The sequence below is a fragment of the Phoenix dactylifera genome, chromosome 5 (assembly GCF_009389715.1).
Source record: "Phoenix dactylifera cultivar Barhee BC4 chromosome 5, palm_55x_up_171113_PBpolish2nd_filt_p, whole genome shotgun sequence".
In the NCBI taxonomy this organism is placed as follows: domain Eukaryota; kingdom Viridiplantae; phylum Streptophyta; class Magnoliopsida; order Arecales; family Arecaceae; genus Phoenix; species Phoenix dactylifera.
Genome location: NC_052396.1, coordinates 9,727,824 through 9,799,912, shown reverse-complemented (window position 1 = coordinate 9,799,912; position 72,089 = coordinate 9,727,824). Strand labels below are relative to the sequence as shown.

At 40.0% G+C, this 72,089-nt stretch overlaps 1 protein-coding gene and 2 pseudogenes across 4 annotated transcripts; 2 read left to right on the top strand and 1 right to left on the bottom strand.

The window, feature by feature from the left end:
• The first annotated feature begins 9,010 nt into the window (after positions 1-9,010).
• LOC103703108 (F-box protein SKIP31-like) lies at positions 9,011-16,766 on the top strand. 4 transcript variants are annotated; one of them, XM_008785821.4, is made up of 9 exons: positions 9,011-9,276; positions 9,376-9,549; positions 9,643-9,716; positions 9,810-9,885; positions 13,070-13,180; positions 13,366-13,540; positions 13,621-13,745; positions 16,171-16,231; positions 16,381-16,766. In XM_008785821.4, the coding sequence occupies exons 1-9, from the start codon at positions 9,196-9,198 to the stop codon at positions 16,449-16,451; spliced, it is 948 nt and encodes a 315-aa protein (XP_008784043.1). In that variant the 5' UTR covers positions 9,011-9,195; the 3' UTR covers positions 16,452-16,766. The 4 variants fall into 4 exon arrangements, with proteins under 4 accessions (XP_008784043.1, XP_008784045.1, XP_008784044.1 ...); XM_008785820.3 differs by having other exon boundaries at positions 9,022-9,276; positions 9,373-9,549; XM_008785823.4 differs by lacking the exon at positions 13,070-13,180.
• A 6,635-nt stretch (positions 16,767-23,401) lies between these two features.
• Positions 23,402-30,483, top strand: LOC103703232 (annotated as a pseudogene).
• Positions 30,484-56,551: 26,068 nt separating this feature from the next.
• Positions 56,552-58,864, bottom strand: LOC103703110 (annotated as a pseudogene).
• Between the last annotated feature and the right edge of the window lie 13,225 nt (positions 58,865-72,089).

Genomic DNA, 72,089 nt, shown 5'->3' with positions numbered 1-72,089 from the left:
CATGAGGATTTGTTATGCGAAGTGGAAGGAGCAGAAGAAGAACGTAAGGTAGATGGTATGTGTATTGTGTGGTGAACTGGTGATAAAATGACGACGAACTGACGCATTAAAAGAAAGATGGCGAATTGTTCCAACAAAAAAAGAAAGAGAAGATCGATATATGATGGAGTGACACCACAAAACCACACGTACCAAGTAGAAGTCCGAACTAAATATTCCTCCAACATGAGAACATGGGTTTGGGTTTGGTACTTGCTGATGATTTGACACCATCCCCTTTTCTTATATTTCCCTTCTTTTGAATGATTACTTCAATAAAATTCCCTCCACGAAAATAGTTTTCACTATAAATTTTCAGCCCAATATTTTTTTGATACATTCAGTTCAAGACTTTTCCCTTTACTTCCTAACAATAACTTTTCAAAGTATTAAAAATACCATAAAAATTTAAAATGTACAAATAGATACTATTTCTGGGTGTGGGTGCATAAATTAATACTTTTTTCTGGAAATTTGAGAATAAAATTTTGTATGTTGAATTGAACCTAGATTCACAAATGGCTTGGCATCATACTTGTAGCTAACTCAATATAAGCATTTTTCTTTTGTAAAAACTGTACACTATTTGATCGACTGCAAGTATAAAATTGTTCACCAATGAAATACTTGGATTAATTGAAATATATGATAGTTTCCATACTAGAATTAATCAAAGTAGCTAATATAGAGATTTTCAAAGTTTTTGACTGCATTAGTTGCTTTCATTTCATTTAGGGTAATTATCTCGATTTATCTATATATTCTTATTCTAAAAATTGAAATATTTTGTGGGTTTTTTTTCTTCTTTCTCTCCTTGGATGTGTATTGCTAAGTGGACCTGATTAGTTTTAAATATCTCTCAAAAATAAAGAAATCATTAATAGACATTCCAAGCAAAGGAGATGATCAAACATATATATCATTTTATTTAATAAAAATAAATATCTGCCTTAATATTGCCAAGCTTTGATTTAAAGCTCCTCAAATATGATAATGTAAAAGAACATAAACAATACTATCAAATGTATTTCCACTTTATAGAGCACATTATATGCATATCCAATTAACATATTGATAAAGTATGTCTAATTGAAATGGATTTTGTTGGTACAATTAACTCTAAAATTGAATTTAATGAATTTTACATTGGAGCAAATAAGAAATATTGGGAAGACTTGTAATTTTTGAGCTATACCTAATTAAGCTGGGTTGATTCAAAATTGATTTCAAGTTTGAGTACCAAGTTAAAGCTCGGTACATTATCTCTGAATTAAGTCCATTAAATTTTATATGAGCTAAGAAAGTTTATATTCAAGGTGACATAAAACATAAATTACTTTACAACCAAGTTCAAGTCCTACTAAAATATTCAGATAAGGTTATAGTTTTGTTAGGCTTCAATTAAAATTATTTTAATCATGAATATTAAGTTCCACCTTGATATAATTAAATTTGGGTATTCTCTTGCAAAAACTTAAATATGATGAATTAACCTTTTTATCCATCCTAGATGTTATCCTACTCAGCATAATTAATAATCAAGGGACAAGTCAAGAGTCAAGATAGAAAAGTCATATATTATAATAGTCAGATATATATTATTTAAGTAAGATGAGGAGTTGTACGTACTAATGTTACTTTTTGTAGGTAAAGAGTTGTATTAATTACAGAAATAGATAAGTGGAAAGTTATGGAAATTAGGCTTATATAGTCTATAAATGATGATATAGTTAAACTATTTTATACAAGTAAAAATCAAAGAATGAGGAGTTGTATGTACTAATGTTACTTTTTGTAGGTAAAGAGTTGTATTAATTACAGAAATAGATAAGTGGAAAGTTATGGAAATTAGGCTTATATAATCTATAAATGATGATATAGTTAAACTATTTTATACAAGTAAAAATCAAAGAATGAAGTGAGAATTGCCACTTTATCTCATATTTTGCCTTTCTTCCCTATTATCATAAGAAATTTTGTTAGAGTGAAAATCCACCATACTCCAACCTAAGCTAGCAAAGTGGTATTAAAGTCATGTTGACCTAGTGACTAAATAGAAAAATACTAAAAATTTGACAAATAGGTTCTTACAATTTCTTATAAATGTTCTTTCAACTAAATTTATATCATTTTTATTTAAATTAAGAAAATCCATACACAAACTTCAATTCTCTATATAGATATTTTTTACTATTTTAACTGTTGTTGGAAAACTAACTACCATCACAAGAAAAGGTCAAATGAATACACACACATATATGTGTTCCTGCATGTATGCTCGCATCCATACACACATACATGAATATATATATATATATATATATATATATATATATATATATATATATATATATATATATATATATATATATATTTGTGTATGTACTTTGTCTTTTGAATTATTTTCATTGTCAAATATTCAAATACCTTTAATTCGCTAGATGTACATATAATAACTTGTAGATATAGACATGTACACATTGAATATTACATAATATAAACATTCACAATTTGCATACATATATGGATGTATGTGTGTATTTATGTATATATGCATGTATACATAATACGAATAAACATGTATGCATGTAAAAACATGTCTAATTTACACAATCTATTCATATAAACATAAACATAAACATAGACATATACTAATGTATTTATGTTCTTATTTACATTTATGCATGCATCTTATCCTATACATGTGTTTATGTATTATAACATATCACTACAACAAAATCGTGCTTTAACGACGCTTTTTTGCCGACGCTTTCTCCAAGCGTCGGCGATATACCAACTCGCGCCCAAATCTTCCGACGGTTTCAAAAAGCGTCGTCTTTGGCCGACGCTAATTAGCGTCGTCGTAGACTGTGGCCCACGACGACGCTTATACGCGTCGGCAGAAGTAAGGCTTATACGCAAAACCTAGTGGCCATTCCCCTCCTCCTCATTCTGCATCCCGATCAAGGCTTGCCCTAGCTCCTCCCTCCTCTCTCCTCTCCGACGACGAGCGGCCGACCCTTGTCTTCTCCGGCGCCGAGCGACGTCCGACGGCAAGCTCCTCTCCTCCTCCCTCTTCTCCGACGACAAGTGGCCGATCCTTGTCCACTTCGGCGCCGAGCGACGTCCAACGGCGAGCTCCTCTCCGACGACGAGTGGCCGACCCTTGTCCTCTCCGGCGCCGAGCGACATTCGACGGCAAGCTCCTCTCCTCCTTTCTCCTCTCCGGCATTTAATAGCAGATGAGTTTTTTCCCCAACCGTCTCTGGCATTTCAAATTTTAGAATTAACCAAATATTAGTAGCTCGTGGATTGGTCCATAGAAGTTCTTATTTATATGCATGATGTATTGTCTGTTACTTCTGATCTTATTTGCGGTGATTCGTGGTGCTTATTTCCCTAGAGACAAAATCCCTGTTCTACTAGAGATAATATTGGGATAAACAAGTAGGACAGCCCTAAAATGATAACCGGGAATAAAATCCTAATATAACAGGAGCAATGATTTCCAATAAACTTATGCCTCCCACAGGCTGGGTTATTTGAATGTCAAGCTCAACACTATCATTGTTCAGACCAGCAGATTCTTTCCATGATCACGAGCATGATGGTGGTGGGAAAAGAATAGGAAGCCAGACAGGAAATCACTCAGAAACTAGTTTGAAGTGTGTTCATGTGCATGTGCATGTGCATGGGCTTTACAAAGAAATTTTATAGAAAATTTTCCTAGGTCACGGATCAGCTAAATCTTACAGGCACCTAGAACTTTTGCGATCAAGTTGAATCAACCTAAATTTCAACATTACTGAGAAATCTATCCTGTCCAACAGTTCTTCTAAAAGTGTTTTGCCTATTACAGAAGACTACAAGCTCATGATGTTGTTTCGGGAAACTACAGAATGCTAAATAACCAGTCATGTCAAACCTATTTGAGATCTCCTGCCACCGGCTATGCTTGCTGAGATGCTGCCTTAAGTTTCAATGTAGTGCAAACAATTTGAATCGATTCAGAAAAATATCAATCATGTTATAATCAACAGATATGGCCAAATGTGCAGAAGCAAAATCAACTAAATGCTGAAGTTTTAATCCTCTAAGATAGTAATAGGCTGCTGACCCAAATAAAGGTCATCAATAAGCAACAGTAACACCAGTTAGAAACTGCAGTACACTATGCTTGATGGAATTGAACTATGAGGTATTTTAATAAGGATGTCCATCACTATATATTTTAGTTCCAGCAATACTATATCAACTAAAAACAAAAAATTGTAGACATTAAAAAGTGCAGCACACATAATGCTTGATGAATGATGCAAAGATGATATTTCAACTAATTGATGTGATCACTGAGGAATGTGCAATCAAAACACTGCTTAACTAATATGTTCATGATGGCAGGCTGATTTTTTCAATCCAAACATTTGATACAGTGAACAACATTAATTCTGCAACTAAGGACCAACAGCTATTTCACTGTAATACATGAGTACAGTAATTTTAGTGATTAGTATTTGGTGGGATCCTGCTAAGCAAATCTCATCATGCTATTCAGACTTCCAATAGGGTATTACATTTGGTTGTTCTCAGAAGAAGAAATCAGTAAGAAGGAATGTTGATAGAAATTTTACTCTGTAGGAAAAAGGGAATGAGTGATAACTGATGAGAAGCTGTGCAGTCAAATTTAACAATGTTATTCGAAATTCTCCAAGTATGATAATGCACTGGTTGAAACAATTACAACATTAATAGATATTTGCGGAACACCAATGACCTATAGATTACTCTGGCTTTTTTCCCCTCTAAATAAACATATGCATTACTCTGTTGCTGTCACTATCAAGAGAGTTTATTTTGATGATTGAGAACAAGAAGGTGGGAAAAAGTCCATTACAGAACTCCAGTCTCAGGACCACTGAGAATGTTCAGAGATTGCCGGACCTTCAAGCCTCAAGTAATCATAGAATAGCCCAAGGAACTGATTGAGACGTGGCCTGTCTGAAATATAACATGCTATCTCCTTTGGCCAACAAGGGAGCAATGGTGCTATCCACACCCAAATCATATGCTTCTCTCTTTGTGCCATTTGCCGTATGCCATATTGGCAATAGAAAGGTTCTTTGTGATTATAGGATTGCTATGATCTCTTTGCAAGATAATTGTTGACAAGATCAATTTCAATTGCTCAGCTGATCACATTGAATTAATTAGCAATTCATTTAGATTTTATTTATTATTTAACTAGTATTGCTTCTTTTTGTGCATACTAGGTAACAACATGCCGCGAAAAAAACGATTCAAAGATGTTGAGTTTCAATACACGTCCGTGGGATCTTCTTCCGATCAGTCCCTGCAGTCCCAGCAGCCTAACGAGCCCCAGCAGCACGAGTCCCATTTTCAGCATGAGTCTCACTCTCAGCACGAGTCTCAGTCTGAGCACGTGCCACCTGCTGATTGTCCAGACATGGATGACGTGAACATCCAGGGTAATTTGATTTACATTTTATATATTAATTTTTTTTACAATCTAATTATATTAAATCATTTGCCTTTAATGTTTTAATTAGTGGATGGATATTTTATTTTATTTTTATAGATGGACTAGGGAGAGTGAGGAGGACACGAGGACCCACTCGAGCACGGGACGTGTGGAGCCTACACGAGGATGAGAAGATTGTGGTACATTGCAATGAACTGGGGCAGCCTATCAAGAGGGCTGCAAGCATTTTATCGACTTTTCTAGGATCGGTTGCGCGGAATGGTCAGTTGTGTCCGCTCAACTATACGAAATGGAATGAAATGCTTCCTTCGTATAAGGTTGAGCTTCTTAAAGTTATTGAGGTAAAGAATTGAATTTGCTTACTATCACAATTTTATTTTTTGATTTAACATTGTTATAACATTCTTTAATTACTTTGGTGTAGAAAAAGTTTTTGCTCCCTAAAGAGAGCCATGATTGGGTGCTGAAGTCCGTCAACCGCAAGTGGAAAGAATATAGGGCCAAGTTAAAGGCGGACTGGAAGCACGATGGTATGACAGAAGAGGAGGTTGCCCGTGTTTGTCCTCCTGATGTAATCCCTCATCAGTGGGGTGAGCTTGTCCACTATTGGTTTTCCGAGAAAGCTCAGGTTGTGTATATTTTTTCAATACCTTAGATTGTATTTACTAACAATTTAAATTACAAATTTATATTGTTTATTCTTTTTTTGGGAAGACATATTCCAACATTGGTAGAGCTGCATGAGCCTCTCAAACTGTTCCTCATACTTCAGGCTCGATGAGTTATGCTCGACGTAGAGCTGAATTCGTAAGTTTTTTTGAAACTCTTTGAAACTATTTTAAATTTTTTTATCATATAGCATGTAGCATGATAACTAGCTTGCCAATATGCTTTCTGTTGTAGATGGATGATAATGGGAGGGAGCCTGGTAAGGTGGAGTTTTATAAGATGACTCACACCCACCGAGATGGCAGTTTTGTTCGGGAGGAGTCAAGAGATATAGTTGTATGTATTCATCTTTGAATCTTTCAACGATATTTTTATTAGTTCTATTATTGGCATACATTAATATGACTTTTTCTTTTGAGAGATATAGGACAGGGCAACAACTCTTATTTTAGAGCGCGTCGGAGAGTCATCATCATCCGATGCGACCAGTCATGTCGAAGCTCAGGTGCTAGCTGAATTATTGGGCCCAGAGCGTTATGGTAGAGTGAGGGGTTATGGCGTTGGGGTTACCCCCACTTAGTTGTCTGCAGTGGGCATGTATACAAGAAATGCTGGAGAAGGCAGTAGCAATGCAGAAGTTAGTAGACTTCGGGCAACAATTGAAGATATGAAGGATCGCCATCAGGCAGAGTTGGCAGAGCTGAAGCAGAACCAACAAACTTTGCAGTCTCAGCTTGAGCATATTTCATCTATGTTACAGCGATATCTCCCTCCTCAGGTAAATAACTATATGTATTTGATGACTTTACATAATTATCACTTATTTTGCATGAGTTAATGACTTTCATATTTCTAACTTCTAAAGTTTCTCTTTTTTTTTTTTGTAGATTCCTGATACTTCAACAGTTCATAGAGATGGTGATGGTGCTGAATCCGATCCCTGATACTTTTTAGACTGTTATTTAAGGAGTTTTATATGTATCTTTCTTATATTTTTCAAAGTACAATGTAATTCTAAAACTTATTAATCATGTATGTCAATATGAATGTTTTGAATGACCTGAATATTTGTGTTGATATAAATGTAATGCAGGTTTATATTGATGTAAATGTTGATTTATGATATGCATTTGTTTTCTAATATTTTTTTTTAAAAAAAAATCCTCTTCCGACGCTTTAAAGCGTCGTTAAAACGCAGTGCTGGCACGCTTCGCCGACGCTTATAAGCGTCGGCCAAAACACGCGGCCAGGCCTCCTTTAGTTCATGCCGACGCTTTTTTACGTCGGAAATGGCGCCTACACCGACGCTTTCCTCCGCGTCGGGAAATCCCATGTTTTACCGACGCTTTTGTTTAGCGTCGGCGAAAACCGTTCCCACTTCGATATGGTCGACGCGTTTACGACGTTTTGCTTTGCGTCGGTTGGGTTTTTGCCGACGCTAATAAGCGTCGGTAAAGGCCTTAAAAAACGTCGGTAAAACTTATAATTCCAGTAGTGTATGATATAACTAACTTATAATGTTCAACATATTTAATAATAAAAATAGAAGAAACAAATAGGCTACATAAATCCACATATAAATACAATAAAATTTTCATCAATTCCCATTAACAATCACAAAAATTTAAACACAAATATATAATAGGTCCATATAAATAGTTATCATAGAATACAACACGCATTATACATGCATAACTATTTAGTAATACTCCACTATATTTGACTTTCCTTGAAATTTGACTATTACGATAATTAGTGAAACAATATAAAATATATTTTTAGAATTCTTTTCAAATGTTTTAAAATAATATTAATAAAAAATCTATTTTATAAATTTAAGTGATTTCGCATGGGTATAGCATAAGTATTTTCTAACATTCTATATAACTAAATATATATATGGACTACTTTTTAGGTAACTATTTTTTTCGTATATTATATTTGATCACCAAAGAACTAGTTATACAAGTTTGTAAGTATAGTTTTCAGATATATCAAAAAATAAAAGCTTAAATAACTTTTCCTAAAGTGCTAGCCTTTCTCTACAAAGCATAGAAGTGCTATATTTCTCACATTATAATTGGCAGAAGTCCCTTTCTAAATTATAGTGATGGAGAACAATTAACCCGTTTTCAGATTTGAAGGAAGTATAGAGATTTCTATCCACAATTAGCATTCATTTTATCAAAATAATGATGAAAAATTGAATGAATGGCAGTGGATGACCCTTTTTTTTTTGTTTTTTTTTTTTGTAAAAGTGGCTACTCATTTCATATAATTCTAATGTGAGTACAACCAGCCATGTCATGGGAAAGTAAAAGATACAAAGGATGAGGAACGTCTGATGCAGACGTGCAGAGAAAATTTTCAGAGTGTCGGACAACAAAGGAGGCGACCCAGTCTGCTGGCTTGTTCGCCTCCCTAAACACGTGTCTAATCTGAACATCACCCATCAACTGGATCATCCTACGGGTCTTCCGGATGAGAGGATGATCATCCCCAAACCGATCCGCCCTCTGGAGCCAGTCAATAACCATAAATGAGTCTTCCTCGAGGCAGACCCGCTCTACACCTAATACCTGCCACACATAAGATATGTCCTCCCAAGCAACCCGCAGCTCTGCTCCGACCACTGTAAGTCCTGGCATACGCTGCCCTCCTACTGCTATCATTCTACCAAGGTAGTTCCTGATTATAAATCCAACTCCTCCGGTCACACCATCCAATGACCTATTGCGATGAATGGTTTGGTGAACAAAATTATGTACCCAACCTTTTATTTGGTGGGCCCAATCACCGATTGGTTGCGTTGGTTTCAGGCAGCGCATCACCAGACCACGTTGCCGACTTGCTGCCACGGGCGGCGCGGCGTTGTTCTGAATTTCTCACCGCTCCCACTCGTGTCACCTTCTCCGTTCCCAGCTCTCTTCGTCTTCCCTCTCTTGCGCGCGCTCTCTCTGCTCCGGTCCTAGGGTTTTGCGTCGGCCATGGCGGGTCCCGACGACGAAGACGACGAAGTCCTCGCCCACTTTCTCGAATGCGAGATCCTCTCCGGCGTCCCCGACCAGGTCCGTTCCTGTCTTCCCCATCTCCTTTCGATTCCAGGTGGGGATTAGGGTTAGGGTTTCTTTATGATCTTGAATTGGTGGAGGAATGGACCTCAGCAGGACGAGACGGCGGTGGCGGCGGGGAGGCCGTCGAAGAGACCGCGAATCGAGGAGGAGATGTCGCAGCAAGGGGGGCGAAGCAGGCCTCCGCCGCCCAGGCCGATCGAGAGCGGCATCTTCAGCAAGATGCCGCCTGAGCTCTTCCACCGCATCTTCAAGTTCCTCTCTTCCGAGGTAGTTGTTAGTTAGAAAGAAATTCCAAATTTTGAGCGGAATTCCGGACGGGAGGTTGGTTTATTTATTAATGAGTTTGGCGTGCGGTGGCAGGATCTCACTGCATGTTCTCTGGTCTGTAACTTCATGAACTTTGCCGCGTCTGACGAGAGCCTCTGGCGGCGCCTGTGAGCAAAGGCTCCTCCTTTTTTTTTTTCCTTATTTGAAGCAGAAAAGGAAGAAAACTTCGTTTTTCTTATTATTTTTTTTTTCAATATCAGGTATTGCATGCGGTGGGGACTGGCTCCTCCGAATGGGAAGTTACGAGCATGTGCTTGGAAGGAGCTTTATATCCAGGTTTCCTTCTTGAATATCTCTATGTGCAAGAGCGGATTTTGTATTGTTTGCTAGAATGTAGTCGACGTGATCGATTAATTTCTGGTTCACAAGCTGTCATATTGTTGCAAATCATTTAAAATTTAAAATTATTGGTCGAACTTATAATCTTACACCATTTTAATTATTTTGTAGGAATATTTATTGATGCTAGATTTTATTTTCCTTTATTGTAGAATATTCTCATATATTTACAAAAAAAGGCATGAAAGTCGAAGTTATGGGTGAGACATGGAATTTGCTATCTCCTTAAAATAAATGACGGAACCTATGATATATAAAGGCCTTTTCTTTATAATGTTTCCCTTAAAGAAAAATCTGTTACTTAATGTCTAGTGCAAATCTTACAGGGACTAAGAAGTAGCTTTACAATAAACAGTGGGGACTTAATGGAATAAAATAATTTTATAGGTTGCGTTGAAGGAAGAAGGAAGTTTAGGGTGAATAATGGAGGAAACTTGATAAACCAGTCTAGGCATGTGCTTGGTGTTACTTTGGCAACTTTAAGAAGCCCTTTTCAAGAATCATTTCATGAACATTCTGCAGAAGTGCTTTGTATGCTTTGGTGCTTCATAACCAGTTGTAAAAGCACTTTATCTGTTGATATATTAATGCAAATGGGTATAATTGGGTTTTGATCTGGCCTTAACTCAAGCTGACCTAATTTTGATTCAGATTAGGTGAATGATACAAAGAACATTGAGCCCATAATCCTTATAATTTGGTTGATCAAGATGATGTTGGAACCCAACATTATATTATTATATATTAAAATATTATTATTTTGTATAATATTATTATAATATAGTGTAATAAAATATGAATACCATAGCATAATAATATAACTGATATGATATGATATAGTAATGCATTATTTATACTACAATATTACGACAATGTAATATAATATTACTATAATTATAACATAATATATAATATAATATAATAATATTGTAATATAATATAGCAATATAATTTAATATAATATAATGGATTAGAATCCAATCTAATAATAGATTATATTATATTATACTATAATAATATTATATTATATTAAATATTATTATTATATATTTACAATAATATAATATTATTATAATATAATATATTATCTTTTATATTATTCATCATATATAATAATAATAATATCTTATATTATCATAATATAACTATTATTATTATAATAATAATATAAAATTATGATTGTAATAATATGTTATATTATGCTTATAATAAAATATAAGAATATATTATATTATAATTATGTATTACTACAATAATATAATATATTATACATTTATAATATAATAATATAATATATTACATAATATATGATTAATTTATTATTATATTATATTATATTATATTATATTATAATAATATATTATGATATGATATGATATAAGATGTAATCATAAGATTTTTGGTGGGCATTTTGGTCATTAGAAAAAAATATTAAAATCAAAACAACTTTCCGACATTGGTCAGAAAGCACTTTTGGGGAGAAGCTCCAAAATAGAGCTTTTTCCAAGTCAACCTTTTCTCTGGCAAAGCCAAAATAGCTTCATGATGTTTTACCAAACACCATTATATCATCCAAAAGTGCTTTCTGGCCCTCCAAAAGCTTTAACCAAACGGGGTCTAAATCTATGACTGCTTGAAAACCGTGCTCCTTGCTATTAGAGCATGTAAGCTATTTTGAAAATTATGTATCTAAAAACTCAAAAATACTTTATTTCAAAACACTATTTTACTAAAATAGCTTCCAAAGTACAACAATTTAATACATAGTCATCAAAGATAACTTTCATCAAATGCTCATGGCATCTTAATTGGTTTCTTTAATTCAAGGTGCAAAGATCAAGTTCAAGTTGGAAAGTATGTGTAAACTATGATTCGCAGGATGATTGATTCCACATGGTCATATGCTCAAAATGCAATTTTTCCCTTATCAAGTGGGAATATATTTAAGGTCTCTTTTGAGGTTTAACTTTCTTTTGCGAGAAAGAAATAAAGAGAGTAAGTATGAAGGGCAAATAACCAATGAGAGAACAACAAAAAACCTTTTAAAAATTCTGTAGTGATTTGGAGTTTGGGATAACTGGAAGGTAAGGACTTGGAGGTTGGGATCAGTAACACAACAGTAGGAGGTGATTGAGATTGGATAAAGCAAGGGATCAGGGAGGATACAACGATAGAAGATCGACTGCATTCATGGATTAGGCAGAGCATGAGACGTGGGACGTCATCCTTGCTTTTGCTTAAAGAAACGACTCTAACCCACTTTTGTTTGTAGAAAGAGGGCAGAGCAAAGAAGGCAAGAGTGAAATCTATCTTTTTTTGTTCTCTACTTATTCCTAGAGGAAAACCTCCCTTTTGCAAAATTGTCAGACACAAGTAAAAATCCACCAGTCTAGGATTATCCAGTGGGATATATGCTTGTATCGGACTGTTCTCTTCAACAATCTGTGTTAAGTATGTTCTTGGCCCAAATTCAGGATGTCCCATGGATATCATACTCAAGCATCTAAAGACCTTTAAAACTATATTATATTTAAATAATCAATCAATTGACTTCATTTTTTTTCTTTAGACCATATTAATTCTAGGCACTATAAGTTGAGTAGGTTCTCTATCTTTTCAACTTAAAACTATAAGTTAAAGTTCCTGCCATACTACAAGTAATGTCTTACCTAATGATGTGATGGAACTAGGGGTGCTAAGTCAAGCGGGCACTTCCATTGGTTGCACTAAAAGGCAGTTAACTCTTTTTACTCCCTTTTTTTTGATTCACCTAAAATATCATATTCTCATCAAATTCAACTATGCTTATGCGGAGGAATACTCTGTATACATTTGTTTTTTAAAGTGTGATTCCCACACTTGTAATCGTGAAAATTCTGCATCGTCTCTAAAAAGAATATAAGTGACTATGAGCCTTTTCTATTTTTTTTATGATGTGCATAGAGGATTCTGTGGTCAAATATGTTCAGTTATATTACACAGTCTAGTGAATGGCTAAGTCCATTGTGGAAAATATTGATAGAGGAACTATTGAAACATATGTTTTCTGTTTTTATTATATAAACCACTGTTTTCATTATACAGCACTGCAAGCTTTTTTTACCTCCTTCTTTTGGGCCAGCGTGACAAAGAAGATATGGTTGAATTTGTGAGAAACACTCCAACAGAGTTTAAGGAGTACTATATACAAATGCAGGCAGCAAAGAGAAGTCAAGCACCTCTTCCGTCACAAGTAAAAAACACTTATATGTGGTTTATGTTTTGGAGATCTTCTTGTTATTTTGCTTGTGATTAAAAATGTTAGTTGACGGTTTTGTACCTCTCTCCAACTGGGTTGGTCCAATTGTAGAGACTGCCTTCCCATCATGGAGGTTGGACTTTGTTAGAAGAACTAACAGGCACCTTAAAATTGTGAAGGTCAATGATGATCGAGTAATACTTGATAGAACAGTAGCGGATCAAGTGTCTATTTGGAAAAGCAGCAGAGGCTTAACTGATGAGGTGGTGACTGGTCATGTTTGTTCAGGAAACACATGCTCATACTCCCAAATTGGAGATGTTTTTATCTGTGAGAAGACTGGTGGTGTGCATGGTAGGACATTCCCTTCTGTGACATTATTAAAGCACGATCTCCATGGCTGAATTAGGTTTTTTTTGTTGTTGCATCTGCAGTTTGTGATGATAGTTGCAGGGAAGTTGTCCTCGATCAATCTAGTGGGCTTTTGGTCTGCACCATCTCTGGTCACTGTTTTGATAGATGGCTCTCTCCCGATGAGGAATCAGATCCATTGGACATTGTAAGTTGTGAATGTATCATCCTTCTGTATCATCTTTTTTCCACTTTCTTTCCATCTTGTTTATTTAGTAGATGATGTGATGTGGAGGAAAAAAACGTAGCACACTTCTGCTGAAGTTTTAGTCCTGATGAATGACAGGTAAGCAAAAACCAATATTTAGGTTACAAAAATCAGATCTGCATTGAGGATGGCGACATATACTTTAAGCACGGTATATAATGACTTTAGACTTTCTCAGCCAACCTATAACTAATATAGGTCTTCAATACATGGCGTACTCAGAACAGGACTTAGATTTTTAAGAAAGTATAAATGGACTTTCTTATCCTTTTACTCTTTTTATGTACTAATACAATATCTCTAAAAGTTGTATTTCAATAATCTTCCTAGTTTATGCTTTTACACAAGGGAAAATGTTTTTGAAACATGACTTATTTGGACGGTACCTCCACTTTTTGAATTAGACCTTCCTCTTCAAGTATCATGAAGGTTAAGACATCTAAATATTTACCAACATGTCCTTTGTACATGAGTTTTAAGGGTTTATATCTGACATGAATCTTGAAAATTTATTTACTCAAAGTGATGAACTAATGTGCATGTGTATGTGTGCACATCTGGAGGAGGAAGTTGTCCCATGTGTCATCTTTCACAGTGGCACGATATCATTTTGTCACTAACACGCTAAATCTGCATCATCCTATTGCTGTTGAGTGAGGTCTATGTTTCAGGACCTTAATTGCTTTACAACCTGTTTGTTAGATGAGTCTAAAACTGCATGTGACCATGTCTCATGATTCCATCTTTAGTTATTTTAATATTAATCAAATATGAGAACTTGTGTTATCATATATGTTTGAGCCAACAAACCAATTCAATATTCTTGTTTTGGACAGGTTGCTGTTATTAGGTCTTAGAGGAATTGAACCGCTATCCTCATTGAACTTATTCTTTTAGAAATGATTTTTCACTAGGTTGGTCCACACCTTTTTGAGAGTGTATATTGCAAGATGCATATTAGTTGATCCGAATCTAGGGTTTTACATCTGCATAATTTGTCACCAAAGAAGTCAATGGCTATGAAGTGCTGTCATTTGAAGTTAAAAAAAGGGAAGGAATTATTAGCCCAAAATCCTCACAGTCTCACAATCCTAGTTACTGTTAAAGGGTGCATGTCCTGGAAATGTTGTCTCCAGTGTCCTAAAGTTGCTATTTTAACTATTTAAAGTAAATATAATACATTAAATACAATAGGAACAGCAATAATGATATAAATATTGTTTTTTGAATGGATAATAACAATACTAATAATAGGAACCACTAACAATAATTGCTTATTGCTCAGTATCTATTACCCAATAGCAATAAGTATAACATGGTCAACATTTTAACATTATTACCTACATTAGGCATGCTATCAGCTTAAACCTGCTTCACATATATGGGTCCATATAATAGTGGGCTGTATATGTAGCTCCAGAATGCTAAGTGGATTCATATATGCAGCTGTATTATGTTAAGCCAACCATATATGTGGCCCCACAAACTAAGTGGACCACCTTTTCTTTCCATATGCTGTATGACTGCATATAATAACCACATATAGACAATGTAGTGTGGTCAAGGGGCATATGCATATGCAGGCGTCTATGTGGCAGTATGCGGCATTTTGAAACACTGGTTACCTCTTCTCGTTCTCCACTGTGGGTTAACCATACTGCAACGGAGTTGCCACTGGTAATTATGAAGTTGCTTACATCACCAAGCCCAGTGAGACATTCTGCAAATTCTTACAAAAGTAATGCTCCTTGTTAAGCAGTCATTGCTAACACTTCTACCATTTTGCTGGAATTTGACAGCATTATAGTGAAATGACAAAATGCTATGCTTTATCAAGAAACACCAAAAAATGCTAAAACATCTCCCTCTTCAATGATTGACTCTCGGTTTTCCCAAGTCATCAATACTTAAAGCAATCTTGGTGGAGATGAAACACCCATCTATTTTCTTTATTTTTATTACTCTCATCTCTTGGTCATTTTCACTTGGACCTTTAACGAGGATAGAGTTTGAAAATGACTTAAATTAGCTATTGCACCAATTCAGGAGGAAGTGGTGGGAAATGACTGAGATGGTATGAGCAAATGGAGGAAAAAATTTGAGGACATCTTATATTGAGGACTTTGCTTTCTGAGGGTCTAGAAAAGGGTAAGTGGAGCTAGGATGACATAGCTGGAAGTTATGTGAACGGCTTGTATAATGCTGGTTGTTCCAGATGATAGGGTACATGATATGTGTGAAAGGCGAAGAGTCTATGATGCCAAACACATGTAGCTGGGTCAAGGCTTGTTAGCTTTCTTTTTATCTAAACTCCATCTTCTCATATGATTACTCTTTGCTGACCTTCAGTTTCTTCTAATTTCAGGAGGAACAACTAGGTGTTATCACAGATGAAGCAGAGCCTTTTATGGGGTCTGGACGTTTTGGTACTAGCTCAACTCTCCTTCTTTGTTCTTTTATGTACAGTTGAGCTGCATAGTGTTTTGCTGCAACATAAAGCACAAAACTTTTCTTTTTTTCTTATTAAAAATTTAACAATCTGTGCTTATTCATGTTTTGTTTTTTCTTTTGACAGCACGGGCCTATCTGTTGGGTTACAATTGTGCTGATGAGAAGGAACTTGAGAAGGCATTGAGGTTTTGCTGAAATATTACTACTCTCTGCTTTACTGATTATTGTAGCGATCAATAGTTACCACAAGGTTGAGAAGTGAGATAAAATCATAGATTATTATTGTCACAGATTTGTAAGTTGAGCCTTTCAGAATATAGCAAATTTATGTGTCAATGTAAGTCAAGCCTCTCGCTAAGTGTTCTTTCAATAAGCGGTCTGAATATAACCATTGCTGTAATCAGGTGGGACAGCTCCATACAATGCTTTAAAAAATTCTCAGGTATCAGTATATGTGTATATTATTCAAACAAGTTCATATCGCTATATTTTTGTTAATCTTGATGGCTATATCACTGGGGCCTTGTCATATAAGCATTTTTTAGGATTAATTGTTGTATTGTTTGCATTTCTTCCAAAAATTAAGCATGCTTAACTCAAGATGGCTTCTTAGCCAGTAATTTGACTTGATCTATTCTGAAGTGAAATAAATAGAAGTTGCACGGGTGCAGATTGTGCAATAAAACCTTCAGCCCGCACTGCGTACATCCTTTGTCCGGACAAACGCCCCTTTGTACTACTGTTAATTCTATGCTGTCTCACTGTACCAACTTGACTTAGGAACTATATATTTGTCAAGTGGCACTCCCTCCGGTCTCTGAGGCAAGGTTGGTGATTTGAGACTTGGGAAGACCTCAAGCTTGGCCTTGTTTTATTGCAAAATAAATTATATAAAGAGATTCTTTTTATTATAATGCTATCAGAAGTATATGGAATGCGTGGGAGTCTTTGTGCAATTGTAAGGCTGCTCTATTGAACCTAGAGTGCAAAGGTTTGAAATATGAAAACAGTAAGACTGGTACAACCCAAGGGTTCCAAAGAAGTGGGTTCCTTCCAATTGGTTCACCTTATATTAATTTATATGGTGAGTCATGTAGCCATTTTTTATAGTTAAAGAGGGGTATAGGAGAAAAAGATGCTAAACTGAATTGTAAATCTTTAAACTTAAACAAAACATTCAGCATCCTCATTTTTCCCCTTTTTTTCCTTTCTCAGAGTAGACTAATAAAATAGTACAAAGTACCAAGTCAAAGAAATTCAGGGTAACTCCATCATAAATGACTAAAATGAAATTATTAATCAATCTCTAGTGATGCACTGACAAATTCAATCTCCCACCTTTTTTTTTCCACCTTTTTTTTCATCTTGAATATTAGAAAACATTTGACTGACTTCAGCAGACGCTTGAATCCCTTCCTAGAACTTTACCTGCAAAAATTAAATGCAATAAAAATGATGAAAAATAAATTTAAATCTTCTTCGTGTGTAACAAGAGAGTACACTCAACTAGGGGCAGCAATGGGTTGGGTTGGGTTTGATTTAGGTCAAATTAGGATTAGGTTAAAAGACAAATATTTAGGCCTCTTATTTTGCTGCTTTAAATCTTACAAGACATCAAAACATTCGTACATTCTTTTCGCTTAGGTCTCATATAAAAAACAACCATGTCATGACTTCCGTTTGTACGGACCCTCAACCAATGCCAACCTCTCGATCCTGGAAGAACCAATGACAAATTTGCCCTATCTTACGCCTCCGACCCGAGTTCACGAACTAGGAGACATATTAACTGCCACATACTTATAGAGAACTCTCTCCACAAGTATGCAAACCATTTCAATATGATATCATAAATATACAACGGAACAATGCAAACTTTATTTCAAAAACTAGCTCAACATTTAAATATCTCACGATTCTAACAATGTTATAGGATAGTACATCAATTTAAATAAACTCTAATTTAAGATAATCTATGCTTAAGTTCTGCTAATCACTTTCCCATATTGAAAACTTCGATTAGGCTAGCTCTCTAAATCTGTAAAAAAAAAAAAACAAAATCGTATAATGAGCTAAATAGCCTAGCAAGAAATGATCACTTTAGCTAAACAAATCAGACAACCAAATAGATAATAATTTGAAAAAAATAAGTATATATGCAGTACTAATATATGAATCAAATCTTTCTACAATGTTAAATTTCTATTCATGGATTTAAATTCTTTCAAATATTTAATTCATCTTATAAATCTTGAGCATAACCGCATCTTCCCTATGACAAGGTCATAACACTGGCTAATCTTTTTGTGATGAGCCGCGCATCATCTTGCAGCAAAGTTCTTTAGAACTGCGCATCTGCTTGTGGTATGTCGCTTATCATCTTGGACACAACCTCCAGGATAAATCATGTGCCAACGTATTCCTCCATTGGCGGGGTCCTCAACATAGCCAAGTCGAAATTCAAATGGTTCTAGGTTTTATATTTTAGTTCTAAAATCATGCAGTGTCAAAATCAATTAATTATATCCATAATAAGATTACATATGATCATAATATTCCAAAATAACATATTCAGTAATAATATACTATATATCAAATTTATGCATCATGAATAATACCACTCAAAAGTCATGAATATAATAATTTAATGATTGTCGATAAATTTAGAAAAAGTGAAATATTACTTACTCTACAAGTAAATTCAAAGTATCAGTCCAATCAATTTCAAAAAAAATATTCTAAGATTGTGGAATTTAAAAATTATATTTTCATCAAAATTTATTATGATCATTCCAAAAATAGAAACCCTAATTCCAATACTCTCATAGAGCTAACCAAGCAGGAGTGTCAGACACCCCAATTGGTCTAATCAAGGTAAAACTCATTTGATCATATTCGAACTAGGGTACCGATGGCTCGATAAAGATCGAGGGGTTATCAAATTTAACAATATTCGGAAAGAGCCAAGGTGGGGCTGGCATGCCACCCGCCGAATATGGATTAGGACCCTTCACTAAGGTGGATCCAAAATAATAAAGAGAGGTACCATGCTAAACCTGACATCTCCAAAGAGAGTAGAGAGAGTCGAGTAGAGAGAGAATCAAGGAGAGAAAAGATGGAGAAGAGAGAACAAGCTTCTTTCTCTAACTAAGGAAGAGGAAGAGAAGGGGATGGCTGCAAGTGGTGCCCGAGGTCAGGGGACCCACGGCCGGCCCACAGGCGCTAGCAGTAACTGTCGGCCGGCAGCACCTGAATCATCAAAGATAGTAGTTTTATCCCCTTAAATTACGAAATCAAGGCATCTCGACGATTGGAACACTGGCCAAGGCTACAAGCTGCTGTGGAGGAACTAAGGGCTGTAGCGGAACCTACCGAAAGAAGGAATGAAATCGAAAAATTCAAAGAAAAGCAAGAAAAAATAGAAAAAACCGACACTTGGTGCGCCAAAAAAATTTCATACTATACCATATTGGCATTGTGCTAATATGACACCGATACAAGGTCCGGTACCGAAACGACGAACTTTGGACTGCAATAATCTGAGGTGGGTCTATTAAAGCTTACTAGGTGGTCCTCTCTAATCCATATTTTCTCCCGGCCCCCAGCTGCCACGTGGTTTAGGGTCTTCGTTGCCATAGTATGATCATATGCTACAAGTAGGGTTATATAAAGTCTGTGTTTCAATTTTGGCGTCTACACCCTATGGTTGGTACTTTCTCTACTTCTTTGGGATGGCATTTTATATTTAATTTTACAGATTAATTATTATCTCCTATTATATTTTGGCTGTATAACTCCTACTTGTACTAACCTTGCTTTAATAACACCACTTGAGGCATGGCTGCTTCATGTTCATAAAAAAGGTGGTGGTTGAAATTTGACATTATCTGTATAAATTAGTGGTTGAATTCTAAAACTTAAGCAAAATCCAGCTCATCTATATATAAATTATTTCATTTTACTTGAACGATATTGTAACATATTAAGCCGTACTTATAGAAATTGATTGATGTACGAAATATTTGTTATAATCTGATTATTTTATTCTAAAATAAGGTATGGATTTAAAAAATTTTCACGTGCGATGCACGTGCGTTATTGTCTACACTAGTGTACGTAAAATTCCAGACAACGCAAAAACGAGTCTCCCTCGAGCCATTCTCGAAGACGATTCCCGACACCCCCCGGTGCTCGACCCCGATCTCCCTCCGCACCCTACCTTCTCTCTCGCCCTACCGTCCGCGCTCCTTTTCCTCCTCGTCGCCATCGCTGCCGCTGCCGGCGTCCGCTACCTCGTCTTTCAACTATTCCCAGGTCCTCGTCATCAAGCGCTTCAACCTATCCTCTGCCGCCGCCCGCCGCCTACCTGCCCCCTCTTGCCGTCCTCGACGTGGACACCGACCCCTGCCGGTCTCTTCCGTCACCGCCGGAAATCGTCCCCCAGAGTCAGTATATAGCATCCCCTCCCTTCTCCTCTCTATCTCTCTCACTTTCTCTATCTCGATTCGATCTGAAATAGCACGTAAGATGTTTAACTCTGAGTTGAATGTCGCAATGGTTGTTCTCGAATTTGGCAAAAGATATCAAAATCATTGTTGTTACTCCTAATAATTCCGGATGAATTGACAATACCAATCTGAATCGAATAATTCAGCATATTCCACATTCATGTTTATTCACAATAATAATTAATAGGAGTACCTATGTGTTTCTGCTTCACGAGTATGATATTTTGTGGGGTTTATCGTTTATATGATTAAGGCTTCTATTTTCTTTAGGTTTCTTGAAATCAGGGTTTATATTTTAGTAGATTTTATTCATCATCAACGTTGTCATTGTGATCACCGTCACAATCACGAGGACCTGGAGTACCTCTGATAAATTTTTGCTCTCATGGAATAAAGGAAGCAGCCTTCATGTTCTTCCTTATTCCAGGCAGTTGGTTGTGCTCCCCTCAACCAATACGTCATATAATAGGAAGGGGAAGCCAACCTCCATGCCATTTGTGTCTATTCCAGTACTTCATGGTACGGGACCACTTGGATTAGTAAACTGGTAGATTAATACACACAGCGTCTTAACAAACTTAATTCATGTCCATCCAACAAAAATGTGTCAAATATGGAAACCTCATAGTTGAATCAAACTTGGTAACAAATTCTCTAACAACAGGACTTATTAATCAGTATGGGATAGTGTATTAAATTTTAAAAAAACAAAGTGGCCATGGGCTATATGGCATTGATCATGAGTCGGCGGGTCAACCATAGGTTGACCCATTAACATGACATCATAAAATAAATTAATTAAATAAAAACCAAAAAATAACACAATTATTTTAAAAATCTAAGAAAAGAAAATATGGATAAAGATGGGAAAGGCTGATAATATTATTATGCCAGAAATAGTGATCAATACATGCATCTAACTGAAACTAGGAAGTCTTTTTAGTGAGATCTTCAAAATTAATTAAAAGTTGAATGTTCATAAGAAAAGATGATCCAAAAAATCTAATAAATATCATAAGTTCAGGCATTAGAGCAACTATAATAGTGGATTGGAAAAAATAAATATGACAACATAACATACAGCCTCATAACCAACTATACGTAATCAATTACTCATTTATATGCAATACATAAAGGAAGGTTAAATTTCCATTTCTTCTTAATTGTTGCTTTTAAAATTTTCATTGCAATACGAGCTATGCTTTACATTGGCACCGCACAATTTTTTCAGCGACTCCAATACAATGTCTGTTCGCCAACTTTTCCACATTGCCATTATTTAGAACTATGTTAAACTCCGTATTGGTGTTGTTGCAAGCCTAGGATCAAGATGGAAAACTAATCTAGGGATATGGGAAATGAATGAGGAGGAGGCAGTTTTGTTTTACCTCTTATTAAAACTCTGGCAAACCCAACACCAGTACATGAGGGACAACCTGGCGACCGGTACCGGATCAGCGTAAAATCCGGGCCTGGTACCGGTACATTTTATTGTTGAAGCAACCGGTTATGGACTGGTACGAGGACCGGTTCGGACCGGTACAGGGACCGGTTCGGACCGGTACGGGACCGGTTCGGACCGGTACGCCACCGGTACGGACCGTACAGGACCGGTACGGGACCGGTTTCGTACCGGTCCGGGCCGCCACCGGTATGCCGACGGTACCGGTACGGCGGACCTTGGGGACAACCCTTCCTTTTCATTGTCCGATCTTTGATTGGCTGGTGTGTTTTGGCTGCAAATGGGAGGGTATTTGGGGAGAGTAGAGGAGAGCTTGCTAGGGCTTCTTATTTAAAACCTCTAAGCTAAAGTAAATCCTGAACCAATGTTTTTTAATTGAAGCTATTCTTTTCTAAAATAAATTGGTTTAGTAGTTCACTCGGCGGGCCAAATACTCGGTCGAATTGGTTGGGTCAAGCATGTCTATCACTCGAGTCAGTATGTCAATCGAGCTTTTAGAAAATCTAGATATGGGATCAAGGTTCGTCGTGTCAGTGCCGGACTCAGTACGGTGCTACACTAGCATAGTGTCGATATGGTACGGTATGGAATTTTGATACGCCATCCATAACGGGTATCGGTTTCGAACCGGTACGGTATGGTACGCCTCCTACTGCTCAGTTTGGGCCGCTACGATGTACCATGTATGGGATTAATACAACCTATATAGGCTTATATAAACCATGTATGGTACGATGTACTATGTATGAGATTTTAGTTTTTGAAGATCTTTGCCTATGTCTTTCAAGTATTATCATCTTTATGCAATATGTAATTGGTTGGATAAAAGTTAACAGGTATTATGGTTCAGTATGCTAAACAGGCCTTCTAAGTTGCGGAGACAGAGCAGCACCTGTTTTTTCCATTTTGACTGTACTATAATACTAGCATCATCCAGCTTGTTGTTCCTTGATTTGAATTTTCTCTATCAGTGATCTCAGCAGCCTATTCACTTTCTTATTATGGTGAATACAGTAGTGGCGTTTCTTATGTTACTTTTGCTTTATGTATGATAACTTATGCCATTTTGGATTTATGGAAAATGCAGACCTTTATCTTTTGTCTCTAATGATTTCGCAGATGAACTCCATTGAACTAGAAAATGGTGAAGAAGAGAGTGCAGAGACATTTGCTGACCAGTTACATTGGTGTGTTCCCCTGGCGCAGATGATGTCAATGATGAACCTCCAGTGTGCCCTCGCATAGGAGATCAGTACCAGGTGGAGATTCCAACCTTGGCGACAGAATCTGAATGCCTTCATCTTAGATCTCGCCAGTTAGTGCTGAGAACATGCTTGATGAAAACTATATTTTTGGACTAGGATTAGCCATTCCGGTTATGTGGATTCACCATACGGGTGACCCTAGAGAAAATGAAGAGGATGAATTCCTTGGTTCAAAAATTGGTACTGATGAAGCTGGGTCCATGGACTTTAGAAGCAATAAAGAAAGCCAGATTGATGCTAAATGCATTATAATGGGTGAATTTCCAGCAGAAAATTCAAGTTCTCATGATTTATATCCTCAAGGCTCAGCATGTAAATTGAGCTAACAAATCATTTAGCAGATCAGGGAAAAGAGTCTGCAGGTTTCACAAGTCAGGGATGCAGTGCTGCAGATGATCGGATGAATATAGGTTCTCCTTGGCAACACTGGGGTAAAGCCAAAGTTACATTCCGTTGCCTGGTTCACAGCTCCTCATGGGGCATGTTGAGAAACAGAGTTTTCTCCTTGGTCTTTACATGTTTGGAAAAAAATCTTGTTCAGGTGAAGAAATTTATGGAGTATAAAAAGATGGGAGACATACTATCCTACTACTATGGGAAGTTTTATAGGTTGATGCATACTGTAGATGGTCAGAGTGTAGAAAGATAAGAAGTAGGAAGTGTATGCTTGGACAGCGCATTTTCATGGGTTGGAGACAACAGAACTACTGTCACGTGTGCTACCAACGGTATCTAAGGAAGGTCAAGATACTTTGCTGGAGGTATGGGTTTTTTGACTTTCACTGAACATGCAATGCCAAATATGCAATTATGGCTCTGTGACTCTAAAATGCCAATGTTTCATTTTAATGGTAGTCATTATTTATCCTTCCTTTTTGTCCAATACATATACAAGGTTATAGATTATAGATTACGTATATATTTCTGTATGTGACCTGCTACTGTTGTATCCATAGCTTATGTTAGTGCTACTTCTGGAAATTCTCCAATGGAAATACAAGAGACTAAGGTATCAGAATGTAGGTATATATGCTAGTAATGCTCTAATTCTCTTCTAAAACTAGGAATTTGCCCAATTTGATTTGTGTAATTAGTTATAATTTTAAGATACTTGTATATGATATATAGTATAATCTCTAACAAATTTGTTATCTCACAAGTCTGTGGGATAATGAACATTCAGTTCTTTTGATTTGCTGTTGAGACTGCCTCCAGCCGAAATACAGAATTCACTACTTCTAAATCTGTTTCTTTTGTTTTCTCATAATGGTGCTTTGCACTCTGTGGCTACATCATGCTGATGTGTCATTTCAGCAGTTATACTACAAGACTGACAGATACATGATAAGAATAAAAATTTCAGAAATCTATCAGGCTATAAGCAAGATATAATTGATTGTCATATCCAAGGTTTGCTGTTTGGTCGGTATGTACCATACTAGTACTAAACCGGTACGCATCTCGTATCGTACCGATACTCGGTATGCCTCGCCATCTTATATCGTTCCACGTGCGACACTGTAAAAGGATGGTACCATTATGGAGTCTGATACCGAGATGGCGAACCTTGGTTATATCCATTAGAAAGAGAAATAGCCGATTATTTTCTCCCTAACAAAAATGAGCTATTCTTTTTAAAATAATAAAAGAAGTTAGTTTCTCTTTAGATATGAATGAAACCTAGTTTGTTAAACAATGGACATTTATATTTTAATACCTTGAACATAGATGTTTTACAGAATCTTAATAAAAATCTGTTAATTATATAAGTTAACTATATTTTCTGTGAATAAATAAAATTTTAGTTGATGAAAATATCTCCAAATAATAATTCATTTTGAACCTTCTGAGATACAAGTACATCTTTTAGTAGCTGGATGCATATTATAGTGTCCCAAGCGAAAGCAATACATTTTTAGTCCATGTGTCTGGGTGTGTCAAAAGCACCTCTACTTAATAATAATGGTTTTACTTTACCAGAAACTTTATATAGTTATATATTGGTCCATCGCACTTTGCTGTATGTACCTTTCTTTGCATTGAGGTTTGTGTATAGGTTTTTATAATTGATAGATTAGTTACTAGCCATTAGCATCAGTGGTATGACATCATGATCCATGCTCATCCTTTTGGCTCAGCAAGTCTGCTTACTGCTACCATTTGAGTTTTGGATATGCTTCAGATATATGCCAAGATTGCTAGGAAGAAGGGCACTTTGCGATAACTATCCTTTCTGTAGCTACTGTCATAGCTCTATAGGTGCTGGTGTTTCTTTTTGGCAAAACATCTAAGCTGATACTGTTCTCTAGCTAAGTATTAATATCAAGACGAGTTCTTTAGTGGGGTGAATAGTTGGTGCAAAACCAACAGTGCCAATGCAACCATTGCAGGCACAATATTATCTTGTCTTGGTCATTTATACTTCTGATGGTATGTCGTTTTTGCGTGGTCTCTTGGTTTAGGTGTGTCTCAGTAAGCGTAAATGACTTTACTATTAATGTTTTGTATTGTCTAGTCTTCCACCACGGCTCTTACACCAAACTAAAGGTAGTTTAGGTAAAATAAAAAAAAATGACTTCCTTCACAATTAACCTTAGGCTGCATATTGAGCACTCGAACACTGAACAAGCACTTCAAAGAATCTAGGCTAACAATGGCATTACATTTATCTGAATTTGAGCTAAATTGATGGGAATTTGAAGCGAATTTCTATAAAAAGTTGGTCTTTCATTAGCATCCCTAACCCCACTTATTGGAAGTTTAGGGGCACAGTATTTCTGATGTGAATGTTGCTTTAAACCTCCAGTCTGACACCTTTTTTTAAAGAAAAAGACAACTCATTCCCATGTTAACATGACAAAACACAAAAAATAACCATAAGTATAAGGAAACCATCAAGCGGTGCCCCAACTATTTGGGACTGGATTTATGGATCCTCATTGACCAAGGTAGCAAAAATAACCCAAACATACATATATTGTAGGGGTGAAAGTGGATCTGGTAATATCCATCGAATCCGTTTTCATATTCGAATCTATCCGGATATAGATAGAAATTTGAGTATCCCTACTAATATCATATTGTATCCATATCCGTAAAAAAAAAAGATATGGATATGGATAATAACTATCCGATCCCTATTCGAATATTCAATTCTATTTGTAACTCTATTTAATTTATATTGCACTCATGAACTTTTAAGAAAAATAAATGACTACATTAACATGCTATTAACTTGATTTATCATCCACTTAGTAATATCTTTAATTCTGTGGTCATAAAGTTTAATTATCTAATTTATATCTATATTTATATCTATACTTTTGGTATCTATTTATATCCGTATCTGTTTAAAACAAATATAGATATGAATTTTTGCATCCGACTAACATCCGTATCTATATTTGTATTTGTTTTGTTTAATCAAAAACAAATATGGATATGCATATGCTAGTATCTGATCCATATCCGATCCGATTTTAGCCCTAATATATTGGTAGTATACATATTAAATGCTTCCTGAGGTTCTCATTGCACAGAATAATTTATGTGCGAAGGGTTTGCTACTTTGCTCAATCACATTAGTTTACTTGATTTCTTAAAATATTTATAACTTATGAATATATGTTCAAGTCCTGTTCAAGTACAATCAGAGGCCGGCAAAAATAATTTTTTTGGAAAGATCTAGCATATAAGGAACCAAGGAAGATCTTTTTCCTGGCTTGAACCTCCTTTCCTTCTTGGCTTATGCTGTTATGTGAACTGATGCTTTTGGTCTTATTTGTGTTCCATTTCCCATCTCATTTTAATGAAAGGCCTTTTAAGGGTAGTATCTCTAGTCTTTTTGATGTCAGTAACCATATTGAATACTCAAATTAATGTAATAGAAATGCATGATCTATGTATACCTTTATAATATTTACTGTTAGCCTTATTCAAGACTTCTTTTCTAAAGCCATAATCTTTAGTCATGTTTAGGCTGACCAAGCTATGCGATGTGGTTTTTAGTTTTGTGAAAGCCAAATCAAGATAACATTTGTTAATCCAAGAACTATGGTGAACTTTTCTCTTTCTTTTAGGCTTATGCAATAGCAGAGATCTATGCTAAGGCGTGATATTTAAAAATTATGTTTCTTAGACTATGAATGAAATGAAGGGATTCACTACCTGTGCTGGAAAGAGATCTCTAAACTATCAAAAACTATATTGATTGAAGAAAAATCCAACTGTCAATTTATTCAATGACCTAGCTCGTGATAAAGAGTGTAAAACTTGATGATTTCTTGATTGTTTCATTGGAACCTCACCATTTGCTTGATTGTTGTTTTATTTTTCAGAATTTGTGTTTATCTTGTCCATCTTACTCTTGGAGTTTAATCTTTCAAACATGTTATTCTCACTCTTTAATTTTGCCCTTTTGTTGTTTCTCATCCATAAATTCTCAGTTCCTATTAATACTGTGTGCCTCCTGCATTCGAAGTCACAAACTTTGGACTCAATATTTGCTTTGAGTTATGTTCCATATTTCTTATTGAAATATCCTTCCTGTTTATAAATTATATTTATTTTGGTAGGTCATTAAGACATTTAACGAGGGAAGAGTTTCTCTTGAGGAATTTGTCTCACTTTAAAGGCTATTGTTGGCATGGAAGTTTTAGTAGAATCTATCGGAATTGGCAAAGGGAAGAATGACCTCACCGGCATTGTATTAGATCCAGTTAGAACCAATCAACCTGTCTCTGTCGGCCTGAAATTCCAATCGGCAAAGCATGTTCTTCTCTTTCATCTGGTGATATCATCAAGTTTCTGACAGGTGATTTCAGGTTAAGCAAAGCAAGGTCAAATGATCTCTTCTGGGAAGCTGTTTGGCCTCGTTGCTAGCAAGAGGTTGGCATTCAGAGCAGCCCAAAGATCTCAGCTCAGTTGTCTCTAAGCATGCATTAGTATTTCTCATTCCTGGCATTAAGAAGTTCTCCAGAAAAAATCTTGTAAAAGGCAATCACTATTTTGATTCTATTAGTGATGTCTTGAACAAAGTTGCATCAGACCCAAGGCTTCTTGACTTAGAGGTTCAAGGAGCTATGGAGAGCAGCAGCATCAAGGATAAAAATGGATGGGCTGCAGATAACAGACCAGGCCAAAATGGTCTTTCTGAACATCCACGCCACTGCTATCTTCGTCCAAGGCTCCCAATTGCCATTCAGAACTCATGAAATTTACTGTGGTGGATACAAGTATGGTTCAAGGAGAAGGACCAATAAAAGTGAGAGAACTGAGGAGTTTACCTGTTGATTCCACGTATGACCTTTTAACTTGTTCAGGAGAAATGGGGAGCAGTAGCTCATCAGAGCAGCTGAACTCTGATGCTAGTTCATCAGATGATCAAGGAGATTCTGATCTGAATACCACACTTGACAAGAAATTGGATAAAAGCAAGAGTTGCTTGATTAGAAAGGGTACACAATATCATCCATCTGATAATATGGTTACTGTCTCAAAACACAAGGATGCTAATAAATGGGCATGTTCCCAATGATCAATGTGTTGATCGAATTAGTGAAAAGCTGCCAATAATGGATATAAAGTGTCAATTCAGCCACAGGGCAAAATCTGACCAACAAGATATTTAGCACCCATGTCAAAACGGAGGAGGTTAATTGCCTGTAAGTATGAACAAAGTTGTCGCGGTACTTATTCTTTTCCAAACGGCCATTCACTGAATAAGGAGGAAATTCACCGTGATTTGCATTCATCAAATCCAAGTCATACCACAGATGCAGAGTTTGATCTGTCTCAAGGGAGGTACCTGTGAACACTTCAACTAATCATATCACAGATGAAAACAGCAAGTGTGCTTTTAGTGGAGTGCATTATGCTACGGCTTCTGTAATTGATACAACAGTCAGTGAGGAAAAGTCTCAACTCAACACTTTCATTGACCTAAACCTACCGCATATTCCGACAGATTATGGGACTGCTGAACCCTTCAACACAGAGGTTACAGGCAGTCAGGATTATCTGAACCCAGAGGAACTGGCATGCCCACCAGAAGAAAAGCAGCAATATAATGGTTCCCAGGTAGTGGGAATGTCCGATGGAGTGCATGATGAGCAGCCTTCAATGAACTCTAGAAGGCAGAGCACCAGGAACCGGCCACCGACCACAAGAGCCTTAGAAGCTCTTGCATGTGGATTTCTTGGTGCAAAGCGTAAGGGAAGGGACACAAAAGTCCCACCATCAGGTAACCCCACAAGCAGATCCTCTTGCCGTGTACGCAAGACGGAAACCTCGTACCTGTTCCTTCTACTAGCATCAGTGCAGTTAGTTCTGACATCAAGGAGCCAAATTCTGGAACAAATGAATGGTACGGAAGCAGTACAAATCATACAATCACGTTTAACGATTCATATGTTGAATCGGAAAGAAAAGGACTCATCACTCGGTTGGGGTACCTTAACCTGCCTGCTTTTCATTCTTTGAAGAACTGGAAATGCAGCACTGTGGTTTATCTGATGCTGTGTCCTCAAGGCATGACGTACATTTTGTGGGGAACTTGCACTGCACAGTGGCTGGAGAAGTTCTAGTTGTCGTATTCAAGGTGATCTGTATGCTATACTAGATTTGCTCCTCCAAGTTAATTGGAATAGGATATCATGGGGCATTGCATGACATGTAATCGCTGGACAAGAAAGCTCAGGGAATTCGCAGAAGTGGCTGATCAGTTGACAGAAACTTCAGCATCCTGTTGGTCAGGTAACATGTGCTTTTCATCTTGGTCTATTCATCATGAAAACTTGATAGAATAAATTGCAGGGCAGCTGTGGCTAATCTGTCTTTAAAAGGGTAATTGCAAGGATTCAGTTGATTTCAACGATTATGTAGCATCAAAATTTTCATGATGTGCTCCCTCATATACAAGTTTATACTGAATTTATAAATCTTGTAGCATTTTAATGGCTATACAATCATGATCATCATCATTCTTCCTCTTCTCGCTTGGTGTTTGTTGATGCTCATTCAGTGTCAGTTCAGATCAGTAATCAACCTTGATCTAGTATGCACTTGTTGTGGCCTCCTTTGGTGTTTATAGATTGCTTTGATTTCAAGGAAGTTGGCATGATTCGAGTGAGACATAAAATGGAAGCATCTTACAAAGTGGATTGTTAAATTATCATTTTCCTCCATGTTAATGGCTGAGGGCAAACCTAGAATCACAGGAACTGGGAGTCATCACTCATGGAGCCTGAGATGCATTGGAGCATATGGAAAAGCATTTTAGTGTCTCTTAGAGCTTGGGTGATCTTGAGGAGTGAGAGGACGTTTCAGGATCTAAACAGCTTACATCCTAGAGGCTGACTCCCTAGACATCTTGCACCGTGCAAAGAACTAAGGCTTTGTAGGGTGTAGCTACTAGGTAGACTGTGAAGACATCTTTGCAAAAGATTTTTGAAAGTGACACAAATTTGTCATTTTGCTCTAATTATTCAATTTGAAGATTCCAGTCTCTAGTGATATTGAGCACCAATCTTCTTGTGACAATCAGAGGTCTGTGTGGGTCCCCTAAAAGCTTCTCTGAACTTTTCAAACATTATTTTTCAGGCCCCTTAAATGTTCGCTTTCAACTAATAATCCAAGTTCTCCAACCCATGAATGAGTTTACTATTTCACACCCATTCTCATTCTTATATTTCTATTTTTTCACCTGGAAGATACTTAGTATCATTCCAATCCATGCATGCATTGCATAGACTATGGACCATCATTTTCAGTGGCACCGATTGTAGGCTTAATTGCTCTTCCCTTGCTTGAAGTTTTACAAATAAGAAATGATATGATCAGGTTCCCTCACCTTGTGTCTAAGCTGCTTAAAATATGTACAGAGATTAGGAATGGAGGAAGATTGTGTGGCAGAGATCTTGGGATGCATTAAAATGTGGAGATTTGAGCGGCTTGGATGTTAGTTTTGGAAAGATCTATTCTAAATTTCTAATATATAGTGTCAGCTTCTTTAGTATGCCATGGATGAGGCATGTCTAACCATCCGTGTTTCCTGTGTTTCTTATCTTATTGTGTTTCCCCACCAGCTGTCTCCCATGGATCTCCTTCATAATGTTAGGTAAATTAGTTGGAGCATGTGGTTGTTAATTACAAGATAAAATATTTAAACCCTTTCTCTGACATTTATTAATTGTTTTAGAAAAGGCTAGATGTATTGCATATGCTACATTCTAGTAAAAGAATGAGGAGTGAGATGTGGTATAGATGTAGTAGATTTGGAGGGATAGGTACTCACCATACTGCTCCCAGGGAATGCAACTTCAAAGGTTTTCTTCCCACCTGATAATAGGGTTAGATATTTGCTCTACTAAACTAGGAGATCGACCCCTTGGTCTACTTAGCTTCGTGGATTTACTACTCTAGGTTCACTTCTAGAAGGGCTTGGGTTTTAAATGTCAAATCCTTGAAGAATTTTAGATCTGAGCTTTGTTACTTTGCTTTGCAGAGTACCCTATACCATGGAGCCATGGATGCTCTGCCGTAAACACCTTCAGGTAAGTAAATTAAGTAGAAAACAGAATGCCATGATTTCCTAATTTGTGCAATTGGGCCCATCATAAATAAAGAAAATATGAGATGATTTGTGCGAATTGGGAAATTATTATTGGAAATAGATTCATTTCTAGAAAAATGAAATGCTCTAAGAAACATTATGAACAATCATAGGGAAACCAATGCATTCTCTCAAAAAATAGAGAAACCAATGAGAAATACATTTGCTACAAAGTTTTCATGTACTTCTTTTGTTGCTTCACAACAATCTTAAGCTGTAATTTTCAGACATTTCAATTTCTTGGTTTTTAAAATTTTTTGTTGGTTTAGGTTGCCAACTTGCTCAATTGGCAAAGTTATTGGCTGCTGGCTACTAGTAACCTAAGTTTGAATCTCATCCTCACCTGATTTCAACCGGGCTTCCTGTCATCCTAGTTTTCAATAAATAAATCAAGATGGTAGTTTTTAGTCAGATTATATTATACACCCTATATCTACGGGTTTCACCATTTAGTTTCCTAAATTATTACTTTATGAAGGGAGATGCTCTGGCCATCCTTTGGTGCTTACAGAAAGTTCCTCAATCTGAAGCAGTCCTGGTTTGCAATTCATTGTTGAAACATGCTTGTGCATCACACCAGTTCTCATGAATTAGACCAGTCCTCTCATAAAAATGGCAGGAGTAACTTCTCCTATGCATGGAATGGGCACCCAGACGCCTTGTAGCATTACTCTTTTATGATTAATTCCTAAAACTAGTAAATAAATCTAGAATGATCAATTAGCTGAATATATTGAGATAATTAGATGTGTGTAAACTCATAAATTAGCCTCACACTTCTCTTGAATCTAATTTGCAAAGAAAATTATTTTTTGATGCCAGTTAGTCACACAAAGTTTCACAAAGTCTCTGTAAAATACTTTCTGCTTTGATAGCTATGACACGTCATCTGTCCGGCATGGCACAACAAATGCCTAGTTCTGCTCGGATACAATTATCATTTCAAAATTTAGGTCTGAGGTTAGGCCTGGTTAGGCTTGAGACAATACTCCTCTCTCTCTCTCTCTCTCTCTCTCTCTCTCTCTCTCTCTCTCTCAAACAAGGTTTTAAATACTGGCGAGATGTTTAGGTATCCCACCATACAGAGTGTCGAGATAGAGTGTTGTCCCGAGTGTTGGGACGGGATGAGTTAGAAAATTGATCGGCGATGGGATAGGATATACATAATCTGAGTATTAGGATGCAGGGCTTCCTATTCTATGGAAAAATCTGGATGGTAGGGTTTAGAGCGAGTTTTATGATATCAAATGTGGGAGGCAATAGTTCGTTGTTCAGCCATATATTTGAATTGATACAGCCTCACTGAATGGGATTGGACGACTGTGTCCCGCATGGAATAAGATTGCAGGAGGTCAGGAGATCCTTTTAATGATCTATGGATTAATCATTGGTTAGGCCCCTTGAAAGAAAATAGATCTTGAGGAATCATTTTAAATATATGAGAATATGTTTTTTTACCTTAGTGAAAAACCGGTTCTTGTTTACCAACCATACATTTGGGAGCAGAAAACCTTAACAATTTAATCATTTATTTTTTTAATAGATATTAGATTTTTTTTTTATTTTGATGAAAATTATTTTGAGGAATTCATGAACAATGAATTGAGGAAGAAAAATATGGTTAAACCGGCTATAAGAACAATCTGATGATAGTCATATGAGCCCTCTCCCTCTATTGAAGCTTGTGTTCTTCGGTTGATTTTAGTCTTGATGATGTTATTGAAGTGAACCCATGTGAGGCTATTTACACAAAGATGAACAATTATGCAATATTTCCTTTATATATTATGTTGGGATTATGTAGGTAGTATGGTTATGAAGACAATAACCATGATTAGAGAAAACCGAGAGAATCGTAAACTAATTTTGAATTAGGAAAGAAAGTTAAAGAATCAGGTGGCTATGCAGTTGATTTTTATTGACCTTTTGCAATCTTAGCAAGTTGTTGTCCCTACACTTCCCTAAATATAATATATATGATATAACCTATACAATCAAAACTTCAATATAGATAAGAAATGATGCTTTAAGAAAGTTAAATAAATAAATAAGGCCCAAGACCTCATTTTTTAATTTTTGAGTCACGTGAAAGAAAAGAAAAGACACCACAATGCACAAGGCTTCTGCCACTATAGAATTTGAGGAGGATCAGATGTAAGTAACATTTACCTCATATGCAGAAAGATAGTTTTCGTGTTTTGAATCTATGACATTCATGTCACAACAAAACAACCTTACTATTACTCCATGGCCTATCCTCTTAATTTTTTAGTCACATGACCCACCATATATAGTGTTAATATAATTGATTATTTACTAATTTTTTAATTATAAATTTTGATATTCAATCTATTTCAACCGTAGATTTTTTCATCCTAGTCTGAACCATACTAACTAACAAAATAAAATAAATAAAAGGGTTAAGGTAAACAATTTAAGGATCAGAGTGTCAAAACCCTTGCTGGATTTCCTTTTGTTTGGATGATTCCACCACTGCACAAAACCAAGGCCAACCATTAGACATGATTCGCAAGGGGATAAGAGAAACAGTGGAAAAATATGAGGAATATGTGGAAAAAGGACAAGACTGTCCAAGTGGTGTCATCTGACAAGTTGAATAAGTTTGATCTGGGCAAGAACTCGCTAGATCGAGCTACAAGTGTTCGATCGATGCAAAGGTAGCAAGAAGGAGTTGTGGGACCCAGTGATACCTAACGAAAGCTAGGGTGGAGGCTGACATAATGGGCGATTGCAAGATAAGATCCTTAACTTGGTTGACCAAGAGGAAAGGACACTCTGCTGGAAAAAGAAAAAGAGAGAAAGAGAGAGTAAATAGAGTGGGGGAAGAGCCCATGATCAAGGACAATAGAGGGAGAGAGAGGGAGAAGCAAAGAGTGGATTGCTTTGCTTTGGGAATCGGTGATGGTGGCTGTGGAAAGCAACCGGAGGACCGCTGATGGATGGCAGTGACGACGGTAGGTGGTCGGAAGAGGAGAAAAGGTACAAAAAAAGAGAGGAGAGAAATGGGAGTTGAATAGGGTCGACAGTTGGGGCTTGATGTCAGATCGACCTTTGGTTCGCCTTCCCAATGGTTGAGCTCCAGTGTTGGTCCCTTACGGTTGTCGAGGTAGGGACATAGCCAGAGAGGGAAAAGGAGAGACCTTCGATTTCAATCATAGGCTAGAAACCCGAAATTGGGAAGGCATCAGGATGCCCAACCAAAATTTTCCTTTCTTTTTCTTGAGAGAGTCTTCACGGAGGTGGAGCCACTAGTGGGTAGGGGGTGGTTAAGCGTGCATTTGGTTCACTAAAATGGATTAGGTTGGAAAGCAGAATGGCCATATTCTATGTATTTGGTTTGTGATTGGAATCAGAGTCGGAATATTTTTAAGTATTTTTTTAAATTAATTAAATAGAGAGGTACTTTGTGAAATCAATTTTTCAGTAAACCTAGCATAATAGGATTTGAATATTGGGAGGAAAGCGAGGATTTAGACTTTATTTGGAAGAGCTGTTGGCAGTAGAGCTTTTGGAAGTAGAGCTTTCTGAAGTAGAGCTTTTATAAAAAGCTGTTGTTGTTTAATAACTAAATTTCTAAATTGCTGTGATACTTTAACATGTGTTTGGTAAGCAAACTGAGAAAGTATTTTTTTATGATAAAATTACCATAAAGGATATTGTATAGTATTATACAACAGAGCATAATAAAATATAACATTTATTAATATATAAATATATGATATCGTATAATATTATTGTAATGTAATATAATATTATTATAAAATAGTAATATAACATTGTATACTATAAATAATAATTTAATATAATATTAAATTATTTAACATAACATATCAATGTATTATGGTATAATGTAATATAATATTATATTTATAGTATAATACAATAATAAAGGTACAAAATATTATAATTATTAGAGTAAATTAATTTTTCATAATATAACATAATATTAAATTATTTAACATAACATATTAATGTATAATGATATAATGTACTATAATATTATATTTATAGTATAATACAATAATAAAGGTATAAAATAATAATAGGAAATAAGAATATCTTTTCTTGCATGGAAGGGAGTCTGATCCACAGCTAGGGCTCTTTGTTAGAGCTCCAGCAGATTTTTAGATTTATAAAGGGACAAAGTATGTAATTGTTATATTTTATTATGGGTATGTTGGTCAAAAAAATAACTTTTCGACAAAGCTCAAAATAGCTTTTTTGGAAAGCTCCATAATGGAGCTTCTCCAAAAAGCTATTTTAGCTTTTTAGAAAAGCTAAAACAGCTTTCCGAAATTTTTACCAAACATCTTTTTTCATCCAAAAGTGCTTTTAAAGGGATAGAAAGTGCTTTTTGGCCCTCTAAAAGCTCATCCATTGAGATATTTTCATTCTCCTCTAGAATGGGAATGCGAATGGAATGTGCTCCAACCGAATAAAGGCCAACTCTATTCTTAACTCTTTCCAACCAAAGATGCCCTTGATAAAGCAGAGGCTAAGAATAGAGATGGGCACTGGGCCGGGCCGCCCATGGCCCGGCACGGCCCGGCTCGTGCCGGGCCGTGCCAGGCACGGCCCGGCTCGTGCCGGGCCGTGCCAGGCACGGCCCGCTTGCTACAGTAACGGGCCGTGCCTGGCACGGCCCATTAAAGGGGGGCCGGGCTGGGTTATCATTTTCTGGCCCGCGGGCCAAACCCGGCACGGCCCATAAGGGCCTGGGCTGGCACGGCCCGCGGGCCAAGCACGGAACGGCCCGCGGGCCAAGCCCGGCACGGCCCATAAGGGCCTGGGCTGGCACGGCCCGCGGGCCAAGCACGGAACGGCCCGCGGGCCAGCCCGGCACGGCCCATAAGGGCCTGGGCCCGACACGGCCCGCGAGCCAGCCCGGAACGGCCCATAAGGGCCTGAACCGGGCCTGGGCCGGGCCAGGCACGGCCTGTCTCCCTTAAAATAAATAGAAATAATTTATTTTAATAAATTAATAAATATTGAAAACTAAGGATTTATTAATATAAAGCAATGGTGGGGGGTTTGGCATAGGCCCCTACCAGTTTATTAATTTAAATCAAAATGGTACATGAAGGGAGGTTTGGACCTTGGTCTGACCTCCAGAATACAATAAGAAATGAGAAAAAATAGAGATGACTCACTTTAACAATTAAAAAAATAAAAATGTACAATTATAAAAAATTAAGAAATCTTACTAATCATCAGTGATTCAGTATTCACTATTCAGTAGTGTTTGTATCATCATCATCAGAGGATGTTGTATTATGTCCACCTTTATCTTGAAGTCTCGCCTCAGCATCCAACCCAATCTTTGAAGCAGAGAAGCATCTCAACCGTTTCGCCAGTCATCCTACTTCTCTTTTCATCAAGAACACGCCGACCTGCACTAAAAGCGGATTTCGATGCTAATGTGGACATCGGCACAGCTAAAATATCGCGTGCAATTGCAGACATAACAGGATATTGATTTTTAACACTCTTCCACCAAGATAATACATCTAGACTCTCTATTTGATTTTCATCATATGCAGACTGAAGATCATTTCGTAAATAAAATTCTAGTTCACTACTTAAAGATGAAGAAGATGAAGATGAACTTGAAGCATTGGTGTGTTTTCTCTGTGCAATGAATGAAAAAATAGATGACGAACGAGAACTACTAGAAGAAGAAATAGAGCTTTGTACGGAGAATCTAGATCCACGAATTTTTTCATCATATATAGCATAAATATTATAAAGAAGTTGTTTTACCTCAATTTTAGCAGGTTCAGGATCTTGAATCATATTTTCACAGTATGCATCAAGTAAAATTAGCACGCCATTCAATTTAACTCTTGGATCAAATACAGCAGCTAAGTTATGCATAGGACATATCTTGTCCCATACTCATTCCATTTAGATTCCATTTGTTCAATAATAGGCATTAAAACATCATCAAATCTATGTTCTGCAAATTTTTGACTAATTATATATGCTTGTTGTAAAAATGAACATGAAGTTGGATAACAAATACCAGAAAGAATATTGGTAGCATTATAAAAACTAAGCAAAAATCTTTCAAAATTTTTCCTTTATTCCAATCAGTTTCAGTCAATGTAAAGCCTAATCCACGATCATTAATATGTGCACTTAATAAGTTTTTATATGGGTATGCATCATGTATCATGCTATATGTTGAGTTCCAACGAGTAATTACATCAAGTTTAAATTTTTTTAAAACGTTTACCATGATTTATACATAGTTTCTTAAATTCTTGAAGTCTTGATCTTGAAGCATGAATAAAAGAAACTGCATTTCTAATTTTTGAAATCACATCTTGAATCATGCCCATGCCAGCTTGAACAGAAAGATTTAAGATATGACATGCACATCTAATATGCAATAAATTTCCATTTAACATGGGATGCAATGAGTCCTTTAATAATGTAACAGCAGAATTATTATTAGATGCATTATCAAAGTAATAGACATAATTTACCATTAATATTATATGAACATGCAGTTTGATAAATGATATTTGAAATTTGTTGCCCAGAATGTGGAAAATCAAAAGCACGAAAAGCAAGAATATGTTTATTTAATTGCCAATCATTATCAATATAATGAGCAGTAATGGCAATAAAACAATTACTACCTACAGATGCTGACCAAATATCAGAAGTTAATGAAATTTTTATATTTAAAGTAGAGAGTGTTTCAATTAAAGTTTGTCTCATTGCTAAAAAGTTTGTCATAGCTACTTTTCTAAATGTACGTCTACTAGTTCTTTTGTAAGCAGGTTGTAGGTTTAATTGAACATATTCTTCAAAATTAAAAGATTCACATAAACTAAAAGGTAATTCATCCTTAACTATCCATTTTACAAGTGCTTTTCTTTGATTTTCATGATTATATGCAAAATTACCTACAAGTGATCCCCCTTGTATATTAAGGGTACTTTGAGCATGAGAATCATGCATCCTATGACTCTCTTGATGGCTTTTTAAATGGCCTGTTCCCCCAGTACTACTACAACTATAAAGTTTGGCACATTTTGTACATTTTGCTTTCCAGACTCCATCAACCATAATTCTATCAAATTCATTCCATACAGCACTAGTCTTCTTACGAGAAGAGGTTTGATCACTAGTTTTCTAGAGGAACTAGGAACATGGGGTTGGGGATTAGTTTCTTCTCCCTCAGAAACAGGAGGAATGCCAAATGATTTTTCTCAAAAGATGACATATCTAAATTGATGAATGCAAAAAGAAAAACTAACCACAAGGAGGAATTGAGTAGAGGGTCAAGGGCAGAGGTAGAGCCGAGATTCTGAGCTTCCTCTTGTGCTCTGAACAGGAGTGACCTTCTCTTCTCAACAGGAACCTCCTCTTGTGTAGCACTTGAACACTTGTTAAATGCAAACTAAAAATTAAATTGCTAGAAGAGCACTTTAGAAGAGAGAATAGTAGTAGTAGAGAAGGAGAGAATAGTTGGTTTGGTGTGGTGAGAATGAGGGAGAAAAGGGGTATTTATAGGACTCCAAATTTTTTTTCCCCAAAATACCCCTCAAATTAGCCGTTTTTGGACTGTTGGGAGTGGTATTTTGAGAAAAAACCAAAAATAGCCGTTGGAAACGGCTATTTTCTCCCCCCTTCCAGACGGGCCGTGCCTGGCACGGCCCGTTTGCGCCCGAGACGGGCCGTGCCTGGCACGGCCCGTCTCGTGCCGTGCCGGGCCCGACCCGCCAATCCACAGGCCTGGGGCCGGGCCGGGCTTGAGTTTTTCGCTGAGCGGGCCGGGCCAGGCACGGCCCGTTTAGTTCGTGGCCCGGTGGGCCGGGCCGGCCCGATGCCCATCACTAGCTAAGAATTTCTCGTCTCCGATGGAATCAAATCTCCTCCTCCTCCGACTCAATCAGGAGCAGGGAGGCTAATCGGGCTGGCTTCATGGTGGTTGGGCCAAGCAGGCCAGGCTAATGATGGCATGTTAAAGTGTTACACGAAAAACTTACCCTTTCTTCTAAGTAAACTTCCTTCCTCACGGTTATATGCTAGATTAACACTCTTAATTGGCATTAAGCTAACTGATGGATAGCCCCATGTGTAAGCATCAGCTGCACCACTAAGATCTCTTCCTTATGTGACATGGGATTACTGTCACTCTCTCAACAGCCATCACTACGTCAGCAGATGGAACCCTGTGTGAGAATGGTGGGCGCTCCTTCGCATTTTTCTCCTTAGACACTGTTCATAACCGCTGCGTTCCGGCCAAGTGGATATATAAAAACAATAACTTCGTTGTCCTTAACTCACGATTTTGCTCAAAAAGTCATCCATGCTTGAATATTTGTGATCGAAAGCACCAAGTGGATATTGCCATATGTCAACTTCAACCGGACAGAATTAATATTACTTGATTGATGCACTGCGCCTATTTCGTTGAAGATAAAGCACCGATTGAGCGACTTAAAACGACAACCAAATTAAGACCTGAAGCAAGGGGTCCACTCACATCATTTCTCGCCATCAAGTCCGTTTGGTGCTCTTTGAGAAATGGAGAACATAGAAGTTTCAGATTTCATGTCTTGTGCGGAGATATGTGCTATATTTGTAGACATGTTGCATGCCATGCGTTGCATGAGTTAGAACTGAGATCCAAGAACCACTACAAGAACATCTAGCATTGCCGACGCTTTTAATGAATTTGCTGACACGAAAAAGCACTGCGAGTTTGATTCATGATACTTTCTAAAGTATTGCAAAAGTGTTGGCAATGCTATCTAGAAAAATAGTTTACAACGTTTTTGGTTCACATCATGAGTTATAACAAAGGATGCTTATAAACGTCACTAATCGCCGACACTTTTCAATAGCATCAGCGCTGAAGTGTTTTATATTAGCGACGCATATTTGCGTCTCTAATTAACGACGCAAATAAATGTTGCTAATGTATGTTTTAACGATGCTTTAAAACGTCATAAGCGTATTTTTTTAAAAAAAAATTATTAAAAATATCTTAAAACTTCATATATAAATATATATACCAAACATATATATATATAACAGAAGTCATATGATAACACATATAATATATATAAAATAGCAAATGTTCATATTGTCAAATATAATTATATTGTTTAATTGAAAGTCAATTTACAACTCAATGTGCTTCGGAATTTATAAAAAATATTTACATAAAACTCCTAAAAAAAATAGTCTAAGGGCTATTAGGAGTCGATGGCATCATCATTATCATCTCTACGACAATTGAAAGTATTAGGAACCTACAAAAAAAAGATAAAAACTTTAGAACCTAAGAATATAAAAATCACAAAATATTATAAATCATTAAGCTTATACAAAATTACATAATAATTATGTAAATATTCAAATAGATATAGTTATTTACCTGAGGAGGGACAAACCTATGCAACAAAGATGCAATCTGGTTAAGCTGACCTCTCAAAGATTATATCTCTGTTTGATGGCTCTGCCTCAACTCCTCCATCTATGCCTCCAGCCTGCGAACCTCTACAGTGCTACTACTATGTCTAGTATCCTAGTTATATTTGCTCACTGCAGACAACTGAGTGGGATAAACTCTAACGCCATAAATCCTCACTCGACCATCATGCTCTAGTCCCATCAATTCGGCGAACACCTGACTCTAACACCAGACTCATACAAAATAAAACTGCTATCTCAGACGGTATGACTCATCCTATAGAATCCACGTCACGAGGCTCACTTTCATGCTCTTCCATCTACAACAAAAAGTATATATTATATGATACATCATCCATGATACGTGATATATGATAGAAAATATTTGGTTCATGATATACATTATATGATTCATGATATGCATTATATGATACATAATACATAATACATGATACATAGTTCAATATGAAGATTAAATTTTCAAATTGAATTAAAGAAGTCAAAGAGTTTTAATAAGACCCTTAAGTCTTATGATATATGGTACACGATACATGATACATAGTGTTGGGGAAAAACCCAAGTCATGCCGCCTCGGAGGCGCTCAACCGAAGAGCGCCGACCAGGGAGGCGCTCGATCAGAGAGCGCCGACCAGGGAGGCGCTCGACCAGAGAGCGCCGACCAGGGAGGCGCTCGACCAGAGAGCGCCGACCAGAGAGGCGCTCGACCAGAGAGCGCCAACCAGAGAGGCGCTCGACCAGAGAGCGCCAACCAGAGACACTCAACCAAGAAGCGCCGACCAGGAAAACGCTCGACCCCACAACAGGATACGTCGCTAAGCAACCGGCTCGGCTCGGCACCTGTGCCGAGCCTGTGCCTTAGCCAAATTTTCAGAATCTCCGCTTAATCCTCTAAAGGATCTGACAACTAAATACATGACTCCACCGCAATCTGTCGCCATTCCTAAGTCATCAAGGCACGTGATCTCCGCAGGCCTTCGACACACCCTATCATTAATGCGTATGACCCCCTCAGGCCTCCGATGCACTCAATCATTAAATGAACACGGCTCAAGATGATCTCCGGATCACTGAACCATCAAAACATTCTCCTCCCTGACCACCGGTTCACTCAGCAATCAATGCACTTACCATCTACGAACCCCAGGCCCACCACGGCCGGCGGTTCAACCACCCCAATAGGTCCGATCAACCGTGACAGCTCTCTGACTCCGGTCTGATCCGGCCTTATTCTCCACGATGCCATTAATGAGCATGATCATGTCCAATTATCACAAAAGGAGACAAATTTCCCTGTCACCTCTCAGGTAACATAATATCTTTCTATAGAAGGGAACCTGGGGGGAGAGGGAGAGAGAGACAAAAAATGAATACAGAAGCAAACATTCTCCTCCTTGACCCCTCCCACGTATTAGCCCCCTCTGACTTAAGCTTCGGAGGGCCGGCGCCGGAAAGCCCGGCCACCGGCTTTCTTGCAGGATTCTCCAGGAGGACGCCACCAGTCGACGCGCCGCCACCCACCGTCCCGGCAGCGGAGCTCCTTCCCTCTCGGTTCGCGGCAGCCCCCGGGTCCAATTCCAGCAACAGTTGGCGCTAGAGGAAGGGCCCGAGTTGCTGCCATGAAACTAAGAAGTAAAGGGGCTTCCAATGCCTCTCGACGTCCTCCACCTAGTCCTGGACATCATGTTCAGAACTCGCCGCCTCCGGCCGAGTCAACTCCTCAAGTTCGGCCGGAGCAGTTTGATGCCCTGGTGCAATAGGTGCAGGCCTTGGCTACCGCTGTCCAAGGCTTGCAACCTAGGGGCATTCCGACGGTACCGCTCCCTCTGGCTCCAGTTCAACCGAAGCCTCCTACAAGCGGACTTCCCCTTCGAGGTCAGGACTCTCAAGTCCAGGCCTCCCTCTGGAGAGAACACCCAGTTAGAGGCCCTGGTGGCTGGCCACAACCCTCAGAGGCCGAGTCAGTTCCAGGGCAACTCGCACCGGAACGGATCGCTGCAGCGATCCCCCAGAATGATGAACTTGACAAGAAGGTCGAGAAGCTGGAGCGCCAGATCCAGGCACTCTACGAAAGGAAACCGGGACGTGATGGTGACTTTAAGTTCACCACGAAGTCCCCCTTCTCCCAGCAGCTTGATGACGAACCAGTCCCGCCGCGGTTCAAGATGCCCCAGGTGGAGCCTTACAACGGCAGGGCCGACCCCCTTGACCACCTGGAAAGTTATCGGGTCTTAATGGCCCTACAAGGAGCCTCGGAGGCCATGATGTGCAAAGCTTTTCCAGCAACGCTCCGAGGACCGGCCCGGCTTTGGTTTACCGGGATGAAGCCGAGTACTGTTCCCTTCTTTGAGCAGCTCGGCAGGCAGTTTGCCAGTAATTTTGCCGCTAGCCAGCCCCAGCGGTGGACATCGGACTCCCTCCTTGACATCAAACAAAAGGAGGGGGAGTCCCTCAGGGAGTACTTGGATCGGTTTACCGCCGCAACATGGGAAGTCCGGGAGCTGGACCAGTCAATCGCCATGTCGGCACTGAAGACGGGAGCCCGGTCTTATAGGTTCCTCTTCTCTATCGAGAAGAATTTCCCTGCGGACCTCACCGAAATGTTGTTCGGGCGCGGAAGTACGCTAAGGCTGAGGAAGCCGTGGCTGTTAGGCGGAGCGGGGCCGAGCAGACCCCCAAGAAATAGAAAAGACGCCGCGAGGAGCATGGCCAGCCCAGAAGCCCGTCCCCGCGCCGAGCCAAAAATCCGCCCCGTCTGAAGAGTCCACCCTGACTACGGGGACCGCCTTAGCAGAGGTCATCACTCCACCCGAGGTTTCCACCTCGGGCCCGTGCACCCGAAGGGAGGTATGAAAACTATACTCCCCTCACCGCTCCTCGGGCCGAAATCCTCATGGAGATTGAGGGGCGGGATTACATCCGGCTCCTACCTCCGAAACGAGATTTCGGAGCCCGGCGTGATCCTCGGAAGTACTGCCGTTTCCATCGGATCACGGCCATGATACTGAGGACTGCTATCAGCTCCGGAACGAGATCAAAGCGCTCATCCGCCGAGGGGTGCTCGATCAATCGTGCGAGGCCGGCGTGAAGAAAAGAAGCCAGCCGAGGGAGCTGCACAGCCTGAAGGTTCAAATGCCAACAGGCCCATCGCCGGCACCATCAACACCATCCGAGGCGGGCCTCGGTTGGAGAAGCTTCAGGGGAAGGAACCTCCTTGAAGCGCCTACGCGCCTCGGAAGCCATCTCCTTCTCAGATGATGATCTGGAGGGAGTCGAAACTCCCCACGATGATGCCGTTGTCATCTCCATGATTATAAATAGATTTGATGTAAAACGCATCTTAATCGATAATGGAAGCTCGGCGAATGTTTTGTATTTTGATGCCTACTGTAAAATGGGGATGACAGAAGAGCAACTACGGAGGATGAATGCTCCGTTGGTTGGATTTACTGAGGATTCAGTCCTAGTAGAGGGCGAGGTCGACCTCCTGGTCACGGTCGGGCTCGCCCCCCGTGCAAGTACCGTGAGGATGAGCTTCCTTGTGATACGCCTGCCCTCGGCCTACAATGCCATCCTCGGAAGACCAGGTCTCAACACCCTCCGAGCAGTGGTCTCGACTCGCCACCTGCTCGTGCGATTCCCCACCAGCTAAGGAGTTGGCGAAGTTCGTGGGACCAGACGGTAGCAAGACGATGCTACATGGCGACCCATGAGGCGAAGCGACCAGCTGAGGTGCCTATCCCAGCAACCGACCAGCCTTCAGCTAAAACTCTGGAGGCACGAGTCAGCCCTCAGAAGAAGCGGGTAGAGCCTGGTGAGCTACTAATCCAAGTTTCTTTGCGCGAAAACTTTTCCGAGCTAACCGTGCAGGTCGGCTCTGGCCTCAATGAGTGCGAAAGGGATCGCCTCGTCAACTTCTTGCGAGACAACATGGACGTCTTCGCATGGTCGCCCGCGGATATGCCGGGGATAGATCCAGAGATCATGGTCCATCGGCTCCAAGTAAAGCCAACCTGCAAGCCCGTGCGACAAAAGAAGCGAGGCGCCACCCCTGAACGACAACGAGCAGCAGCCGAGGAGGTTGACAAACTCCTTGAGGCTGGCTTCATCCGGGAGATATCCTACCCGGAGTGGCTCGCCAACGTGGTCCTCGTCAAAAAAGCCAGCGGAAAATGGCGCATGTGCGTGGACTACACCGACTTGAATAAAGCCTACCCAAAGGACAGCTTCCCACTCCCCAGCATCGACCAGCTCGTGGACTCCACCTCGGGGCACGAGCTGTTGGCATTCATGGACGCCTTTTCCGGATACAACCAGATCCGCATGGCGCCAGAAGATGAAGAAAAGACGGCCTTCATCACCGACGGGGTACCTACTGCTATAAAGTAATGCCATTCGGCTTAAAGAATGCCGGGACAACTTATCGGAGGCTGGTCAGCCGGATCTTTAAAGACCAAATAGGCCGAAACATGGAGGTCTATGTTGATGACATGCTGGTGAAAAGCAAGGTGGCGCAAGACCATGTGGCCGACCTTGATGAAGCATTCTCCACGCTCCGAAGGTACCAAATGAAGCTCAACCCAGCTAAATGTGCGTTCGGAGTCACCTCGGGCAAATTCCTCGGCTTCATCATTACACAACGGGAATCGAGGCCAACCCTGAAAAGATCCGAGCGCTCCAGAAAATGACGCCTCCGAGGACAGTCAAGGAGGTACAATGGCTTACGGGCCGAGTTGCAGCTCTCGGGAGATTCATCTCCCGCTTAGCCGAGCGCTGCCTTCCATTCTTTGCGGCTTTTAAGAAGCCGAAAAATTTTCTATGGTCGGACGAGTGTCAGCAGTCTTTTGAAGAGCTCAAGCACCTTCTTGCTTCCCCTCTCCTGCTCACAAAGCCTCAACAGGATGAACTCCTCTACCTGTATTTAGCTGTTTTCCCTGTAGCAGTAAGCTCGGTCCTGGTCCGAGAGGAGGGCAAGCTCTAAAAATCAGTGTATTACACCAGCCGAGTCTTGAGGGATGCTGAGACCCGATACTCCAAGCTGGAGAAGACTGTTTATGCCTTGGTCATCTCAGCACGAAGGCTCCGGCCTTATTTCCAAGCCCACACAATGGCCGTGCTGACCGGACCAGCCAGTAAAGCAGATCCTGCAGAGATCGGACCGCGCAGGCCGGATTACTAAATGGGCCATCGAGCTCGGAGAATTTGACCTTGAGTACCGACCCAGACCAGCGATCAAAGCACAAGCACTCGCCGACTTCATAGTCGAGTGCACCATACCGGACGAGGTCGAGCCCGATCCCGAGCCTACGCCAACAGAGAAGACCCCGAGTTTGGCATGGACTTTACATGTCGATGGCTCTTCGAACTCGGGGGGTAGCGGAGCAGGTCTCATCCTCACCAGCCCGGAGGGGTGGTCGCTGAGCAAGCCCTACGCCTCGAGTTTCCTGCTTCCAACAACATGGCGGAATACGAAGCACTCGTCGCCGGGCTCAAGCTAGCCAGAGAGCTAGGAGTGAAGGACCTGGAGGCCTTCAGTGATTCTCAGCTCGTCGTCAACCAAATCCTGGGTGACTTCGAAGCCAGAGACCCCACAATGCAGAAATATCTCAGAAGGTACGGGATCTCGCGTCGACCTTAAATTCTTTCCACATCCAACATGTGCCAGGTCGAAGAATCTTAGGGCTGACCAGCTGTCAAACCTGGCGTCCTCTCGCATGAGCGAGCTCCCCAAAATGATGGCACTGGAGTATCTCCAAAAACCCAGCATGGAGGAGCCCGAGCAGGCCCTTTGTATTGAGTTTGAGCCAAGCTGGAGGGACGAGCTCATCAGCTATCTGCAAGACGAAGTCCTCCCCAGTGATGAACGAAAGACTCGCCGAATAAAGCGCTCCGCCACCTGGTACATATTGCATGAGGGAAAGCTTTATCGGAGATCTTTCACCTCTCCCCTCCTCAGATGTCTCCGCCCGACAGAGGCTAATTATGCAATGCGCGAAGTCCATGAAGAAATTTTCAAAAATCATCTGGGAGGACGAGCATTGGCCCATAAAATTTTGCACCCAGGATACTATTGGCCGACACTCCAGAAGAATGCTGTGGACTTCGTCCGAAGATGCGACCGATGCCAGAGAAATGCCAATGTCCAACGCCGACCCTCGGCTCCCTTAACTTCTATCAGCTCCCCTTGGCCTTTTGCCCAGTGGGAAATTGACATTCTAGGGCCATTTCCTCTGGCTACCGGGCAAAGAAAATTTCTGGTCGTCTCCATCGACTATTTTACAAAGTGGGTGGAAGCCGAGCCACTTGCCCGGATCACCGAGCAGAAGATGCAGAATTTTGTCTGGAAGTCAATAATTTGCAGATTCGGGCTCCCCCGCATCCTCATATCCGACAACGGCCGCCAGTTCGACAACCTCCATTTTAGAGAATTCTGCTCCGAGCTTGGCATCGACCACCGCTTCACCTCGGTCGCGCACCCTCAAACTAATGGAGAAACCGAGGTAACAAATCGTACTATTTTGCAGGGGCTCAAAGCCAGGCTCGACAAATCCAAAGGACAATGGGTCGAAGACCTATACAATGTCCTGTGGGCTTACCGGACTACATTCCGTGTCCCCACCGGCGAGACTCCCTTCAATCTAACGTACGGAACGGAAGCTGTCATCCTATTGGAGATCGAACTCCCTTCCCCAAGGGTTGAGCATCACGATGCCAGCTCCAACTCCTCACAGCTCAGGAACAACCTTGACCTGATCGAGGAAACAAGGGAGGCCGCCCGAGTTCGCATGGCGAGGTACCAGCAAAAGACAGCTCAGTACTACAACGCCAGGGTCAAAGTCAAATCCTTCAAAGCAGGGGACCTTGTCCTCAGAAGAGCCGAGGCCTCCCGACCAACCGAGCAAGGAAAACTGGCTCCAAACTGGGAAGGACCTTACCGAGTCACGCGCATCCGTCGGCCCGGAACTTACAAGCTAGAGTCTCTAGATGGGACTCCCATTCCACAAAACTGGAGTTCTGAAAATCTCCGCGTGTACTACCAATAGAACCCCGAGGGGTCCCCCACTATTTAACCATAAACTTCATTTTATGACGGCTTGTGCACTTGTTTGAACTCACCAATTCTCCTAAATTGTCTCATTGTGCCAGGCTCGTTCTCCTACCCTGACCACGGTCGGGATGCCCCGATATTTCGGGATGATGGAGTACCTACGTGGACTCCCTGAAGATGTTCGTGAGTTCGTGATGCGTCCTCCACCGACCAACGAACTCGGCTCGTTCTCCATCGGCCAACGAGCTCGGCTCGTTCTCCATCGACCAACGAGCTCGGCTCGTTCTCCTACCCCGACCACGGTCGGGATGCCCCGATATTTCGGGATACGTTCTCCATCGGCCAACGAGCTCGGCTCGTTCTCCATCGGCCAACGAGCTCGGCTCGTTCTTCTACCCCGACCACGGTCGGGATGCCCCGATATTTCGGGATGCGTTCTCCATCGGCCAACGAGCTCGGCTCGTTCTCCATCGGCCAACAAGCTCGGCTCATTCTCCATCGACCAACGAGCTCGGCTCGTTCTTCTACCCCGACCACGGTCCGGATGCCCCGATATTTCGAGATGCGTTCTCCATCGACCAACGAGCTCGGCTCGTTCTCCTACCCCGACCACCGGTCGGGATGCCCCGATATTTCGGGATGCGTTCTCCATCGACCAAACGAGCTCGGCTCGTTCTCCATCGGCCAACGAGCTCGGCTCGTTCTCCATCGGCCAACTCGGCTCGTTCTCCATCGGCCAACGAACTCGGCTCGTTCTCCATCGGCCAACGAGCTCGGCTCGTTCTCCTACCCCGACCACGGTCAGGATGCCCCGATATTTCGGGATGCATTCTCCATCGACCAAACGAGCTCGGCTCGTTCTCCATCGACTATACGAGCTCGGCTCGCTCTCCATCGACCAACGAGCCCGCCTCGTTCTCCATCGAACACAGGGCTCGACTCAATCTCCTGTTCGTGATCAACGAAAAGTCCGTGATTGGCAGCAAACTAGATTCTTCCATCTTGCCGGCGTCCCCAAAGAACGGACTCCGAGCAGAAGAGCGTCTTCAGTCGCCAGGCGAAGTTCACAGCCTCGGCGTAAGAACGCTCACGGTACCAGGTACCCATTCAATTAATGTCTTTACATTATCTCATTTATTTTCATTCTTGGTTAATTAATTACCTGAATGAACCTCCGACTGGCGCCGAGGTACCTGGTCGGGCCAATCATCGCTCGGCCTCACCCCTCCTACATGCACCGTTCAATAGCAAGCTTAGTTCATACCGTCAGCTTGATGAATCCCCATCACGAGCTGACGGGCGTTCAACCTGTTTGTCGAAAAAAGTCCGATCCGCCTCGACAACCCGAGGTCCGGGCTCAAAGTTCACTAAAATTCCAAGTCTAGTGACCCAGTCCTAGGGCTCGGTCGAATTCTGAGCTAACCTCGAAAAGACCCCCCGAGCCCAAACGTATCCTAGGTATAAGCGTCGCTATATTACTGGTCAAAGGACCGAGCAACGGCTGTGCCGAGCCTAAACGCAAGTCCAACTATGTGGCGGACGAAGTTGGGGCCGTAGAGCCCATGTCCTTGGAGCCTAAAGCAGATCCAAGCGGAGAAACCTAGTTCTACCCAAGATCAAAACAAGGCGGTCGCAAGTTATAAACAAATATGTATATTCATTTCAAAAAGCCCGTAGGCTAAGTACAAAGCTCGGGCTCGGCCTTAACAAGAATGGAGGCCATCCCGATTTAAAAAAAAAAAAAACTAAGGCTCAGGCTCGGCGACTTCAGGGATGGCCGGCTCCGCAATGGAAGGCTTCTTCCTCGGCAGCCTCGGCGGCACCAGAAACAGCCTCGGAAGCCATCTCAGCGACCTCGGGGATAGCCTCGGGCGCCTCGGCCGGACCCTCCTGGTCGGCCCCCGGAGCTTCTGCCTCCGCCTCCGACCTTTCGACCCCTGCTCCTAGTTTGAGCAGGTTCAGGTCAAATTCGGAAGGAGCCACCGCAGTTGGTTGCGGAAGTCCTTAAAGCCTTGGATCAACCCGTTTACGCTTTCCTCTTCCAGAAGGTCACGGAACTCATCCGACTCGCGGAAGAGTCTAACTGCGTCTTGGGCCTGCTCCCGAGCCTCCTGTTCCCGAGCCTCGTGGTACGCGGCCTTCCGCTCGAGGTTCTTTATTTCCCGCTCGAGCTCTAAGGTTCTGAGGCGGGCGTTCCCCACCTCCTGCTCGCGGATGGCCAGCGCCAGCTCGGCCTCGGCCAGATGAGCCTCCGCGGCGCGCACTTCGGATCTGGCAAGCGCGTGCGCGCCCTTCTCCTCTTTGAGCTCGGCGGTCAGAGCTCGAACCTCGTCTTCGGCCGCTCCCACCCTTGCTTGGAGCACCTGGCGCTCGGCCTCGGACGCCAGGCACCTTGCCTTGGCCTCCTCGTGCCCCCGCTGATGCCTCCGGGCTCGCTCCCGATAGTCCTGGACAATGTGCATCAGCGTCTCCGTTTCGTGCAGATGCTTAAAAAAAAAGAAATGTAAGAAACTAAAAATAAAACTTGCACAAACTGCACAAATAAAAAGACTTACCCGAATAGCAGAGCAAAGAGTAGAGTCCATGAAGGCGTTGTAGTTCATGGACCGAATTTTGGCCTGATCGGCCGGAAGCAGCACGACCGGAAATACTTCGCGCGCTACTTGGGATTATCAAGGGCTGAGTCGCCCTCGAAAACCGGACCAGACGGGAGCGTAAGGCACCCGCTCCCGTGAGCCCGACGAGCCCGGAGGGCCGACCTCGGCTGGCCTGGGCGGAGCCGGCCCCACTGCTCCCTGGCCATTCCCCGGCTCGGAACCGGAGGACTGAGGTCGGACAGGCAGCCGATCTGACTGCCGCATAACCAAGGCGGGGCGCGCAAGCGCCAGACCTGCCGAACTCCCTCCCTGATCGGCAGTTGGAGCTTCCTGCCGACCAGGGATCTGCGAAATTGGCGCCGGGCACGGGAGCGCTATCGTGGCTCCACCAGAGGCCGCGCCCTCCCTCCGACCAGCTTCGGAGTGTGCGGGGCGAGGAGCGCCCGTCTCGACCGCTGCGGTCGCCGAGACCTTCGCCTTTTTCTTCGGCTCGGTCGACTCCCCCGAGAGCTCGGCCTCCCTCTTTTGGAACCGGGCGTACAAGACCTCGCTCTTAGTCACCATCTTCGCGATATCTGCAAGGACGGGCAGGATTAGAATTCAGAACAGTAACAAAATGAAAAATGACTCCTACTGATATCCTTACCCTTAGGACGCGCCGAGCTCAGCCCAACATTCACTAGAGCGTCCTCACTTATGAGGCCGCTCAGTAGAATACCGTCCCCGAGGCTGCGGATGGTGTCGAGAATCCCCTGCTCGCGCGAAGAAAGCTTGGGGACTTTGTTGACGGACCTGAGCTGGGTCGGCCCGAGAGCGCCAACCAGAGACACTCAACCAAGAGCGCTGACCAGGAAAACGCTCGACCCCACAACAGGATACGTCGCTAAGCAACCGGCTCGGCTCGGCACCCGTGCCGAGCCCGTGCCTTAGCCAAATTTCCAGAATCTCCGCTTAATCCTCTAAAGGATCTGACAACTAAATACATGACTCCACGCAATCTGTCGCCATTCCTAAGTCATCAAGGCACGTGATCTCCGCAGGCCTTCGGCACACCCTATCATTAATGCGTATGACCCCTCAGGCCTCCGATGCACTCAATCATTAAATGAACACGGCTCAAGATGATCTCCGGATCACTGAACCATCAAACATTCTCCTTCCTGACCACCGGTTCCCTCAGCAATCAATGCACTTACCATCTACGAACCCCCGGCCCACCATAGCCGGCAGTTCAACCACCCCAACGGGTCTGATCAACCGTGACAGCTCCTGACTCCGGTCTGATCCGGCCTTATTCTCCACGACGCCATTAATGAGCATGATCGTGCCCAATTATCACAAAAGGAGACAAATTCCCCTGTCACCTCCCAGGTAACATAATATCTTTTCTATATAAGGGAACCTGGGGGAGAGGGAGAGAGAGACAAAAAATGAATACAGAAGCAAACATTCTCCTCCTTGACCCCTCCCACATATTAGCCCCCTCTAACTTAAGCTTCGGAGGGCCGGCGCGGGAAGCCCGGCCACCGGCTTTCTTGCAGGATTCTCCAGGAGGACGCCACCAGTCGACGCGCCGCCACCCACCGTCCCGGCAGCGGAGCTCCTTCCCTCTCGGTTCGCGGCAGCCCCCGGGTCTAATTTCCAGCAACACATAGTTCATTAAGAGATAAGTGTTTCATATAAAACAAAAAGTAACCATTTGAGAAGAGTTTCAATATAAGTGTTTTATTAAGTAGTTCAAAATATGACAAAGAGTTTCAAAGAAATATATGAATTCATCTCTATGCCTTGCATAACTCTTGGAGCCTAATGTGTGAGGAACCATTTGAGATTCTCGTGCAACTTTACCAATATCAGAATATATCTACCAAAAAAGTAAACAATGTAATATATTCGATGTATATATTTGCAATCTATATTAATAATAAAAATAATAAGGTATTGAGAGAGTATACACAACCTATCCTCTCTCGGAAATTAGTAGTGAATAAGTTTCCTCCACTGATGAGGGTATACATCATGAGGACAATTACGAGCAACCTCCTCGGTCATACCCTCGCTCTTGTAGTCCATCTTCAACTTTCCTTTATATTCTTTTATTTGCAGTTGAAAGACTTTAGCACCCAGTCATGGCTCTCTAGAGGAAGCACAAACTTACTCTACACCAAAGTAAAAAGTGTTATACAATGTTAAATCAAAAATTATAATTATGATAGTAAGCAAATTAACATACAATATCAAATTCAATTCTTTATCTGTATAACTCGTAGAAGCTCAACCTTATACGAAAGAAGCATATCATTGCATTTAGCATAGTTGAGCGGACACAACTGACCTTTTTGTGCAACTAATCCTACAAACTTACTATAATACTTCAGCCTCTTAATGAGCTGCCCTAGTTCGTTGCATCTAATGATAATCTTCTCACCTTACGAAGTTGCCACACATCCCTTAGTTGAGTGGGTCCCCATCTCGTCCTCACTCTTCTCTGTCCATCTATGAAAATGTAATAAAATATGCATTAAAAAATTGAAGTCAAATATATTAATAAAATATTTTTTTGAAATATTAGCATCGGTCTGATATTGCTGAAGTTAAAGATTTCTAAATATTGACTATAGAGTTTAGCAAACTTACCTCTCAAGATACATCCATCGGTAAAGAACGGTTCACCAAGTTGAGCTTTTGCAAGCAAGTGAATGAATGGTAAAAATCATAAAAAGAAAGATTTTTTCATATGACAAAGTATAAGTGCAACATTAGACCAATTGATCAAGCTCTCGAGAATCAAGAATTTTGGAACATGATGCCTTAAAAAATGATGGCAATTGAGAAATAATTGCACGAACTTATTTTGGCATTGATGATATTAAATCTAGTGGAAAGATATCTTGCATCAAAATGGAACCATTATGACTTTTATAATTTGAAAGTTTCCGTTTTTGAGATTTACACATCGTAAAATATTCGATGCATACCCAATAGAAACCTTTATATTTTTCAAAACTTTAAGAAAAAAATCTTTCTCTCAAGTAGACATTGTGTAACATACTGGAGGTATATAAATTTTATCATTGGTAAGCTTTTCTAGATAAAGCTCTTAGCTTATACCCATGTCTTTCAAATCAAGACGTGCTTTCAAGTTATCCTTGGTCTTTCCACAATATTCAGAATGTTTCAATCAAGTTATCACAAACATTCTTCTCTATATGTATCACATCAAGATTATGCCGAAAAGATTATACTCCCAATAAGGTAAACCAAAGAAAATACTCCTTTTTTCTATAACTATTTATATGTAGATGCTACTATTGTGTCATCATCATTTTTCTATCTATATACATTATCATCATTTTCAAAGAAGGTGTCAGCATCCTCAAAAATTCTTGCATCAAGATTGCTAGTAGTGATCTCCTCTATTTCTCCTTCATTCATCGAGCTCCAACATGTTCCCTTCTCCTTTTCTTTAAACATTTGGAGACCTTAGTATAACTATAATTGATGTCATGCATTTGTCTAAGAACTTCAATTCTAGTTGGTGAATAGAAACAGTTAGCAACTCTATCGTACCATCAAATATATCATTCTAAGATCAAATGGATGGTTTACTTTTAACCGTCGACGATAGCCAATATAACATAACCTTCCTCCATGTTTCAACAATACGAATGGGTTGAATCCTCACAAAAGTACATGCAATACACCACTTAGTACTCAATAGATAAATTAGCATATGTACGAAAATCATGGATAGTCCAAATAAGAGCTACCCGCAATTTGAATGTTTGGTCAGTAAAAGCATCAAATGCATCGAGCCCTCCCATAACTGTTTAATTTTTCTATTAAAGCTACAAAAAATATCAATATCATTACATATACCTATATCACCTGGAATAACCATTGACAAATAAGTGAAGATTGTTTCAGACACATTTATGTAGCAAATTATAAGAAATCAAAACAACCGACCAAGTGATGTACATAGAACTCGTCGTTAGAATGATTGAACCCATCAGTAGCTAAACCTAGTCTAACACAAACATCAGTAGTAAAATCGTGATGCCTTTCCATGCTAAACTATTGACTGGGTGTCTTAATATATGACCTTCGTCGTGCCATCTCATCGGCAAAGTTGTCTTTGATGATGCATACATTCTTTTTAATCTAGGTATGAGAGAAAAATACCGCAAAACTTCAGTATTTTTTTTATATAACCAACCTTCTTTTTTTTTTTTTTTTTTTTTTGAGTTTCTCTGTGTGCTTCCTAGTACCAAAACGACCAGTATATATCATAATTTTGACCTAAAGCAACTAATCTAGCTAAGGGTCTCCCATGAAACCAAAAAGGTCCTTTATTTGGCGGCGCACCTTTTCAGGAATTGGTCCAACTCACTCCTCATTTCTCTTCCCCTCTTCACCCTCCATTTCCTTTCAATATTTTTAAGCCACTCCTTTCTTATGAGGGACAGTGTGACCGTTGCATCCATGCCCCAAGTCACTTGTTTTCTATTAACCTTATTATTTTAGCCCCTACCAAACCCTTCTCCGCCAAGTATGAAACTAAATAAAATAATTTTGAGCAACATTATCTAGGACACCCAATTTTTTGAAAATTGTTTTCATGAAACCATCAACCAAGCAAACACTAGAGTAGTACTACACATGAAGGTTTCACGAGTCAGGTTGGACATAGCTTTCGTGTCTTCATTTTAGGATGATAATGTATATATCTCAAGTTTCTAATAAATAATATATTAGAAAATAAATAATACTTGGAGTTACATAAATTTATTATGGGGCCATACATAAATTTCCTTTCTTTGGCCGGTTCAAATGCCTTTGTTGCCAGATTAATGAAGGTATGGTATTTTTTGAATGAGCGTATTTTAGTATGTCTTACGTTAACCATTCCATTTCTACATGTCTCTTGCCATTGTCCACTCGCCCACAATCCGCACAATAAAATTTTCTTAGGGTTTTATTTACCATGGACCACACCGGGTTCGGATTGTATTCTCTATGCAGAAGAATAATTTTTTTCTTTTTTGCAGCGTCAACTATTAGATCGTATGATAACTACTTTAAGATATGTGCTAGCATATGTAAGAAAAATTAGAAGTGTTTTGAAATTTATACAAAGCACAATTTAATAGCTGACGTTGAAAAGAAGATAAATCGTATTATTGCGACTGACATCCCTCCTTGTCTCTTTGCTAATATAGGGATCATTGTAAACATATACTGATTAACTTAATATATTACAAACCCCACTGAGAATCTAATCTTACTTCCAAACTTCAGTTCAGTCAGTGCTAAAATATATGATCTGAGTGCAGTCCAGTCTCCTAGGCATCTGACATTTAAAACTCATCATAAGCACCTCTGTCTTTGTTTTAAACAAACATGCATACTGAATGATCTCTTAAACCCAGATAGAGAGCCGGCCCAATTCTTAGACGACTGAGACGGTCGCTTAAGATCCTAATCCAAAGAAAACTCACCACAAAAAAGATCTTAAAAATAAAATAGAAAAAAAAAAAAATTTTGTAAGCTCGTCTTAGATCGGTTCACTGCAGGGATAAAACAGCTTTAGACTTTCAAATATACTGGGCGGCTACTGGACTCTTGTAGAATGAGATAGTTCTCATGAACACGCCAGTCCTTGACTCGGTTCAAAAATTCAAGGAAAATTTAAGATAGAGAGAGGGAGATGAACGCACGCAATGGGTACGAAAGATTTGATTGTTGAATGAAGTATTCTCAATGAATGCAACTGCTATTGCCCAATAAGACATGGCTTTTTTTTTTCTGAATACTGGAACAGAGGAAGGATGGTACCACACACCAAGCATCAAATCACAAGCTAAAGGGAAGCGAGCAGCCTCTTTTTGACCTATGTACCGTCAAAGTCCTCATCAGATACCGCACAACGATACCTCTAAAAAGATCTTATGAGTTTCTTTTTACATTCTGAGGTGGTACAGGAGCCTTTCTTGGGGTCTGAAACTCCCCCTACCCTACCTCCACTGCTCGTTGGGTCATCAATAGAAAAAGTGATCGTTGTTGTTGCAGAACAGCTGCTTGATCTCCTCATAATTATACTCTAATGGAGCTTCCTCCCACGGTCGTGACGGCCCATAATCCTCGATCCCACCACCGCAGAGACAGCTCTCAAAGCCCATCTGTTCCCCTCACCACCTCTACCGATATAGTTATGGTCCATCTTTCCATAGCTGATCTGGGTGGAGCTCCCATCTGATGAGCTGCAGCTATGCTCACTTCCAAACATGATCGTATTACCACTGTCCTTCATCTGGTAATGATAAGATAGGCCTTTTAATAGAGTGGAAGAAGTGGTGGTAGGAACAGTGCTGAAGGCACCTTGCGAGATTGTGGGGAAGCTTTCAAGGACTGGGAGGGGGGAACTGGAGATCTGTAGCAGCTGCCTTTGAGGATGAGGATGGTGATGGGAAAGAGTAGCTGCTGCTGCTTCCGTTGTTGTTGCTGTTGATGTGGTTTCCTTTGGGGAAGGAGCCATCCCCAAGAGCTTCTTCTTGAGCTTGGTGTTCCAATAGTTCTTGATATCATTATCAGTCCTGCCTGGGAAGCTGGGCCGCTATGATGGACCATCTGACAACCAAAATGATTTATTTTCAATTGAATAATTCATTTGGGAAAAGCAAAAAAAAGATCTTATCTCCTATTATGCAGGCTTTCAATGAGTATTGATGAGAAAAGCTAACTTAGGCATGCATGAGGGGATGCATCCAGATATAGAAGATTCTTCAGTCCATGCAAAACTTTGGCTAGAAATGTACAACAAATGGATTTCAGATCTCTTTTCTTCTATTTGACTAAGTCCAAAGTTTGGACTTCTATTGAACTCGAAAAAGATCAAGAAATAGAAGGCCAGGATCAAACTAAACCAAGCATGCCTCTTCAGAAAAGGATTGAAAAATAAAAGGAGGTTGTCCCTTGCCTGCTTCCAATACTAGCAAAGAGGCTGCATATTATCCTGTCCTCATCATCCGAGAACTCCCCGTGCTTATGTTGGGCCTCAGGTAGTTGAGCCATCTTAGCCTGCAACTTTTCCCCGCATCTCTTTAGCCCTGTCAACAATCCAACCAGCCAAATTACCACAATCCACATAATGACAACAACCACTCATGAAATCTCTTCATTTGTCTTTAATGTAACAAAAGAAGATGGGGGAAAAGAGACAAGGACTTCAATCACTCCCTTACCAGCTTTCTGAGGGAGAGCAATCCAATTGCCACCAGTCCCATACTTCTCTATGAACTCCTTGAAGCTTGGTGTCCTCCTCAGGAGACCAAGGCCCTTTCTTCACGTTGGCCTTGTCACAGCATGGAGCCCTACCCATCTCTCTTCCCTCCTCTCTTTTAGTCCTTTGGATTGTGGTTTGGTTTGGTGGTGGAAAGCCCTCGGAAAGACGACACAGGCTTCTAGGAAATATGTATCACCAGAAGAGAAAGGCGAGAGACACCAAGACAGGATGACACAAATCCAAATGACAATATAGATGGGGAGACGTAAGAAGTCAAAGGATGGCCTGTCTGTTTCCATCACTTCCTACCTCCTGGCTGGTCTCGTGGGGTGGAGGGCCTCTCAGTCTCAGCGCCACAAGGACTTTCTATCATTCATAAATAAAGCCATCCCTACCGTACCCTTTGGAGGGCCTCAAGCTCTTTTATCTTTTTTTACTCTTTCAGTATCTTTTTCCTCTTCCCTCTTCCCTCTTCCCTCTTCCCTCTTCCCTCTTCCAGGATCCAAAAAAAAAAAAAAATCTTTATAGGAAGTGTAAGGAGGAAGTGAAAGGGATTGATGGGCGTGAGGCCTTTGTAAGGGTGACGTTTTCCAAACCTTGGCCTATACCTTGGCAGTGAAGGAGGAGGACGAGTAGGGGAAGTAGGCTCTATGATTGAGACCAACCACATTTAGCCACCTGCATGTGCGCGTGTGAATTGTGTACCATTGATCCACTTATGCATTGATGTATACGTACGTAAAATTGGGTCCACCTGGATTCAAAGGCACGACTTGTGTTTGTAGACCATATTTGTTTAAGATATATCTTTACGTATGTCCAAGAAAAGTGGTAAATCCTTGTATTATGTATGTCTAGATATGAACTCAAAGATTAGGTGAGTTAGATATTTGCTTGATTCAAATTTACTAATTAGTATATGCGTCTAGAAGTCAAGATCCAACATGATGCGAAATAATCCATGTTTCAGAGAAATAAAAGGTTATTTGTTTTCATTATCTGAACTAATTTACTTTGCTTCAAGCTAAATTCAAGATTATATATGCAGATCTGGTTAGGACAAGATTTGAGGTAAATTTCATGATCATAAATAACAGTTCTACTATAGGAAAACCATCCAAAAATAGTAGAAATTCATTTTTCATTCATATATACACAGTGTTTAAGGCAATTTACTTTCTTTTTTATTTTATAATCTTCATATCCACTCTGACAACTTTTTTATTAGAGCATGTGTTTAGTTTCTAGTCTTGCTCCTCATTCTGATAATTGGATATAGAAATATAAATTTTCCATGCATGCATGGCCTTTTTGGTAAACCCCCAAATTATTTATAAATTTTTGTTTTGATGCGTAGGTGACTAGTGTAAGAGGAAGGACTTTGATAAAGGATACAATCATGAAGGTCATGTTCGTGTAATTCAGAATTATTTAATAGCAAACTAGAACATTTTGATTGACAAGATAATTAAGCTCTCCCCTATGGAGGTTGGACATTTTGATTACTGTCATATCTACATGATTGACAAGAGATATGATCATTTATTTGAGCTAGAAAAAGGGTTCTAGATCCAATTAGAAAAAGAAAATTTTTCTTTGATCAATTAGGGTTTTTCCTAATTAATATTTTGTCTCATGGATACGCACAAATGCCTTATTTATGTTCCTTCTAAAAATTTTGTATAAAAGAAAGAGATCGACTTCAAAGCTTATTGTAACAACCCAGGACCTCATCCAAAAGGATTAGCCAAAAGATAGTATTTGAGTTCATCGACTCTGTATAAGTATTGAAGATCAATCCAGTAAATAACTGATGTGGGACTAAACAAGCCTACACAAATCCACACATGTATATTTATAAATAGAGAAGTGATGTACAAGACAAAGTGCAAGGCTTATTTCATATATTATGTAGGCTACTTGAGTTTTTAAGTGACCTATATTTCACCATGAGTGACATAATATCATCAACATGAAATTAATAGAGTACTCAAAGACTTGAAACAAATTGAACTATATATTGCACTATAAGTGCATTTATGTTAGAATGTCGGTGTTGATTATGTTTTACTCAAGATTCTCATTAGTTGGAGGCATATTTACTTTCTATTCCAAAGTTTTTTGTTTTCTTGTTGAATCAACAAGTATATTCCTAAGCGGGTTCTCAGGAAACAAAGTTGACATGGATTCTCTTGAATTTTTTTCTTTGCTAATATGGAATATATTACCATTGTTTCTGCTTCATGTAGATTCTTGGCAAGATTTTAGTGTGCTTTGCCAGTCAGTGCATTGTTGATAATGTGCAATATTAAGAAGACAAGACACAATTGCATAATGTAATTATTGATCAGTTTAAACTAAGATTTTCTTATTCTAGGTCTTATTCTTTCAGCCATAAATAAAGTATTTGATTTGTGTTTAAACTAAAGGTTGCTTGAAGGGTAATGAAATGGTCTGTTGAATAGCCTTTTTTTTTCTTCTTTTACATACATATTACTAGAATTCACAATAAGAAAACTTGTAAAAGCTGGTACTTTTCAAGGCAACTGTCGATGCTTATAAGCTTCGAAAATTAAGCCTCCGATGCTATGAAAAGCATCAAAGAACATCGCTTATGCAAGCATCAAAATGCTTTAAAAGCGCCGTAGAGGAACTTAATTTGTACTAAACAACTCTTTAAAGCATCGTAGTCTTTTAGAGCAATTTTATGATTTCTAGTGACGTTTTTTGCTACCAAAAACCTAAATTGTTTAAGTGCTTACTATATAATCTCAAATCAAGAGATGAAGGAAAATACAAACACCAAACTAATTATGTTAGAATAAATATTATCAAATAAAGTCAATGATAATGTTAGAAGAAGATAAAAAGTGAAACTTTGGTTATTTCTTGATATTTTAGATTTTAGGGTAGGAAGGATGTTTCCTTTTGGTTCCAATGAAAGCAAGGAGGCCTTAATAGAGGGATAATTTTTCTATCCAAGCTGACTCTTTGTAGGTACTATTTTTATTTAACTTTTGAAGAAATAGGAGCTTAATTGAACAAGAAAATTTTAATATGCTTAATGATTTCAACAATATAAAAACTCATGTGGGCACGTGTTTAGCCCCACAATAGTTGTACATTAGAGAGATCTTGAGTACATAAGCAAGGTCTAACGATCCCAATTAATAACTTTTGATTAGCCTTTTGGGTGAAGTAAATGAAATATCATTTAGGATACTTAAAAATCTAAAAGAATCTTGATGAACTAAATGCCAGAGAATGAATCCGACAAACAAGGCCATCATAAATTCTATGTCTCACATAATTATAGAAATTCTTTTAGTCAATTAAGGATGAGATAGTTTATACTTGTACGTATGGTAGGAACAAAATTATCTTTACGTTTTTTGGGAATTAGTGTCATTGCTTCGTCATAAAACAGTTTGACCTTGCTATAGGAAACTCAAACTTTTCTTTCTCGCTAAAGAACTTCATGCTAACTTTTAAATATGTTTCTCACTAATTGTTTACTTTTTTGTTTTGTATTGGTGCATGCCCATGAATCCCTTGGAATAGATATTAGGACAAAGTACATTCTTCTACCATGAATCCATTGGCAATTTAATCAGCAATCTTTACAATTATGGGAATTCAAGAAATCACACTGCCCTTAGTAAACCTATAATAGAGGCAAACATGCGTTTTGTGTAGCAATGATCAAGATCACCACCAAAATTATCACATCAAGCCTTAAAAAATAAAAAATAAATGGCGGTGATCCTCCCACCTTCTCCGTGTCCCCTGAACCATGTCCTATATAAAGCAATAGGATTATTAAGAGGACCAAACCAAACCATTCACAAAGAAAACAAAAAAAAAAATTGTTCGAATTCCCATTCCCAAGATACAAACTCCGTTTCAACCTTGCCCTCCCAAATCATTACCTGACATTGGATTCCAATGTATATCTGGAGATTGAAAAGACCATTGCTAAGAGACTTGGAAAGAAGAAATCTCCTTCTAAGAAGAGATTGCCGATGGAGGAGGATTCAGAGGAGGAGAAGAAGGGGAGTCGAAGGAGAAGAGGGAGGTCCAAGAAGAGGAGCGGGAAGAGGTCAAGCCATAGTATGAGACTGATAGCAAGGAGGAGGATAGGAGGCAGAAGAGTAAGGATAGGGGTTTGAATGATGAGGAGGAAGAGCAAGATGGGGGCCGTAGAGACAAGAAGAGTAGGAAGGAGAAGAAGAGACGTAGAAGCCATCATAAGAGGGTTGTTGCCATAAATGAAGGGATGGAAGGAAGTATATGTCTGAGAGTGACTCAGATGGTAGTAATAGATCATTGGATGATCACTGAAGTTCATGAACTCGATTGCTAGTAAACTAATAGTTGATGGTACAAAAATGCACTTTGCACTAGATATTGTTAGACAATCTAAGAGAACTGATTGTAGAACACTAAGTGATGGGAGAAAATACTAACTCAAGTTAAAAGCAATCATTAGACTTGTTAGATTAATCTATATTATGGCACAAGGACGTAGTACATTATTTATCTGATATTAATAGAACTAATTAGAAAAGGCAACTCTATAGCCTAAATAACTGAGTTTTTAATAACTATTTAATCTAAACCATTGATTTTGATCATACTGGGCTTACAAACTTCATACAAGATATCTGATACTAAAAGGAGTTGTAAAAGCTGTTGTCTTCTATCGTATAAACTGAGCTAGCTATTCTGTCTAATATGACAAAGAAGATTTTGGGGCTTCGAATACTGCAGATGACAACTTTATTGCAACTTTTTTTAGTTTTGGTCCATTTTATGAGTTGATATGCTACCATTTCATTTATCCAGCACAAATTTCTTGTAAATAAGGAATTGTCACCTTCATGGACTGCTTAACGGCACCAATTTACACTTCTATCCACAAGTAATAACAAGTCTCCTTGTCTCAAAATTTCAGTCCTATTGTTATTACAACTAAAAGTTTCATTGGTGGCTCTTTCGATAGTATTCAACTTTTTGAACCCTAGTAAAGGCCAAGCTTCGAATTTTGCAATTAAAATAGCATGACCTCCTCTCCCTTATGGCGATCAAGTGTTGGCTCATACGCAATTGAATGCATCATAGTCACACACATTAATCTAGAATTAATTGCTTAGGCTACCATTAGTTCCTTAATATGTCAAATCCCAAAGTTTGCTGCAGTTGGGAGGTAGGAAGACCAGTGAAGGTCTATTTGGGTCTCATGACTCGCGGGAAGTTAAACTACAAGGTGGAGACCTTTTCGATGGGTTTAACGTCTTCTGGTTTCAATGCAGGGACAACTGGAATGCAGCTCTGCTCGGTGGACTACGGGTAGTGGTCGGGCAACTGCTGGCGATGGAACCATGGGTGCCGAATTTTATTTCCAGCATGCGGATAAGGAAGATGGATGAGTCCACCTCCGAGTCTACCACAGGGCTGGGCTCATCCCAATCTGGACTGAGTTCCCTAAGGAACAGACCGAGTTTGCTGAGTTCACTGCCTAATTCCAATAGATAGCAGAAGTCATCCAAGGTAGCTCGTCAGTGCTCGCCGGAGAAGGCAGTTCTCACCCCTGAATCGGTGCATCGCTGACGTGGCAGTGATTCAACTCAGTTATGATCTCGAGTTCGATACTAAGGTGGGGCAAGGCCTTGGGCCGATCCCAAAGGAGCAGTGATATGGGGCGGGCCACTAGGCTGGGCGGTGTGGGATGCGGAGATGGTTGAGGCGGGCTCCAGGTGAGCTAGCTTATGTAGCTAGAAGCCCGTCCTCGGGCCAGTCTAAAGTGGGCCATGAGGTGTTCGACCCAACTCTGGGTAGGGTTGTGACACCCCATCGATGCCCATGCCTTCTTTCCCAAGGAACGAGCCCAATCGACACCACTGTGCTCCTCCAGCTTCGGCAACAGCTTTCGTACCGGGGATGCCAAGCACCATCGAGATTGGAGATGGAGTGGACCTGGCGGCGACTGCTGGGAGGACCGAGGAGCCGAAGTGCATGGGGCAGCAGTGGAAGGGGAGCAATGGTGGCGATGGGATCTGGGATGTCGTCGACGACTAGTGAGGTGGCAGCATGAGAGCCAATTGGACTGGAGGTACTGGCCCAGGAGGAGCCCGACAGTGCGAAGCGGCCTCGGCGGCTGACCTCCAGCACTCGGGTGACAAGGTGGGGTCACAGTTAGTTGGACCGAAATTGGTGATCCAGGAGGGGTGGCCATGCCCAAGGTGTCCAGCAACTTAAGGTGGCCTTGGATGTTGGGCTTTAGAAGTTGGGCAGTGGTAATGAGGTTCAGGAAGGTGCAGTGGGGCGGGTGCGAGCAAGGTGAGGGCTGGCGAGGGGACCGAGGGAGGCGGTCAACTAGAGGATTCTTCTTCACCTGTATGAAGCTATTGCTCTGGAATTGCGGAGGAGTCGGAAAGTCTTCCTTCTCAGCCATGTTTAGCAGGTTAGTGCAATTGAATGAACCAGATGTGTGTGCCCTTTTGGAGATAAGATTGTCATGTCGAAGCCTTCAGCGAGCCATACAACGATTCCCTCTATCATGGGAATTCTTTGCAATTGAGTCTCGGGGGCTTGTCCGGGGTGTAACTGGCGATGTAAAAATTGGATTTTTCTATTTTGACGTTTTTCATAGATGTAATCAACAAGCCCATTATGGTGATTTCTGAAGGCAATGGTAGTCTTTGATTGTTTTCTGCGGTTTTATGCTAGCACTAACTACAAGGAGCGTCGGGGACTATGGATTGAGATGTCATGGTGCCAGGTGACTTAAACTTATTGATGGGCTGTAGGAGAAACGAGGGGGCGCAAGGCATTCTTGAGAAAGGCTGAGGTCAAAAAATTTTAAGACTTCATCGTCACTAATGCTTTGGTGGACTTGGGTTCAATGGGCCAAGGTTCATATGGTGCAACAACCGCTAGAGTCGAGCGAGGGTTTGCAAGAGGATGAACAGGATCTTTGCCATGGCAGGATGGATCCAGTGCTTCCCAGGCTACCACATGCATCATTTGCCCCATATTGGGTCGGACCACTAACCGATCCCCTTATGCATGCAGGCCCCCACTCCCTATCGGTGCCCCTTCTTGTTCAAGAAGAGGTGTGGAGTATGGCGGTGCGGGGCAACACGATGTATCAGGTGACCCGCATCTTACAATACTTAGGCGCCAACTCTGGAGTTGGAATAAGAGTGGAGTGGGTGACATATTCAGGAGATTGAAAGAGGCTGAAGACTCGATTGCCCCTCTCCAATCCAAGAAGGAGCAGGATGGGGGTCTGCAGAGAAATTTGTCAGAGCTAAGATCGAAGCTATCTATGCATCATTCTCTCCTATGCTGATAGGAGACCTCATAAAAACAGAAGTCTAGAGTGCAGTGGATTCTAACAATATCTTCATCGCTCAGGAGTTCATGCATGATTTGCATAGAGCCCCATGTTGATGGAGTTTGATGGCTATCAAGATGGATATGGAGAGGACTTTACGACCAGATGAGCTGGTGCTTTCTTTCCTATTCCTTAGAGATCTTTGGGTTTCATGAGGATTGGATCTGGTGGCTTATGGGTTGCATTCAGACCTGATGAAATCGCATGCCCACTCCCTTCTTCGACTCCATTGTTGGTCTTCAGCAAGGTTGCCCCCTCTCACCCTACTTGTTCATTATTAGCACTAATGCCTTGTCCCCAAGCCCTTCGGACTGCTTCTCTAACACAGGTCATGAGGCCTACAAGCATTGCCCCAACAACTGATCCAATCCCTCATCTCTTTTTTTGAGGATAACTATATGCTCCTTGCTCGAGCTATGAGAAAGAGTGCCATGGTGATCAGGGGCATCTTGGAGGATTATTGTGCTAGATCAGGCGAGCGAGTCAAACTAGCAAAGTCAACGATCCACTTCAGTCCGAAGACCAAGTCTGCTCTCAGAGGCTATATCAAGGAGATTTTGGGGGTTGGAAAGTAGGTTGGCTACAAAAGGTACTTGGGTGGGTACCTATCACGGGGAGACATTTGCGAAGGGAAGAATGTGGTGAGATCGAGCAGAGCATCAGTCGAAGGCTGGACGGGTGGCAAGCGAGTGCCCTATCCATGATGGACGGAGTAACATTAGTAAGATCTGTCCTCAGCTCTGCTCAAAGTCTACCTCTTGTCCAATACTATTTATTCAGAGAACATTGCTGTTGAGATTAAAGTAGATGTTCAGTAAATTTTCTTTGAGGAATGTGTGGAGTGATTGATTAAAACCCTATTTTGATTTTGATGAGCTCAAAGCATTTAAGTATATCTCTTGTTTACTAATGAATTCAATTAAGTATTTCAGTGAAAATCTTGTCTAAGTGTCTCTAGACTTGGTTCATAATATTTTGGATAAGTTAAGAAGTCAGTTTGAACCAAAGTCTGAGACTCGAGTCGACTCCAGAGTATCACGAGTCGACTCCAAGCGTATCAAGTTCACTGGCACGAGCTCGAGTCGACTCCGGATCAGTACGAGTCGACTCCAACCCACCAACGGACATATTGTCAGGCTGTGCAGAGTGTGCAGAACGGGCAGAAAAAGGTCTCTAACGGCTAGTTTCCGTGGGGGTTGGTTTAAATAGCCACAGAGGACTGTAGCAAAGTAGAGAACAACTATTCCACTCAAAGTAATCAAGCATTCAATCTCTGCAACCTGTTCTTCAACGAAAAGAGGAAAGAGCGGCATTAACTCCATCCAACTTCCTCTTCCCAGCAATTAAAGAAGCCTCCTCCTGCATTCAAGTCGACCACACATTCAAGAGGAGACCCGAAGTTCGAGAAGCCCCACTCAACTCCAACTCAAACGTGTTTGAGGGCTTCTAACTTTTCTTCTGTTTATATTGTTATTTATCTGCGTTTTGAGAAGCTGTGTTTTCTGTTTGTACCTTTTATTTTCACCTGGTCTTTACTTGGTTCAATCGGGGGATTGAATCAAGGGTATTGAGGTTGGTTGGTGAGCCGAGTGTAAAACCAACGTGTGTAAGGGTTCGATTGTGATCCCGGAAAAACAATCGGGGCGGTTCTAGTCGGTGAGCCAGAAAAAACCGACCGAGTTCGTTGTGAGCTCGTAAAACAACAAGTTTGTTGTGAGCTTGGAAAACAACCGGCTGTAATCCAAGGGGTTATAGTGAATTCCCAAGTGAGACTTGGGGAGTGGACGTAGGAGCAAGGGTTAGCTCCGAACCACTATAAAACTTGGTGTTTGTGATTGATTGTCTCTCTTTCTCTTACTCTCATATCACTTACAGCACATAGCAATTAATTAAACAACTTGCAATAGTTTTTAATTAGTCATCCACAACGTTTTAAATAGCTAAATTATTTTAAAAACCCAATTCACCCCCCCCTCTTGGGTTGTCTATCTGGGCAACAAGTGGTATCAGAGCCTAAACTCTTCCACCTAAGAGTGAAAGATCGAAATGACAACCCCATTTGGATCTTCCCACATTGAGGGTCAGTCCACCCAAAGACCCCCATTCTTTAATGGATCCGACTACTCATATTGGAAGGCTAGGATGAGAATATTCATCCAAGCCCAAGACTATGAGATGTGGACCATTGTAGTAAATGGGCCATACATCCCATCCATATATGTAGAGGGTGTCACGGTACCCAAACTAGAAAAGGATTGGGATGAACATGACATGAGAAAGGCACAACTAAATTCTAAAGCTATGAATGTGCTTTATTGTGCCTTAGATAGAAATGAATTCAATAGGGTCTCTACTTGCAATTCTGCAAAAGAGATTTGGGACAGACTTGAAGTGACCCATGAGGGCACGAATCAAGTCAAAGAATCCAAAATAAATATATTGGTTCATAAGTATGAATTATTTAAAATGGATTCTAATGAAACAATCACATGCATGTTCACTAAGTTTACTGACATTGTCAATGGCCTAAAAAGCCTTGGCAAGAACTATACTAACAGTGAGCTTGTCAGGAAAATTCTTCGCTGTCTACCAAGGTCATGGGAAGCCAAGGTGACGGCAATCCAAGAAGCTAAAGACTTGAACAAGCTTCCACTTGAAGAGCTCCTTGGATCCCTAATGACTCACGAGCTCACAATGAAGCAGCACAGCGAAGAAGAGTCCTCCCATAAGAAAAAGGTAATAGCTCTTAAATCTACATCATCTAATAAAGACTTGTCTTGCAGCAGCAGTAGTGAAGAAGAAGAGCTTGAGAGAGATGATGGTGAGGCTCTTCTTGTGCGCAAATTCAGAAAATTCATCAACCACAAGAAGTCCTATCATCAAAGGAGAGGCCCCTCAAATTTCTACCGCAAGGACAAAGGTAAGGAAAGGGAAAATGAGGGGATTGGGTGTTACGAGTGCAAGAAGCCGGGTCACATAAGAGCTGAGTGCCCTTTACTGAAGAAGGGGAGCAAGTACAAGAAGAAGAAGGCTCTTGTCACAACACTATCCGACTCTGACTCATCATTCTCTTCATCGGATGAGGAACAAGAGGAAAAGGCCAATTTCTACTTCATGGCCAATGAAAATGAGGTAACGTCCGAATCGCCTTTAGATTTTATTTTTGATGAGCTTTATGATGCTTTTAATGAACTAATGATTGAATATAAGGCTATAAATGCTAAAAACAAAGAACTAAAAGTAACTAACCAAACTTATATCCGTAAGTATGATTCATTAGTTAAGGATAAAGATGTTCTTATCAAAGAAAATTTAGAACTTAAGACAAGCAATCAACTCTTAACTCAAAAGACTAATACCTTGAGTAAAGATAATAAAAATTAACTAAGGAAATTTCAGAACTTAAAAACAATAAACAAAACTTAAACGAGAAACTCATAAAAGATTTAAACATTCTAAAAACCGAAAAACAAACTCTAACTAAAGAACTTGAAAAGTACAAACCTTTGGTAGAAAAATTTACATATAGTTCTGAAAAATTGAACATGATACTAAATAGTCAACGAGCAGTATTTAATAGAGCGGGTTTAGGGTATAATCCAAAAAATAAATAAAAACATCTTAGTAACTTCTTTGTTAAAGCTGGAGAAAGCAAAATTAAGAAAGTAATCTGCTTTTGTTGTGGAACTGTAGGACATAAGGCAAATGTATGTGACTATAGGAAAGGAAAAACTAAAAGAAAAATTAAAAGGGTATGGGTTCCAAAAGGAACCAATATGACTAACCATGAAGGACCCAAGAAAACTTGGGTGCCTAAGATTATATGATCTGCTTGTGTAGGAGTGTCTTGCAGCCAAGGTCAACAAAAATTGCTGGTACTTGGATAGTGGCTGCTCAAGACACATGACGGGTGACAAGGATCAATTTTTCACCCTTGAAGCTAAGAAGGGAGGTGCTGTGACTTTTGGAGACAACAACCAAGGTCACATCATTGGTATTGGTAAAGTTCAAATTATCCCTTCTACTTTTATTGATAATGTTAGATATGTTGATGGTCTTAAGCATAACCTATTAAGCATTAGTCAATTATGTGGTAAAGGGTATGATGTTATGTTTAAACCATCACTATGCATTATAACAAACCCAAATGACAATAGTTTAGTTTTTAAAGGAATTAGACGTGGGAATGTGTATGTTGTAGACCTTGAAGATCTTGCCAAATATAACCAATGTTCAGTTGTTAATGAAACTAAGGATAATGATGCTAGTTGGTTATGGCACCGTAAGTTAGGTCATGCAAGCATGGACACAATAACTAAACTAGTTAAAAGAGATTCCGTGATAGGTTTGCAAAATTAAAATTTGAAAAGAATAAAATATGTGAAGCATGTCAATTTGGCAAACAATCTAGAAACTCATTTAAATCCATAAAATGTGTCTCTACCTCTAGACCTCTAGAATTATTACACATGGACCTATTCGGACCAACTAGAACAACAAGCCTAGGTGGAAATAAATATGGTCTAGTTATTGTAGATGATTATTCTAGGTACACATGGGTCATGTTCCTAGCACATAAGGATCAAGCATTTTCTGTTTTTAAGAAATTCCATAAAGAAGTAACCAATGCTAGAGATACCTCAGTAATAGCTATTAGAAGTGACCATGGTACCGAATTCGAAAATCAGTCATTTGATGAGTTTTGTAGTAAAAAGGGGATAACCCATAATTTTTCTGCACCTAGGACACCACAACAAAATGGAGTTGTGGAAAGAAAAAAATAGAACTCTAGAGGAAATGGCTAGAACTATGTTATGTGAAAGTAACCTCCCTAAGTACTTTTGGGAAGAAGCCATTAATACTTCTTGTCATATATTAAATAGAGTTTTATTAAGACCCATTATAAAGAAAACACCTTATGAACTTTGGAAAAACAGAAAACCAAAAGTTAATTACTTTCATGTTTTTGGATGTAGGTGTTTTGTTCATAATAATGGGAAAGATAATCTAGGTAAATTTGACTCTAAATCTGATGAGGGCATATTCTTAGGTTACTCCATAACTAGTAAAGCCTATAGAGTCTTTAATAAAAGAACCCTAGTTATAGAAGAATCCATACATGTTGTGTTTGATGATTCTAGTGATTTTTTCTCTAGTAAGAAAGGTAATTTGATGATGAGGCTGAAATTCTTGAAGAAAAGATAAATGAGATGACATTACAAGATGACAATCAAAAATTAATTGAAGATGCATCATCAAGCCAAGAGGCTATTGTGGATCATGGGCTAACTAAAGCTTGGAGGTATGCTCACGGGCATCCTAAGGAACTAATTCTAGATGATCCATCTCAACCGGTTAGGACTAGAGCATCCCTTAGAAATTTAAATAACCATCTAGCTTTTGTCTCACACTTTGAGCCCAAACACATAGAAGAAGCCAAAATGATGTAAATTGGATAAATGCAATGCAAGAAGAATTAAACCAATTTACTAGAAACAAAGTATGGAATCTAGTTGAGAGACCTTCTGAATATCCAATTATAGGTACAAAATGGATTTATAAAAATAAACTAGATGAAAATGAAATTGTAATAAGGAATAAGGCTAGACTAGTAGCAAAGGGTTATAATCAAGAAGAAGGTATAGATTTTGATGAAACCTTTGCTCCCGTAGCTAGACTTGAGGCTATTAGATTATTATTAGCATTTGCATGCTCTAAGGACTTCAAGTTATTTCAAATGGATGTAAAAAGTATATTTTTAAATGGATATATTAATGAGGAGGTATATGTAGAACAACCTCCTGATTTTGAAAATCATCAATATCCTAATCATGTTTATAAATTGAACAAAGCACTTTATGGTTTGAAACAAGCACCTAGAGCATGGTATGAGAGGCTTAGCAAATTCCTACTAGAACATGAGTTCTCTAGGGGTAATGTAGATACAACACTATTTCTGAAAAAGAAAAACCAAGATATGCTACTAGTACAGATTTATGTTGATGATATCATTTTCGGTGCTACTAACAATCGCCTCTGTGAAGAATTTGCTGATTTGATGCAGAGTGAATTTGAGATGAGCATGATGGGAGAGTTGAACTACTTCCTCGGGCTTCAAATCAAACAGTCTGAAGGAGGCATCTTCATCAATCAAGCCAAATACATCAAGGAGATGCCCAAGAAGTTT

Bases quoted from the DNA above. Each gene is read 5' to 3' on its own strand.
- LOC103703108 (XM_008785820.3), top strand. From the start codon at position 9,196: ATGGCGGGTCCCGACGACGAAGACGACGAAGTCCTCGCCCACTTTCTC. The intron at 9,886-13,069 runs GTTTCCTTCTTG...CTTTTGGGCCAG, and splicing joins GGAAGGAGCTTTATATCCAG to CGTGACAAAGAAGATATGGT. The intron at 13,746-16,170 runs GTAAGTTGTGAA...TTCTAATTTCAG, and splicing joins AATCAGATCCATTGGACATT to GAGGAACAACTAGGTGTTAT.